Raw genomic sequence first — 71,457 nt, forward strand, 5'->3', positions numbered from 1 at the left:
ATCTCATATTTAGTGCCGGGGACCCCCATCTCATATTTTGTGCCGGGGACCCCATCTCATATTTTGTGCTGGGGACCCCCATCTCATATTTTGTGCCGGGGACCCCATCTCATATTTTGTGCCGGGGACCCCCATCACATATTTTGTGCCGGGGACCCCCATCTCATATTTTGTGCCGGGGACCCCCATCTCATATTTAGTGCCGGGGACCCCCATCTCATATTTAGTGCCGGGGACCCCCATCACATATTTTGTGCCGGGGACCCCCATCTCATATTTAGTGCCGGGGACCCCATCTCATATTTTGTGCCGGGGACCCCCATCTCATATTTTGTGCCGGGGACCCCCATCTCATATTTTGTGCCGGGGACCCCCATCTCATATTTTGTGCCGGGGACCCCCATCTCATATTTTGTGCCGGGGACCCCCATCTCATATTTAGTGCCGGGGACCCCATCTCATATTTTGTGCCGGGGACCCCATCTCATATTTTGTGCCGGGGACCCCCATCTCATATTTTGTGCCGGGGACCCCATCTCATATTTTGTGCCGGGGACCCCCATCTCATATTTTGTGCCGGGGACCCCCATCTCATATTTAGTGCCAGGGACCCCATCTCATATTTAGTGCCAGGGACCCCATCTCATATTTTGTGCCGGGGACCCCATCTCATATTTTGTGCCGGGGACCCGATCTCATATTTTGTGCCAGGGACCCCATCTCATATTTAGTGCCAGGGACCCCATCTCATATTTTGTGCCGGGGACCCCATCTCATATTTTGTGCCGGGGACCCCCATCTCATATTTTGTGCCGGGGACCCCCATCTCATATTTTGTGCCGGGGACCCCCATCTCATATTTTGTGCCGGGGACCCCCATCTCATATTTAGTGCCAGGGACCCCATCTCATATTTAGTGCCAGGGACCCCATCTCATATTTTGTGCCAGGGACCCCATCTCATATTTTGTGCCGGGGACCCGATCTCATATTTTGTGCCAGGGACCCGATCTCATATTTAGTGCCAGGGACCCCATCTCATATTTTGTGCCGGGGACCCGATCTCATATTTTGTGCCAGGGACCCCATCTCATATTTTGTGCCAGGGACCCCATCTCATATTTTGTGCCGGGGACCCCATCTCATATTTTGTGCCGGGGACCCCCATCTCATATTTAGTGCCGGGGACCCCATCTCATATTTTGTGCCGGGGACCCCATCTCATATTTTGTGCCGGGGACCCCATCTCATATTTTGTGCCGGGGACCCCCATCTCATATTTTGTGCCGGGGACCCCATCTCATATTTTGTGCCGGGGACCCCATCTCATATTTTGTGCCGGGGACCCCATCTCATATTTTGTGCCGGGGACCCCATCTCATATTTTGTGCCGGGGACCCCATCTCATATTTTGTGCCGGGGACCCCATCTCATATTTTGTGCCGGGGACCCCATCTCATATTTTGTGCCGGGGACCCCCATCTCATATTTTGTGCCGGGGACCCCATCTCATATTTTGTGCCGGGGACCTCCGGCACAAATATTTGAGTTAAACACGCTTTTTAAAAATATAAATATATTGCAGTTATAATGTATCTTGGGACCCCCCATGGTACCCCCTCCCCGGACCACACTTAAGAGAACCCACTGATCCAAAACACGCTCGTCACGTCCGGCCATCAACCTTGGCTCTGTGGCCGTGATGTTGTGTTTATCTGTGGTGATAATGACAGCCTGATAGATAGGACACCATGGCCTTGTGGACACGCAGCTCTTATATACGGAGCCCACTGACCACCGAGCACACACATACACACATACTGACCGCCTCTAAAAGGCTCCGCTCATCATCAGCTCGTCCTGCTTTCAACTAAGTTAGTTATATACATTTATTTCATCTTCTTCTGTTCTCTAAGTCTCATACCTCCACCGGCTTCAGATTTATAGTTTCTCCAGTTTCTTCCTGAAAGCCAGAAGGCTATATAGCTGCTGCTGAACCTCCAGAACCATGCTGCCTGCCACCTTCAAACTGTGTGCTGGGATCTCCTACAGGCACATGAGGAATATGACGGGTGAGTGGCCGTGCGGAGATAGAGCGAAAAAATAACCCCTCATATGTATCTCCAAAACTGTTGCTTTTTTCAGGATTCAAATTCAAAAGTAGCAAAAAATATCTGATCTAAAAGCTGAACATGTGTTGCATCACACTGCGTTTTCAGCTTGTAGATTGATCTTTTATTTTGCTATTTTGTTTCTCTTTGTGTGACACTGTCTGTAGTATGGACAAAGTAGGGCGTTGATTTAGGTAAAACACAAGCAAAAGCTGTGAACAGTTTTTACTTTTTTAGCTTTATCATTTTAAATAGTGTTTAATGTAATTTATGTTCCAATGCATCTTGTTGTGATGTTATGTTTGATGTTTCTTCATGCATGTGTTTTGTTCTTTTAGATAATATTAATGGCTAAAGTTAAGAGCTGACCAACGCCTTTGAGTTGCTCATTGCAGACATGCATTAAAACATGTACTATCTGTTCATACATAGGCTTTCTGTTCATTACATAATGGATTAAAACATGTACTATGTAGGATGTCTGTTCATTATACAGACACATTAAAACATGTACTGTATATACAGTAGGCATGTTTCTCTTCTCTGTTGGATTCTAATCTTCTGGGATGGAAATCTGTTTAAAGTCACCGCAGGGTGCTTGAACAATACAGCTTGTTGAATGTTGAGTTAGTTTCTCACTTGTTGAGTGTGTGTGTAGCTATATGGACATTGAATCGATGTGCTCTAACCCAGGCCAACATGTTGTTTTGCCTTGTGTTTACAACTATTATTGTAAACTATTATTTATTCCTCATATCCACATACTGTATATCCCCAGGTTTGTGTTGACATGGACTCTTGTTTTTCTTATATCCCCAGGTTTGTGTTGACGTGAACTATTCTTATATCCCCAGGTTTGTGTTAACATGAACTATTGTTTTTCATATATCCCCAGGTTTGTGTTAACATGAACTATTGTTTTTCATATATCCCCAGGTTTGCAGAAGACCGCCATGGTGGCCATCCACCATGAGCTCAACAAGATAGCAGGTCCAGGACCCAGTAACTGGATCAGACAAGTCCGAAGGAGCTCGCTTCTCAGTGAGTCTCAGACTGATAAATATCAGTGTCTGTACAACTACAACACTACAAATACTGCTACTGAACTTGGTAGTTGAAACCAAACCACTGTTGAGACTTAAAGAAATATGATGGGAAGATGGGAAGTAAATGGGAAGTACATTTCTGCCCCCTGGGATGATGTTTATCGGGAAGGGGGTAGCATAACAATCATTTTAACCACTTTATCCATTTATATGCTGGCTATTCAACAAATAGAAGATCTACAAGCTCACATCCCGTCACTTCGTGCTGCACTGCGAGCTTGTACATCCGCTGTTTTAAAAAATGTAAAGAAAAAAAAACGTTGAATCATTTCTCCCTGGCACAACACTTTTTCAGACAGGTTGTCCGTGGCCAAATACAGTAATTTGGGGGTCCTATATTCTTGACATGAAAAAGTTTCAGAACCACTGTAGTAATGTACAAACAGGACAGTCACGGACATAACATGTCAGTCTCTCATTTGTATTCCTTGTGGCGTCCGAAAGGCTCTCGCATCCCAGAGGAGGCGGAGCAGGGCTACAGCGAGGAGGAGATGTCCTACATGAAGCAGGGAGAGAACGCCCTGCAGAAGGCTGTCAGCATCCTCAGTCAGCAGGACGGCTGGACCACCGAGGTGGAGGCTGTGAGTAGAAATCAGTGTTATGAAGGAAACCTGGAGACTTGACATTCAGTAATTGGGACTTATGATCGTGTACGGACATATTGATGACCCCTGTTCCTCCATCCTCCTCCTCAGGCCAACGGGGATAAAGTACTGAGCAAGGTGTTGCCTGACGTGGGGAAGGTATTCAGGCTGGAGGTGGTGCTGGACCAACCTTCAGACCGGCTGTATGGAGAGCTGGTGGACAACATGGAGCAGATGGGAGACTGGAACCCAAGCGTCAAACAGGTCAAGGTGAGGAGCGGAGACGGCAACAGTCTGTCTGTCACACACCGGTATGCAAAGACTCATAGCTGTCACTGAACAAAATAAATATGTTCCAGGCATTTATTACTAATGCATGCACATGTCTGTCTGTCAGCTTATTTAGTCGACACCGGAAATGTATTTTGGCGGGGCTTGATGGCGCTGTAATGCTTTATTATGGGCCTATGGGTCTCATTGCTCGGCAAGGCGTACTTACTTATAGTTTTAGTCATCATAACTTTGTTTTTATTTAGTTTTCGTCAGTGAAAAAATGTTTTAGTCGGAATAATTAGCACTACTTGTCGCTCTATCTATCTGTGCGTGAGGTGTGCGAGTGTGTTTATCTTTCAACCCCACACAAAATACCAAGCATATACCATACTGTACACGTGTACAGTACAAGCTACAGAGATGACGTGCACGTTTCTCCTCTGGCGTGCACAGATCCTTCAGAAGATTGGTCGGGAGACCATGGTGACCCACGAAGTGTCGGCGGGGACCCCCGGCAACGTGGTGGGGCCGCGCGACTTTGTGAGCGTCCGCTGTGCCAAGCGGCGAGGGTCCACCTGCTTCCTGGCCGGCATGTCCACCCAGCACCCCGAGATGCCCCAGCAGAGGGGCGTGGTCAGGTATGTAGGCTTACACTACGACCACCGGAGTCCCTCAGGGTTCCGTACCGGTGTGTTTTTTGTTTCCCATCGCTGTGGGGACAGCTGTCGCCAGTGAAAATATAACCATGTGATGAGCTGTTGTCGATGTGCTGTCGATGTGCTGTTTTCTGTGACAGCTTTCCCCCACAAAATGCGCATGCTAGCTGGGGTTTTAGCCATGGGTCAGGTGTCTGACTGACTGATCAACCCTGTGTGTGTGTGTGTGGTGTGGTGTGTGGTGTGTGTGTGTGTGTGGGGGGCTGCGTGCATGTATGTTGCAGGGCAGAGAATGGGCCTACCTGTATAGTTCTGAAGCCCTCCGCTGAGGACCCCACCAAGACTCAGTTCACCTGGTTACTAAGCCTAGATCTAAAGGTATGTACTTAACATCTTTACTCTTGTCATGGGAAACTGAAATCTATGAGATATTTTCATTAATTTTAAATGATTTCAGTAAGAAAATTGAGTGTATTATATCTTCGTAAAAATCGATTATTTTATTTAGTTTTAATTAACAGTGTTAAACTTCTGAATTGATTAGGCGTGGCATTTGTGTTGTGTGTCTGTCCTCCAGTGCTGGATCCCCAAGGCCATCATAAACAAAGTGCTCTCCCAGACCCAGGTGGACTTTGCCAACCACCTCAGAAAGAGGATGCTGGACAGTCAACACTCTAGTCTGCACATGGCTCCGATAGCCTGCTGACACTGTACTACTGTGGTTCTCAAACCTTTCAGGCTGTGCCCCCCTAAAAGAATCCCGGTAATACTGGTAATCATATTTGAACTGCATCTGGACCCCGGACACCTGACAAGCACTTGGAATTATAAGAGCTGAGGCATTACTCTAGTTTAGTCTCTCCGCAGCTGAATCTGTCGTTCCAACGTGTATGAGTTTGTTGTTAGTCAATGGCCACGGGAAGATATTTACAGGACGTTCAGTAGGGGATGCGCACGCGCCGCAAAATGCGTGTGCACACACCTCTTGCACACGCATTTTCACACGTTAAAGTGGCTTTTACTTTCCCTCTCCACACGCATGAGCAAACTGACACAGGCAATTAACCAGGATAAGGCGCCGATACTGTGATACAGCATATTTATTAGGCCTGGTAACAGAAATCTGTTTTGATTTAAATTATTATTATTTTTCCCCTCCCCTCCTTCCCTACTTCCCTCAGCCATTATAGGAATGAAAACACAGACTCACCACCGGGACAGGAGGGCTATTAAAGGAGAATTATTTTATTTTTTTGTCGATGGGTTCCCAGATTGCATTTAGTTTGACTCGGTTCCACAGATAAATACTGCGAAAATAGTCAATCTACAAGCTCACAATACCTTTTGTTATTTTCTGTCGGCTATTTTGACAATTTGGCCAATGTTTGACCATTGGCCACTTTTGAGGCTGTAATGGTTTTTCAGAGGTATTAAAAAGTCATTAACTTGTCACTTTAGAAATGTGCAGATACCCTGTATATAAATATGTATACCATGTTGGTTTGTTTACCGTTGAGTGAGAAAACAATGTTGCACATAAGGTAATGATCTGCCCCCCCCCCCCCCCCCAAAAAAAAATTTGACCACAGGTTGAGAACCATGCACTGCCACTACAAAACTGCTGCCTCAATTACCCCCCATAACCAATCACAGTCAGTGAGGGGAGGAGTCATTGGCATAAAGGCCCAATCACACTCAGTGGTGTAAAGGAGGTCATTGACACAGCCTGGCACACTTGAACTTCCATGCGCGGCCAATTTCCGGGTTTTGGTGGATGGAAATGAAGCTCCACCCACGCGGCAGAATGCCACTGCCAGGCAAGCTTTTCCGGGAATCTGGCCGACACGGCAATCTGCCGCGTGGGTGGAGCTTCATTTCCATCCACCAGCTGTCTTAAAAACCCGGAAATGACGCAAAAGACAGCTTCTTCTGTCCGCGCATGGAATCTTAGGTGTGCCCAGACCCACATAATGGCTAAATTGAGGAGAAAAAGGGGTTTAAAGAGAAAAATAAACAACTGTTTCTCACACTCTGACTCTGTAGGCTATTTTATTTGAATGTATTTATTGTAAGATCATGACATTATTATTATTGTTATTATTATTATCACTATTATTATTATACTGCGCAAAGCCAAATGAATAAAAGATTGATTGACACGTCATCGACTTTATGGTGATTTGTGTTGCTCCCCCCACTGTTTGTTTGATTGATTGAAGAATTTATTAACAGTACAGTACAGTATTTCAAGCACAACTCAATACAAAACTGTTAACTGTGGATGACACCATAAAGCATTACACCTGTTTACAATAGGGTCCACCATGTTTGGCAGTGGTGGAAGAAGTAGTCTACTAATTTTTTCACTTAAGTAGAACATTTTAGTACTTTTCCCATTATTCTACGCCGGTATACAGTGTTGTTTTTGTCGACTAAAACTAAGACAAGTTTGTCACCTACCATTTTTCACTGACTAAAACTAAATGTATTGACAATTTCGTCAACGGATAAAAACTAGGAACTATGGACAATTTTACACTTGGTTGCATGCTGAAAATAGCTGAAAAGATTGGCTATTTTCAGCAAGTGTAAAATCAGTCATTACGACGGCATCAAGGACTGCCAAAATACATTTTAGTCGACTAAATCAACTGTAAATTATAGTCGACTAAAATCTTATGACATTTAGTCGACTAAAACTAGACTAACACTAAAACATTCCAGGTGACTAAAATATGACTGAAACTAAATGAAAACTACTGAAACTAAAATCAAAATTTGCTGCCAAAAACAACACTGATTCTACGGTATACAGTGTGCCGGTGCAGAGCAGGTGTTTGGCTGAGCCTGTTCAACATCCCCACGAGCCCAGCAGAGCAGCAGAGCTGTGAAACACATTCCACAGCTGTTGATTTTGACAGCAAACTTTGATGTTTTGGTCTTTTGAACTTTTGTTTTTGCTGTAGGACTAGTCATATTTCATCTAAAATGTTTTCATGTTTTAATTGGACTGGATCCATAATAGTATATAGATCTGCTATTTGCAAAGAAAATCTAGAAAAGCTTTGCCATATCTGGAAAATGTTAAAGGCACAAATCTTGTATGCCTGGCCTGGGAGACCCTGCCTGAACGGGGAGCTGACACCACCCGTGACCCGAGAGTCCGAGACCACCCACACTCAACCACAGAAAGTTTACATGTCCCCCATCTGGAGGGAAGACATTATGGCTGCTGTCCGGCAGAAACATCTTCTCTCCATGTGTTTTGTATGTACTACAGTGTCACACTCACACAAGCATCAGAAGTACCTAGCAGATCTACATTCTACAAGAAACATTTTGAGCATGCAGATCTGCTACTTTTGCTATTTAAAAAAATAATAATAATCCTGATGAAAAGTAACACTTTTGGCCTTTTCAGGTTTCAACTCGACAGTGGTGATAAGCAAGGTTCGTTCTCGGTGTGTGTGTGTGTGTGTGTGTGTGTGTGTGTGTGTGTGTGTGTGTGTCACAGTGTGTGCGCGCGCGCATGCATGACAAATTATCATCCCCATGGGGACCATGGGCTGGTCACATTATGCGTGTGTAAAATATGCTAATATTATGTAATATATTATGTATGTTTCAACTTTGAACTTTCAATGCATATCATGATCAGAGAGAGAGAGGGGGGGGGGGGGGGCAGGAAGAGAGGGATAGACGGAGGGATTTTTGTCCAGCGTCCACTTTAATCCACTGTAGCCTGGAAATGGGAAGTTTTTTAAAGTTTTTTTACATCTGACCTGGTGCCAATTTTTGTTTTACACCTCTGCTGCTTAGCGGACAGTGTGGTGTTGTAGAGGAGGTCTCCCCGGACGCGTGCGTATGTCACACTAGTCGAAACATAGCAGGGATTTTTGTCCAGCGTCCACTTTAGTCCACTGTAGTCTGGAAATGGGAAGTTTTTTTAAGTTTTTTTACATCTGACCTGGTGCCAATTTTTGTTTTACACCTCTGCTGCTTAGCGGACAGTGTGGTGTTGTAGAGGAGGTCTCCCCGGACGCGTGCGTATGTCACACTAGTCGAAACATAGCAGGGATTTTTGTCCAGCGTCCACTTTAGTCCACTGTAGTCTGGAAATGGGAAGTTTTTTTACGTTTTTTTACATCTGACCTGGTGCCAATTTTTGTTTTACACCTCTGCTGCTTAGCGGACAGTGTGGTGTTGTAGAGGAGGTCTCCCCGGACGCGTGCGTATGTCACACTAGTCGAAACATAGCAGGGATTTTTGTCCAGCGTCCACTTTAGTCCACTGTAGTCTGGAAATGGGAAGTTTTTTTAAGTTTTTTTACATCTGACCTGGTGCCAATTTTTGTTTTACACCTCTGCTGCTTAGCGGACAGTGTGGTGTTGTAGAGGAGGTCTCCCCGGACGCGTGCGTATGTCACACTAGTCGAAACATAGCAGGAATTTTTGTCCAGCGTCCACTTTATAAAGTCCATGCTCTCCAGTGAATAGCATTTATCCATTTAGATAACTTTTTAATTACTTATCTTTACACAGAAACATTACTTATTACTTATTTTTACACAGAAACATAATGTGTGTCCTATAGCATCGTTTAAATGCTTAATTTATAGTTTTAATGTGCAAATTAATCTTTTTTTCAATACTCTAGAGGGTACTCTTATTTTGAAGAGATCGTCCCCCGGAAGTCTTATATTTGCTCACTTAGATTTGCCAAAAGAACAGTGCTGGGAGAGGGGGCTCCGAAACCAGCGCTCCCCAAAACAACAGGTTTGGAGATCTGTTGGGAATTGATTACATGAAACAGTCACCCGTGCGCCCAGTCCCAATGTTTGTAAACAAATAATTGGTCTATTCTCTACACTCTCCATTCACCTCCATTCATGACCTTAGAGAAAACAAAAGGGAAACAATATAACACAGGCCACCAACATTTCCAACTCATCACAATTATCCCCAAATTAACTAAACACAAGAATAACAATATTAATCATAAGGACAGCGGTCCGTAACAGTGTTTATCTATAATGTGCTGTTTTCACTGTTGCTACACTTAAAATAACTTAGGCCGAGCAAAAATAAAGATTGGTCTCCGGTTTCCGACCCAAATTATTTTATTGGCATTTGGTGGAAAAAAAAAAAAGAAAAAAAAAGGAAAGTCAAATTCCGACCGAGTCAAACCAGATAGTCAGTAGCTCTCTGCTTCAAAACATTATCATGTTTCAGCTTTATTACTTTTTTTTTTTACATTTGTATAAGGCTGTCAAAGTTCCTTTTAACGGTGTCAATTTCATTGACGCGCGATTAACGCACCGCACGGTGAAGTTTGAAAGAGTGCATGCCTCCCTCCCTCTCTCCGCTCTGATCATTCAGCAGCAGTGCAGCTAGCCCCATATGTGCCCTCTCCGAGCGTAGGGAGAGGGCACATATGGGGCTACAGTGCAGCAAGCAGGCAGGGCTGTCTACTCATCGCGGAGCTAGTTGTCTTTTACCCAACACTGTCAGTAGCTCATTATTAATTAATTTGCTCCACGTGTAAGATCAGATGATCTTTGAAGTGGGCATTGGTCAAAAACAAAAGCTCCGACAGTTTTGTTTGACAAAGATAGCAGTTAGTTGTGAAAGCTGGAAGCTACACTCATGCTAATGTTGACTGCTAACGCTAACAACATACTGACGTGCGTGCGGGAGAGAGTGAGGGGGGGGTCTGAGAGTGTGTGTGTGTGTGTGTGCGCGTGCGCGCCTGTACGGTGTATTACAAACTTAAAAACGATCTGTTCAAGTCAGTGGTTCTGAACCAGTGACCCAGGTGGTCCTTGAGGGAGTTCTCTCACCCCCTCTGCTAATACCAGTCCACTGAGTCCAGACCATTGTTTTTCCTCTGTCAGCCCCAGCCTGTGCTCTACATACTGTCTATCATTCCTTTCATTCAGTGGTTCTCAACCAGTGGTCCGGGGACCACCAGTGGTCCTTGAGGGGGTTCCAGGTGGTCCCCAGCTAAATAATGGAGAGTTGGTAACCAAATGAACCCCTATACCAGTAGATCTTTAACTCTTTGAGTGTAAAATGAAACCAAGTGGACCCTTATGGGTCCATTTGGTTCCATTTTCCACTCTCAAGAGTTGATTTATTGTTAAACATCAGCATTACTTAGTATTACTAAGTATTCAACCAGTGTGTGGACATTCTATTCAAAGTTTTCAAATGCTGTAGGCATACAGTGTTATGTTTGTCTCCACCAGGCCGAAGGCATGGGGAGAGAGTATGTTTTGCACTCCGTCCGTGTGTGTGTGTGTGTGCGTGTCCTTCCGTCCGTCTGTTACCAGCTAATCTCCGGCACCGTTAATAACCCGGTCGATGCCAAACTTTGCACACACACTCCCTGGATGCCAACGATGAACCTCTGCCCCACATTTTCCAGAACGGCCTGTTATAGCGCCACCATGAGGCAGCTTTTCACATTTTTACCTAAAACTGCACCGATCTGCGTGAAACGTTGCATGCACACTCCCTAGAGGCCAAGGACAAACCTTTGACCTGCATTTTCCGCATCTGCCTTTTATAGCGCCACCAGGAGGCCGACTTTTGTAAAACACATTTTTTGATATTACTCCTCCAGATTCTGTCCAAAAATCTCACAAATCGTTACACAGTATCTCTATGGTCATGTGCGCAAGTCGTATCTGTCCGATATTTCATATTCCATCCTAATTAGCTATAATTGGCTTTCACAGTTTGCAAGATTGCCCCGTTTTGAATAAAAGCCTCAAATCATGAACGCAGCGTGCAATTTACGTGAAATCTTTCACACATTTTCTTACTAGGCTGAGGAATATATCCCACCCTTTTCACATTGGCCTGTTATAGCGCCACCAACAGGTTGATTTTTGCAAAACACATTTTTGGAACAAAATGCCTCAAATCATCCAATTGCCATCAAAGGCGTATGAAGAAATGGCACCCTTTTCACATTGGCCTATTATAGCGCCACCAGGAGGCCATAACCTGACCTGCCCTGGTGGAGACCTGTGCCCCGAGGGGCACTTTTTCTAGTTCTGACACTCCTTTGTAAGTAGCCTACAGTGTACTTTAGAATTAGAATTATTTAAAAGATGGTAACTCAGGCACATATTGAAGTTATTAAAAAAGAAGCCTATCCATCATTGCCGATGGGGGAAAAAAATAAATAAAAAAATTAAATAAAATAAAATAAATTCCTTGCTACCCATCCTTCCCACGAAAAATAAAATAAAAAAATAAAATAAAATAAATTCCCTACCTACTCAGCCCAAAAATGACAGCAAATCGGAGACCAATGTTTTTTTTTGCTTGGCCTTATGGGAACCCATAGTCATATTCATAGCTACGTAGGTATTCCACGTAAAAAAAAAAGTACTTATTCACTGTTACCGTAAGTAAAGCAATGTGTTAAATTGAATGTTAATTAAACATTTACCCATCATTTATAATGGACCATTTCCTTTTCGGGCAAGTGAGCAATACCTTTGGGCAAGTAAAACATCTCTGAACATCACTGAGACATTAGTGTCAGCCCTGTGGAAGTGAAGTGTGTTTGTGTGTCTGTAGAAGTTACATGTGTTTGTGTCTGTAGTACTGAAGTGTGTTTGTGTGTCTGTAGAAGTTACATGTGTTTGTGTCTGTAGTACTGAAGTGTGTTTGTGTTTGGGTCTCCAGCCACAGCAAAACTGGGAGGCATAATCTTCCATTCTTACCTCGCGCTGGTCACGCTAAACTTAAGTCTCTCTAGAAGCGTTGATATTCCAAACGAGAGGCATTGCTGAAGTCAGAAATGAAGACAGAACATTGCCCATCTGGTCAAAACAAAACCATGGAGAGTTCCCTAGGAGTGTTTTACAATTCTATCAGTCGAACAGCCGTGTTTTACAATTCTATCAATTAAGCGGCTGCAATTTATGTAATTCTATCAATTAAACAGCCACGTCTTACAATTCTATCAATTAAACGGCTGCGTTTTACAATTCTATCAATTAAACTGCTGCGTTTTACAATTCTATCAGTCAAACAGCCTAGTTTTACAATTCTATCAATCGAACGGCTGTGTTTTACAATTCTATCAGTCAAACGGCCTAGCTTTACAATTCTATCAATCGAACGGCTGCGTTTTACAATTCTATCAGTCGAACAGCCTAGTTTTACAATTCTATCAATTAAACGGCTGCGTTTTACAATTCCATCAATTAAACGGCTGCGTTTTACAATTCTATCAGTCGAACGGCCTAGTTTTACAATTCTATCAATCGAACGGCTGCGTTTTACAATTCTATCAGTCGAACGGCCTAGTTTTACAATTATATCAATCGAACGGCTGCGTTTTACAATTATATCAGTGGAACGCCGACGGGCGTCTAGTCTGCGGGAAAGCCAAGTGTATTACTTTTCAACACACACACACACACACACACACACACACACACACACACACACACACACACACACACACACACACACACACACACACACACACACACACACACACACACACAGCTCTCTCTCGTCCTAACACAGAATTACAGTACATTTCAAGCACAAACTCAATACAAAGGCTGTTAACTGTGAGTGGACGACCCAATTAAGCATTACACTTGTTTACAAGAGGGTCCACCATGTTCAATTCATCAAAACATTTAGAGACGTACAAATAGACACTTCTATATAGACAAAGAACAGAACAGGAATTCATCATAATGGAGGTAAAAAGGGAAAAGAAACATATACAGTGAGGGAAAAAGGGGGGGCGGTGGGGGGGCGGATTCAGATTTTACGGGGGCCAGTTACGAATTGCAGCCATCCGTAGGTGCCCTTTGAGAGCGGTTTTGAAGGAGTCAAGGGATTTGCATGTCTTAATGACTGTTGGTAAAGAGCCTGCAGTTTCTATTGGCTTGGATTCCCCACCGCGGATGTCACTGGTGGACGGTTTCCTGAACTGCCCACAGCCCTCCTATGAGAAACAGACTGAGTAGAATTGTTTTTGCTATTTTATCATGATCATTAGTAAGGACCAGTAATATGAGAGGTTGAAAAGTGGTGAAGTTGTCCTTAAAAAGCTGATAAGCTCTCAACAACATGTTGTGACCTTGTAGATCGGCTAAATATCGTTTGAGTGGTTTAACTGATTTAGATGCTATACTAACTTATTTTGCATGGGGACCCCCCTGGTGCCCACTCAAGGACCCCCTGGGGGTCCACGGACCGCACTTTGTGAACCACTGATCCACCCATTTACAAGAAATGGTCTGACTTCTTGTGAACAGCAGAGATGTCTCTCTGGCTCCACCTACTGAAGTTATTGCAGACTGTAAACTACTGTATAAAAGGACAAGCAGTGAGCTGCGGTCCTTATTGGTGATTAAACTTCATAGTCTGTCTTTAAACTTCCTCTGTCTCTCCAGACCTACATCAGGACTTCAACACTGCAGCAGGTAAGACACTGAGACCGTCAGCCCTGATGTTCTAGGTCGAAACATGTTCTCATCTCATGCCTTTTTCCTATAGACACTGAGACCACTTGTCTTTTAGTTACATGTAGGCCTTATATGGCAGAAAGTGTATTTAGCCCTACATTTGCACAGGACTAGTATTACCTTCATTCAGGGGTTTTCAACCATTTTCATTTCAAGGTCTATTATTTATTTGCCATTTGAGCCACGGACCACCATTTGATGACATTTAGCTTCTCAGACCAAAAACTAAATAATTTGCTGTCGTTGGATAATATTTTGCTTTTGGCAAATGTTGATCAAAATAACAATTCTTCTACATTCTCTAATTGTGTAGACTTCTTATAAATTAAGTAATGCAGTCTGTTTAACAATAATTTAACTCTTGGGAGCGTAAAATGAAACCATTTGGTTTCATTTTATGCTCTCAAGAGTTAAAGATCTATAAGGGTCCATTTGGTTACCAACTCTCCATCATTTGATTTTGCTAGGGACCACCTCCTGGAACCCCCCCTCAGGGACCACTGGTAACCACTGGAGGTGTGCCAGGTTAGGGTCCAAACTGTTAATTTGAGGGACAGAAGTATCTCTTGGGGGTGTTAGGAACTTAAACTTAAGTTGCTATTAAATTCAGTGATGTCATATTCGACCATATTGGCCTATAAATATTGCCTATAATTTGTTTTACGAAACCCCTCTGGCGTCTCAACATTGTTTTAAAATGGATGGCATGGTGCAGACTCCAGAGCCATCTATAATAGAAGAGTTGCGATATTGCGGGGGCAGAAAACAGCCCGGTCACAGGGTTCATGTACTCGTGCGAGCCCAAGACTGCAATGCATTCCGTAAACGTCCGGTTGTCCCTATAATTGAAGCCTTCAAATAGGGACAAACCAATAGAAGTCTATATAGAAGAGCCGCCATTGGACTGGCCCCATGAAGTGAACGGAGTTTGCGTAACTGTCTTACTCTATGATGGCTCTGTTATGGTGGTATGGCTGACTTTGTACTGCAGAGCATACTAAATATGGCAATTATTAACCACGCTGACTATAAACGAAAGTGAAAACTCCCCAGGCTGCGAGCATTATAGTAATGACCTGAGATATGATGTTCTATTTTGTCTGTTTACGCATTTCTATAACAACAGCGTGGGAGAGGGAGCAAGGCAGCGAGTGAGCGAGAGAGACGTCAGGGCGAGAGAGAGAGCAATATACTTACAATTTCGTCAACAAATAAAAACTAGACTAAAATGTTAGGAAGGGACTAGTGGACTAGAGATCCAGTATAAGTCATTTTACACTTGGTTGCATGCTGAAAGTAGCAGATCTACAAGCTTGCGAGTCGCAACGCGTCGCAGGAAGTGTCGTTTGGGACAGTCAGTCACATAGTCTGTTTCTAGAGAAAATGTAACTAATTCAGTAGCAGTAACAATAGCGTTTTCTCTCAGTCAGTTGATTCTTCATGAGTGAAGCAGCCGGGGTGACATGTTTATTGTTCAAACACAGTTCTTATATGAGGCGGTCTAAAATCCCCCTATATGGGGATTACAATGCAAAAAAAAAGTACATGAACCCGTGGATTTGCATTGCAAATACATTGCATGGATGCAACTGGGACGTATCCTCAGTGATGTATCCCAAGGTCATCGGGGTTTCGGGTCTCACAAACATCATACCCCTCACTCGGGTGACCCAGCCGGGGTGATCAAGTCCCGACTTATGTCCCAGTAGCTACCCTCGATCAGACACACTAGGGAAAGACCAGGGCCACACAATCCGTTGGAACCACTCCGGAACTACTATGACTGAGATGTACTATTCTGGCATGTGGAGGGACTAGGCTCTGTGGGTTGACTCCTGTCCGGGCCCCTCCTACGTCTCACCAGGTCCACTCCTGCCCTCACCAGGAGTAAAGCTAGGACCTGTGCGTTGCACCAGACTCCCAGCATGAGACACTTCATTCAGAGTAGTGGATTTTTGAGCCGCAATGGTTCTGCAGGCTCCACCGTATTGGGCAAATACCATAATAATTTAGGTAGCATTGTACATAATTTGTCCTCATGTCCCTTTGTGTTGTTTGTGTTTTCTCCACTGGCAGTGACCGCCATGGCAGCCCGCAGCATGAAGGAGCCAGTATGTCTGATAGAGAGTGACAGTAAAGGGAGACTCTGTATGGTTCCCAGTGCCCTGGATATTTTACTGCAGATCGAGCAGAAAGTGGTTGTGGTGTCAGTAGTGGGCATGTACCGAACCGGAAAGTCCTACCTCATGAACAAGCTGGCTGGGGCAAACAAAGGTGAGCATTTTCATTATAAGGTATACACACAACAAACTCACAGTACGTGTTCCAAAGTCCACAAAATAGAAAATCCTACTTGAGATCATTATCACTAGATACAATCTAGAATGACATCAATTTGGTATTTCCCTTTAAGACTCTGTATCAATAGAGCACCGAAGTCTAGCTGACGTCAATATCGGCAGAGGGCACTGTCCTCAGGGTTCGTGTACTTTTTTATTTGTATTTGATCGCCTCATATAAGAACTGCGTTTGAAAAATAAACAAATCATCCCGGCCGTTTCACTCATATGGATGTGAAGAATCAACTGACTGAGAGAAAACGCTAATGTCACTGTAAAGACAAACAATCTGTTATGGAAAAGAATTTGGAAGACATAGTAGTTGTTGACATCTTCAGTTTATTCAGTGACAGTCAGAAGCAGAGAACCAAACCCCAGAGTCCAGCTACCATCTCTCACACAGTTCTCGGTGTCATCCTTCTCTCTCTACTCCGCTCTCTCTCCCTCTCTCCTCCACTCTTTTTTTATAATGTCCGAGAGGGAGAGCTTTTCCAACCGATCGTGTGAGAAGCCCTTGTTTACAAGCGCAGTTTCCGGCCACTCCTGGAACCCTCATCCTTATCAGAGTCCATCCAGAGCACATCCTCTCCCGTCCCCAGTACAGGGAGAGGCGCCCAGTACATGAAGAATAGCACATAGCCTATTATTTCACAATAATATATGCTGGAACTCGATCATGCACTTCTGATACTAGGCCTGGTTACATTTACCAATACATGTCTTGAACACAAGGCTTGCACAATTATGTCTATATGATAAAAATCATAACAAATCTCACCAGTTTATAAGAATGTCTCTAGCCTCTTCAAATAGTGCCAAATAACGCTGAAACCAGTCTTACTCCAATTGGCCAAAGGGGGGCACGATTGCTGTAGTGCAATGAAACCTTTGAACAGGCATAACTTATGCTTCGTTTGGTCAAAAGCCATGGCAGTTGTTTACACACGTGCCTTAACTCATGGGGAACACATCTGTCACTTTGACCAGTAAGCTCCGCCCACAGATTTTCCGCCATGTTGAGCAGTCTAAAAAATGCTTAAACCTGATCTTTCTGCCTAGATTTTTGAGCAATTTGTGTGTTCTTCTACACACAACACACACATTATCTGAAATTCCAGTTAAAGAGAAGTGAAAAAAATTGTAAAATAAATATAGCTGCAAGCAGCGATAACAAGTACATTGAACAGGCATAACTCATGCCTCGTTTAGCCAAAAGCCATGGAACTTGTTTACACATGTGCCTTGACTCATGCGGAACACATCCGTGACTTTGTACGTGAATACATTTGTACAAAATTATATAGCTGCAAGCAGCGATAAGATGGGCCAAGGAATGCAGCAATGAGGAAAAGACTATATGCAATACGCATAATACGCAGGTCTGTTTGGGGTCTGTTTGGGGTACGAACAGCTGCAATACCGTAAGCTCGCGTCAGGTGGAAAGCCTGGTATGTGTTCCAAAATCGCTGTGTGTACCGGTCTGGAGCGGATGGTAATTTACGTCATGTTTGTAGTCACTGGTTTGTAGTCATCACAGGCAGGAAACCACAAGGCGGAATAAGAAGTACCTATTCGTAGTACTGATTCCGCCTTGTAGTTTCCTGCCAGATGACTACAAATCGGCCTGGGCCGTGGCTCAGCGGTCCAGGCACCGTGGCCGGTAATCCAGTCTGGCAGTGTGCCGCGACTACAAATCATTTACTACAACATGACGAAAGTTACCATACGCTCCTGAACGGATCATAAACCCGAAATGGAATTGCTCAGTTCACACAGGTGTGGTTTTTCTTATTGCTTGGCTCCGTCCTGGTTCGCTGCTTGCAGCTATAATTTGGTTTGTTATTTCATCGTCAAGGATTCCCTCTGGGATGCACCGTCCAATCCAAGACAAAGGGCATCTGGATGTGGTGTGTACCTCACCCCAGAAAGACTGACCACACTCTGGTGCTGCTGGACACGGAGGGACTGGGAGATGTTAAGAAGGTGAGACACCATTTTATTTCTTGTTCAAATCGCTTATTTTCCAATGCCGGAGCGGTTGCGCAAAGACCCGCCCGGCAGCACTGTTTAATGCACTACATGCATACATCTGTCGCGCAAATTATCAAAACATTAGAAAGTAGCCGGCACATCTGTATCAGATTGTGAAAATATAATAATAATAATAACAACAACAACAACAACAACAATAATGATAATAATTATCAAATGATTGAAAGACAGAACTAGTGTATTGTCTGCTAGCGTGCTGCTATACTGTTGACTTTTACAACTTTGTCATGAGTAATTCAACCAAAAAAACTTATAACAAACACAAATAAATTGCATTAAACAGTGCTGCCGGGATTTAGATATAAGCGTTCAAATCACTTTCGTTGCAATTTAAAGGACCACTTCACCACTTTTCAACCTATCTTCATATAGGTCCTCACTAATAATCATGATAAAAATGGCACAATTTTGGCAGTTCAGAAACCCGTCCACCAGTGACATCATCGTTAGGCAGATTTATTTTTTTAAACAATATTTTCTTACAAAAATGTTTAGATTTTTATTATCACGAGAATATGGCTTCCATTTTCGCATTGCAACTTTTCAGGACTAGAAAGTCTGCAGTTTCTATTAGCTTGGATTCCCCATTGATGATTGGTCACTGGTGAACGGGTTTCTGAACTGCCCACAGCCCTCCTATGAGACGCAGACAGAGTAGAAAAAAATTGTGCCATTTTATCATGATTATTAGTGAGGACCTATTATATGAAGATAGGTTGAAAAGTGGTGAAGTGGTCCTTTATTAATAATTTACGTAAGAACCTGGGGGTTAGTGAGGTTGGACATTCACCCCACCACACTTATTCTAATACTACATAAACAATGACGTCCAAACAATTTATTGTGGTTTCAGGGAGATACGAAGAATGACAACTGGATCTTTGCCATGGCAGTTCTGCTCAGCAGCACCCTGGTCTACAACAGCATGGGAACCATTGACAATAAATCCATGGAGAACCTTCAGTATCCTTCATAATCCTCATTATTCCCTCTTTTGCCAATATCTATGACTATTGTCCTATATTTTCACTTGTTCATTTGTTTACTTTATAGTATTTTCCAGTCCAATTATATTTGGACAAGCTCAAGTATATTGATTTGGGAAAGCCCTGGCAATGCTTAAACATTCTTTAATCTCCATTAAAAATGCAGATAAACCTTTTGAAACAAAATGAACCACCCTCATGGTTAGAGGTTGGTTGTTCCAACCTCCCGTTAGTCAGACCGATTACTAACACTATCCTAAACCCTAACCTCAGTCTTAACCAGCCACGTAGGGCCAGGCCCGGCGCCACGGGGTCAAAATGGGTCATTGACCCCTTAAACTGACCACCATGACCCCCTTGTCAAGATTGTTTTTCAAAGGGCGCATCTCACTTACAGTAGCACAGAACGCACCGCTGCGCACAGACAGTAGAGTTCTCATCTGGCCTGAAAATTAAGGCCCGGCACTACCCTACCCTAACTGGGTCGGCCCGAGGCCCGGGCCGTGGTTCAATTGTGTGTGAGAGAACTGACTAATAAATAATTTATGTAACTCACATTAATGTTCCATTTCCACCATTCCATATATTACTGTCGTAGCAAAAATAGCCGTTCTACAAGCTCAAAACGCGTCACAGAGCTTGTAGATCAGCTATTTTTGCTATTTTAATTGAAATCTTGAATTATTTTTTTGCTATTTTTGAATTGGAATTAACTTTAACATTTTTATGTCATTTCAAATGCCTTTAATTATACTTGTGTTGAGCAATGAGCTACTAATTTAGACTGAAGTAATTCAAGCGGGTCATGTTTTCATGTTGTGGAATTGTAACAGCTGAAACCAATATTATATCAGTATTCTGACATTAACCTGAGGGCCATGGTGGGGGCCACATGTGGCCCCCGGGCCGCCAGTTGCCCACCCCTGCATTACACAAACAGAATTGTTATTTTTATTATAATAAAATGAATAAAAAATCACGGAAAATCACAGAACCCGAGGCTCCGCCCGGCCCGACTAATTAGCGTGTATTTTGGGCCCTACCCTAACCGAAAACGTCGGGCCGGGCCAGGTTAGGGTGGGGTTCAGGCAGAGATTGAGAACTCTAACAGACAGACAGGCGCCGAGTGCCCATAGGTATGCAAATGTATGGTTGCCCCCTCTACTTGTACAAATGACCTCTACACCGTTCTCTCCTGCCACCGGGCCTGCGTAGGTCGCTAACCCTAACCTCAGTCTTAACCGGCCACGTAGGTCACTAACCCTAACCTCAGTCTTAACCGGCCATGTAGGTCACTAACCCTAACCTCAGTCTTAACCGGCCACATAGGTCGACTGGATCCGTTTCCCAAAAAGATGAACCCCGAAGGCAAATCGTGTTAATTTATTACATACATGTTTTCTAGGGGTATTAAGGTCTGCTGAATCCAAATCCAAATCCAAATCTGCTGTATGTATAACAAAAAAATGGACGCTAAACCCTCAAAATGGACCATTTAAAGATGGCGGCCACCACTGTGCTGAAACATATAAAACTATATATGTTTGACTAAATAAGGTAGAAAATAGACTGAAATGTCATTTATCTTTTCATATGGGGAATACATTGACATATTCATTTAAGATCAATTGTGAAGGAACCACTTTTATATCATTTATATTGTGGAAATTGGCCTCTTTAGGAATTCATGTTTTTTTATTATTTGTTATGATGAATAATTGCTTCAAGCCTTAATTTGTGTTTCTGACTTGTATTTGCATGCAGCAGACACATGGACTTAGTCCCAGTCATCCTCAGTGTTCTGGCAGGTGTTGCCAAGTTTCTTGCAACTGCACGCTTCAATGCACTCCATGTGTCCTTTCCTGCAGCCGCAGCGTTGACTGAGACACCCCTTTGTGCAACTGCATGACGTGATCTCCCTGCATGCTTTTGGCATTGGTGTCAGGGAAATCAGCCGTGGCACCAATTGACCATTCAGGACTCAGTTAAAGATCTATAAGGGTCCATTTGGTTACTCTATCATTTAGCTGGGGACCACCTGGAACCCCCTCAAGGACCACTGGTTGAAAACTATCGCTAAAGTGTATCCTGAAGTACTAGAATAGGCTGAGTGAGACCAAGTCTCACACAGGAAGAGGTTGAGTTAATTGTTTTTTAATGCAGCATCAAAAAATGTGTCTGACAGAGTGGTAACCAATTGTGTGTGTGTGTGTGTGTGTGTGTGTGTGTGTGGGGGGGGGGGGTTCTAAGGGGGGGGCAAGGGTGGGCATAGCCCACCCAAACGTGCGTCCTGCCCATCCAATCAAAGGTTATGGAGTGTGTGTGTGTGTGTGTGACGTGTGGCCGTTTAAGTCACAAGAACTTTATGAGAAACACAGTGTGTAGTTAAAGTGCACTAATTAAAGTGCGGGGTGCATTGTACTGTGAGACTCATTTAAAACCATCTGTAGCCGAACTACGCCACCCTTGGGTTAAAAGAGTCAAGGGAACTCTGACTCAACAATAAAAGGACACTCAGGTTCGATATTAAAACCAGTTTAAAAAGAGCAATAAATTAAGGAAAACCATAGAAAGACTGAAACAGGATTAAGGTGGGGGATTATAACAATAATTTTATTTGCCTTATACAGGGGCACGCTAAAATGGCCAATAGAAAATACAATGATTAAAAACACCCTAAGCCTAAAACCCTAACAAATCCTATATAACTAACTAACTAAAATCTTAACCAAAACAAACAATTAAAAGAACAATGTGCAAAAGAACAAAGCGCAATATAGCAAGGGAGGTTGTGCAGGCAGTCAGGGAAGGGGTACTCTTCTACGCCTCTTGTAGTCACCGAAACAGACAATAAAATAGACGCCAGTTCATCTGGTCCGGGGCACTCTACATTCACAGCTCAGCAGCAAGGTTCACGTGGGTAATACTGCGGTTGGGTACTTACAGGCGCCCCAGGCTTTCACCTGGGCCGATCTGTCTCTGGCTTGCAGTATTGTAACCTCTCCACTGCTTTCCGTGTCGTCTCGTCTCGTCTCGTCTCATCTCTGGGCAGCCCCCCCACGGCAAGGGCGCACACTCTGGGGGTCGTGGTCGTGGCACTTAAAGCATCGAGGACATGGCTACCACTGGCCCCCCATGGGGGTCGTGGTCGTGGTGCTTACAGCCCTTCTAGTGTCGACTACATGGCTACCACTGGCCCCCGGCTCCATCCTGGCCCCCAGCCGTGGTAGCTGCCCCTTGTTCTCCACAGAACCTTCTCCTTCCTTCTCCTCTTCTGAAAAACTCTGTCTCTGCTATATAGGGCTACTGATTGGTGGGCCACACCCAACCCAGGTGCAGGTCATTAGCTCAGTCTAGGTTGTGCCAGTCAGTGGAAAGAAATAAGGTTTACAAAATCATGCAACACTCAAACACAAATAAGCAAAACGATAAAGTAAAATCACTTGACAATAATCTCACTCTACAACATGCAAAATTATAAAACACAGCAAATCATGAAAATCACATAAACCAAAAAGCATCTAAATTTCCACCGGCTCACATGTGTATATATGTATATTTATATATGGCCAAACTACTGTAATGAAGTAATTGTTAATTTTACTAACTGTCCTACGTCAAACTGTGAGTATCAGTGCATGGTCAAAGGACGGCAGTGAAGCAAGACTTTTATTGCAGTGAATGGAATGAAGTTGGCACGGATGATCATCTTTTAGGTAACTATGTTGCAATACAAAACAATATAAAAGCATAATTGAGTACCACAGACGAAAAACAGTCTAAGTCCAAATTTCAGACTGACCCCTCCACGAAAAGGCCTCGTTGTCCTGAACCCTTATCTATCATTTATATATTATGGATCAATAGTGTGGACTTAGACTGTTATTCGTCTGTGGTACTCAATTATGAAATGGACACTTTAATCATCTGCAATAAAAGTCCTTTGACTGCTGATATTCACCGTTTGACGTAGACAGTCAATAAAAAAACCAATTCAACTTTATTAGCAGACTCAGGTCCATAGGGATACATACACGGGGTTAACATACAAGAGATACAACAGGATACAGGATACAACAGCAATAAAAATCATAAAAGAATGTAAAACAAATACATAACTTGCATAACTTAACCCACAGGCAGAACATACAGGCGTTTTAGGCAGTGTACCCTTAACCTTGATGTATAACGGGAACAGCTCACTGAGGGGCTTGAAAGCGCTACAATGATACTGTTTGTTGACACATCCAGCCTTTTCATAAACTTAAACATTGGATTTCTTAGAAGTGCTTTAAAAGTCCTCACTCCAGCAGTGATCTGGTACCACTGCCCCCTCTGGGTTGTTTAAGGAGTATTCTCATGGCATCATTATATGCAACTTGCAACCTGTGCATGCTAGACTTTTTATAACATGACCACAGGTGTGCAGTATAAAGCGGTGTGCAATATGCCTTGAACAGAACTTTCGGGCAATAGTGTTTGCTTGAGCATACAACTTCTGACATTGTCTGTATCATCATCATCAGTCATTTGATCCGAACAATTACTTGTTCCATAATACATTTGTTTTGGCCTCGCATTAACTTTATGCACCTCACTGAGGCGCTGGACAGACTCACAATTCAATTCATACACAGTATATTATTTCCTTTTTCTTCTTTTTTCTCCATTAATTTATGATTTCTTACTTTTAATCCATGCTAAATATCTCTGTATTTCAATATTCCGGTAATCATTGCCATAGTGTGTTTATTTCAGTAGCAGGGGGCCGGGGCCCCTCCCAGTCTCTCCACATACATACATCTAATGAAGTCTATGTACTTGATATGAGATACAACTTGTTGTTGTCCTAATTACAGCATGTTCATTATGGATATGAGATGCATCTGTTAGCCCAGGGGTTCTCAAACTGTGGGTCGCGACCCCTAGGGGGGGTCGCCAAATTATTTTGGGGGGTCCCCAAATTATATTAAAAGAAAAAAAAAGAAATTGCAAGTGAATGGCTGGAAAATAGAAATGAAGAGTTTACATAGTACACAGAGTACATGCATACACTTTCCTTAATGATTATATCTGGTTTCAGTATTTATTTATGATATATTTTCTCTATTATTAAGGTTGTTTTTGCAGTCAGTTTGGGTATTGGGGGTGGGGAGGGGGTCCCGAGACATGGCCAAAGCATTTCCGGGGGTCCTCAGCCAAAAACATTGAGAACCCCTGTGTTAGCCAGTAAGGTCGTCCTTATTCTTATCCTGTTTTATTTCTTCTTATCATATGTCCAACACTAGATGTATCCCCCCTCTATCTCAAAGTCAAAGTCAAAGTCGTACGATTTGTCACACACGTTACCGCAGTGAAATTTGTTCTCCGCATTTGACCCATCTCTTGGAGCGGTGAGCCGCAGACAAGGAGCGGTGAGCTGCAGCCGTGCCGCACTCGGGAATCATTTGATTAGTTGATTTGACCCCCCAATCCAACCCTTTGATGCTGAGTGCCAAGCAGGGAGGCATGGGATCGAACCCCGACCTCCCAGTTTCAGGGCAGACACTCTAACTAAGGCCACTTATATATAACGGAATGACTGTGTGTGTGTGTGTGTGTGTGTGTGTGTGTGTGTGTGTGTGTGTGTGTGTGTGTGTGTGTGTGTGTGTGTGTGTGTGTGTGTGTGTGTGTGTGTGTGTGTGTGTGTGTGTGTGTGTGTGTGTGTGTGTGTGTGTGTGTGTGTGTGTGTGTGTGTGTGGTCGTAGATTAAATAATCTTCCAAAGATGAAGGAATGACAAAGTTCTTCAGGGTGAAATATTGAGAATTTATTAAGAAGATTCAGCAGAGTATACAACATACAGAGAGTGAGGAACAGGCCTCCTTGCCTGTTCCAGCAGCCCCTCCGGGCGCAAGCCTCCCCAACCCCATTCTCAGACAGTCCTTATAGTCTTGCCTTAACAGAGATTCTATACTGAATGTCCATATAAGGATCTGCGCTAAACATAAGGGCGACACACAAATAAGTATACCTTTGCTGACAGCGTGGAGGAGTCAAGTCAGCTGTTAGATTGAGTTGAATTAGAGAGCACATTGGTGAGCAAAGATACTGAATGGAAGGCAGAGAAATACAGAATAATGCATATATTTGGCAATCTATTTGGCATTCTAGAATACCCATTAGTGTGTGTGTGTGTGTGTGTGTGTGTGTGTGTGTGTGTGTGTGTGTGTGTGTGTGTGTGTGTGTGTGTGTGTGTGTGTGTGTGTGTGTGTGTGTGTATTGTTTCTCTTCTCTGCAGCTGAGCAGCCTTTCTGTGAGGTTCAGCTCCTTCTGAGAGAAGCAGCAAGGTGTTAAGGTCTCCACACACCGGGCGCGAATTCTGATTTTTAAGCTGCGTTTCTCCATCGGTTTTCTGAAAAACGCGGCCGGTGTGCAAGTGCAACCACCTTTAGTGGCTGATATTTGAGTTAGGCCATCTGTTAAATACCACATGCTTGCTATATGCTTTTTGAGCAAGTATTATGGAGTTGGTTACCTTTATATAATGACACATTTATGTATACAATAATTGGGAACATATTATACATATTATCGGATAATGTTGAAAAATATTCACCAATAAATGACAATTTTAACAACATATATGAGTTTACGCAATTTACTCACCCTTTATTTGAAATCTGAATATTTAATTGGATTCCCCATATATGAAAAAAAATAAAAAATAAGTTTCTATACCTTTTTTGGTCAAAAAGATGCTATGTAATATATTTCAGCACAGTGGTGGCCGACTTCTGTAAATGGTCAATTTTGAGGGCTTAGCATCCATTTTTGAGTTATACATACAGCAGATTTGGATTCAGCAGCCCTTAATACCCCTAGAAAACATGTATGTAATAAATTAACACGATTTGCCTTCAGCACTTTAAATAAGCACATTTTCTGAAATCAAGCCTAGTCTATAACCCTAACCTCTTAACCGGCCATGTAGGTCGCTAACCCTAACCTCAGTCTTAACCGGCCATGTAGGTCACTAACCCTAACCTCAGTCTTAACCGGCAGGGCCGGTTCTAGGCATAAGCGGTATAAGCGGTCGCTTAGGGCCACAACCACTGAGGGGGCCACATCACAGGGAGAAGTTTTTTTTTCTCTTTTTAATGTATCCCCTATCCCATACATGGGCTACTGGCGGCCTGAGGGCCACATGTGGCCCCCACCTTCACTTAATGCAGCCCGCAGGTTAATATCAACTGGCGGCCTGGGGGCCACATGTGGCCCCCACCTTCACTTAATGCGGTCCGCAGGTTAATATCAACTGTAGGCTGGGGGCCACATGTGGCCCCCAGCCTACAGTTGAGGGATGTTTATACCATCCCTCTACACTGGGGGCGCTGTTTATACCATCCCTCTACACTGGGGGCGCTGTTTATAGCATCCCTCTACACTGGGGGTGCTGTTTATACCATCCCTCCCCACTGGGGACACTGTTTATACCAGTCTATCTGTCATACCATCCCTCCCCACTGGGGGGCACTGTTTATACCAGTCAGTCTGTCATACCATCCCTCCCCACTGGGGGACGCTGTTTATACCAGTCTCTCTGTCATACCATCACTCCCCACTGGGGGCGCTGTTTATACCAGTCAGTCTGTCATACCATCCCTCCCCACTGGGGGCGCTGTTTATACCATCCCTCTACACTGGGGGTGCTGTTTATACCATCCCTCCCCACTGGGGATGCTGTTTATACCAGTCTCTCTGTCATACCATCCCTCCCCACTGGGGGCACTGTTTATACCAGTCAGTCTGTCATACCATCCCTCCCCACTGGGGGCACTGTTTATACCAGTCTGTCATACCATCCCTCCCCACTGGGGGCGATGTTTATACCAGTCTGTCATACCATCCCTCTACACCGGGGGCGCTGTTTATACCAGTCAGTCTGTCATACCATCCCTCCCCACTGGGGGCGCTGTTTATACCAGTCTGTCATACCATCCCTCTACACCGGGGGCGCTGTTTATACCAGTCAGTCTGTCATACCCTCCCTCCCCACTGGGGGCGCTGTTTATACCAGTCAGTCTGTCATACCATCCCTCCCCACTGGGGGCACTGTTTATACCAGTCAGTCTGTCATACCATCCACACTGGGCCCCCACATGTGGCCCCCACCTTCACCTAATGCGGCCCGCAGGTTAATATCAACTGGCGGCCTGAGGGCCACATGTGGCCCCCACCTTCACCTAATGCGGCCCGCAGGTTAATATCAACTGGCGGCCTGAGGGTCACATGTGGCCCCCACCTTCACCTAATGCGGCCCGCAGGTTAATATCAACTGGCGGCCTGATCTAGCCTCTTAATTTTGATCTCAAAGTGCACCAGATTGAAGCATTTTCATGGCAAATTTACAGATTTTTCTGGACCCGGGGGGGCTAGCGCCCCACCTGACCACCCCCCCTGTCGGTGCAGTGCAGGGGGGGGGGGGGGGGGCACATAATATTATGTTGCTTAGGGCCACTAAACGCCTAGAACCGGCACTGTTAACCAGCCAGGTAGGTCACTAACCCTAACCTCAGTCTTAACCGGCCATGTAGGTCACTAACCCTAACCTCAGTCTTAACCGGCCATGTAGGTCGCTAACCCTAACCTCAGTCTTCACCGGCCACGTAGGTCACTAACCCTAACCTCAGTCTTAACCGGCCATGTAGGTCGCTAACCCTAACCTCAGTCTTAACCGGCCATGTAGGTCACTAACCCTAACCTCAGTCTTAACCGGCCATGTAGGTCGCTAACCCTAACCTCAGTCTTAACCGGCCATGTAGGTCATTAACCCTAACCTCAGTCTTAACCGGCCACGTAGGTCATTAACCCTAACCTCAGTCTTCACCGGCCATGTAGGTCATTAACCCTAACTTCAGTCTTAACCGGCCACGTAGGTCAGTAACCCTAACCTCAGTCATAACCGGCCACGTAGGTCGCTAACCCTAACCTCAGTCTTAACCGGCCACGTAGGTCACTAACCCTAACCTCAGTCTTAACCGGCCACGTAGGTCGCTAACCCTAACATCAGTCTTAACCGGCCACGTAGGTCACTAACCCTAACCTCAGTCTTAACCGGCCACGTAGGTCACTAACCCTAACCTCAGTCTTAACCGGCCATGTAGGTCGCTAACCCTAACCTCAGTCTTAACCGGCCATGTAGGTCACTAACCCTAACCTCAGTCTTAACGGGCCATGTAGGTCACTAACCCTAACCTCAGTCTTAACCGGCCACGTAGGTCACTAACCCTAACCTCAGTCTTAACCGGCCACGTAGGTCACTAACCCCAACCTCAGTCTTAACCGGCCACATATGTCAGACTAACGGGATGTCAGTCTTATGGGCATTCCCCGGAAGGGGCACAGCAATACGATTCTTTCTGGCTCCAAACAGTGTTTCAGGGACAGTTTTCCTCTTAACAAACATTTATTCAGTATTTGATACTAAATAAATGCATCTCATGTAGGCATTTCTGTCTTTCCCTGCTCAATCTACCCTTCTGCAAAAAGTTTTACAAACCCAGTGTTATTTTGTCATCCTTAACATCACCCCCTTACAGCTATGTGACAGAACTGACAAAGAATATCAAAATTAAGTCCAATGAGAAGGATGATGATCGTACGATTGTTCAGTACCTTCCCTCCTTTGTGTGGACTGTGCGAGATTTTTTTCTCCTTCTGGAGATTGATGGGAAACCCTGTACAGAAAACGAGTACCTGGAAGACGGCCTCAAGGAGATACAAGGTTTCATGATCTGCTGAAAATGATTTGAATATGATTGAGATTTCAATCATTTAAACTAGGCATCATCAGAAGGTTTTTACGGGGGCACGGTGGCACAGTTGGTAGTGCTGTCGCCTCACAGCTAGAAGGTCCTGGGTTAGATTCCCGCTCGGGACGCTGTGGGTGCTGGCGGCGTGTTTCCTCCTCTGCGTCATCAGTGCCCATACCCGAGGTGGGGTTGGCGAAATGGCCTTTCTGTGTGGAGTAAAAAGGTATTGTGTTCTGTGTGTGTTTCATTTTGTCAAAGGTGAAGGGAATCAGCACTACAACGAACCCCGTGCCTGCCTTCGTAAGTTCTTCTTGCCTCGCCATTGTTTTGTGTTTGAGAGGCCGGCCAAGGCTAAGATATTGCAACGAATGGAGGAAGCGACTGACGCCGACCTGGAGCCAGAGTTCGTTGAACAGACCAACAAGTTCACTGACCACATCTACACCAAGTCTGACACCAAGTATGTCGGGGATGGCATAAAGGTCACCGGCAAATGTAAGTGGGAACCCATTCTGGACGGGAACCCCTTTTGGTGTTTTAAGCATTATGTTAGCAGTTCTACAAGCAGATCTACAAGCTCATAGTGCAGCACTGAGTGCCACGCTACGAGCTTGTAGATCTGCTATTTTTGAAAAATCGTGAAAATATGGCGCAAACCTTTGAATACTGTATATATTATTTCAGAGCGAACATTTCTAACTCTGAATGCCCGGTATGGGGTATTTAGGACCATTAAATGAGAACGCCTGGGTATTTAGGACCATTAAATCAGACCACCCGGGGGTATTTAGGACCATTAAATTAGAGCCCCAGTGATTTGCAGCAACGGAGCGCATTTAGCGGTGCACCAGGCGCTATCCCGGATGTAGCTGAAGTAGCTTGATGTAGCCAAAACACCCCCGAGGCGATCGACAACAACGGGAGCTATGATTAATTATAATGCGACTACCAAAAGGACTGCGATGGCCCGTCTAAAACATAATCTTTGCTTAGAATTGGACGGATTGATTTAGATCAAGAGTTATTCACGTTTTAAGATTTTCAATCTGATCCGCTTTTTGCCGCTCAGGGTGTTGTACGTGCTCACTTTGCATTCTGACAAATGAAGTGTGATATCATCAAAATATTATTTAAATATTTCTGTTTTTCGTTATACCTGCCAGCCTCCCCTGTTCTGCTGTTGTAACAGCTGTTGTAGGTGATATTGGAATTAGCAACATCTGACTTTTGTCGGCTCCAGCATAAACATCAATCTCTGAACTATCATCATGACTATAGTTGTAACACACTTGCTGAATGGATCTACCTTCCACAGTGCTTGGTCAGCTGGCAGAGACATACGTGAAAGCCATCCGTAGTGGAGAGGTTCCCTGTCTTGAAAATGCTGTGGTGGCTCTGGCTGAGGTTGAGAATGCCAAAGCTGTTGAGCAGGCCCGGGTCCTCTATGTACAGAGGATGACGTCAGTACGCTTCCCCACCAACACCTTGGAGGAGCTGTCTGCTATCCATGCGTCCAGTGAGAAAGACGCCCTGGTACTCTTCATGAAACGTTCTTTCAGAGACGACAAGCAAGAATATATGAAGAAGCTTCTGGTATGTGTTGGGAATCATCATCCATTATTTTCATATTGTGTGTTTTGGTCACCTTATGCAACACTTTTTTTTTAAATCCTCTAAAACTTTGTCAAAATGATTGTGCTTTTAAGTCCCTTGTTTAATACAGTTGTTGTTTAACTCATTTCCCTTTTATCTGGTGGCTGTTGTTTTCCTACTCTACCAACAACTAATCTGCTGAGCCCGATCTCACCCAAACACGGTGTAATAGCGGATTGGCAATTCCATACATTCATGCCTAGAAAACCCCAAAATCCGTACATTATCCGTACACTATTACTGTTTTGACCGCGACAGAGGCATGACTTTCACTATAGTATGTACAGGCAACAAAGTCGTATGCACACCTATATGCTCTGAGACGGGTGCGTAGGCAGGGCTCAATGTACTCAGAAAAATGCGCACAAAGACGTGCACCTGCCTGAAGAAGGGGGGGGGGCAAAATCATTCAAGAAGGCAGCATTCTTGAAGACTCATACTGATGACTCAAGACTCATGTTGTATTGTTAACAGCAAAATCATTCAAGAAGGCAATAGGCAAATCTACTTTGAGTACCAACGCATAAGTACTCAAACAGATCTACATGTGTAATGCCCGGGTTTCAAACTCGGGCCTCCCGCGTGAAAGTCCAACATCTTAACCACTAGACCAAAGGGATATATCTCTGAACCAGGGGAGATATCAGACTGTTGAGGGCATCAGGCAGAGGCTCTGTGCCACTCTGCTACACTCACCTCACTTTTGACCTCCCACAGGGAAACCCGATCCGGGTCACGGCACCAATGTAACACCCAGGATTCGAACTTGGGCCTCCCGCATTAAAGTCCAACATCTTAACCACTAGACCATGTGGTTTACATGACATTGTTCTATTGTTAACAGCAGAATCATTCAGTGTTTGTGATGACAATGATGTGTGTCCTGGTCCATTATTCATTACTACATTGTGTTCGCTGTTCATGTTTTTTAAGGCTGGTTTCAGTGCTATTTGGCATGATCATACTGTAAAGTTGCAAAAGCATATGACGCTGCATGTATGTATTAGGGACAAAAGAAGAATTTTCACAAAACGGGAATTTTCATTGGCTCATAAAACCTTCATTCATGGCGGAAGAAGAAAAAAAACTACAAAAACAAAGGACCAAGTCCTTTCAGGACTGTTTGGTCCTTTAATTACTACCTTTAAACGGAAATGTGCTGTGTGATGACATGTAGCGGCTCACATGCATATTAATGAATCTTGATTTCATTCACTTGTATTATTACCATTTCTGCGCGTCCATCCAAACACAGCTGCTGATGATTACAGAACTACTCCGTTTTTTTAATCCCATTCAAGATGACATCCAGACAGTGTATTACTCGTTTTAAACTTCAGCAGCACGCTAAAATATGTATCTGAAAACATTATAGGGTAGAAATAAGCCTTGAGCGTTGCTGTCTGTCTCAGTCTGTGACATAGCAGAGCTACGTCCCATAGCCTGGAGGGATGCGACGTTCAAAAACAGACAGAGTGAAACGTCAAAATAAAAAGGCGAATGCCATATTTTTCATTATACCAGGCCTTTATTGCGCTTTCTCTGTCTCTTGTGGCTAAAGTTTGGTAGAGACGACGCCCCTCCAGTTCGGTAGAGACGGTGCCCCTCTGTCGTTGTCTATTGGGAGGATTTCAGTGAAGTAGGTACGGATTTGGGGGTTTTCCACTAGTGTATGTAGGCTACGGAATTGCCATGCCGTGTTATTTCACAGTGTTTTGGTGAGACCAAGCGTGCTACGCTACAACAGCAGTGTGTGATAGTATGGGAATGCATGGTTGCGGGCCAGGCACGTAAGTGCACGCCATGCGATTGTGTATGAGCGTGATCCTGCAAAAAGAAAAAGTGGAACGCTGCGTTGTCGCACCCCCGACCAGTGCACCCCATGACTAGTAAAACCATGTTCATTATTGTTACCACTGTGTTTTTAGATTGTACTAAAGGGGGCATACAATCAGATCTGTGAGAAGAACATCAACGAGTCCATGAAGGCATGTGAACAAATCATCAAAGGAGTCTTTGAGCCTCTGGAGAACAACCTGGGAGCTGGTCTCTACTCAGTTCTTGGAGGATACAAGATGTTCCGCCAGAACCGCGAGGAGATGACTGATACATACAGACGTGCAGAAGGCAAAGGAGTCAAGGTGAGTCTGATTCAGATTCCTGCCAACTTTTGATCCGAGTCAGAGAATGACCATATACTGATGAGGTGTGTGTGTGTGTGTGTGTGTGTGTGTGTGTGTGTGTGTGTGTGTGTGTGTGTGTGTGTGTGTGTGTGTGTGTGTGTGTGTGTGTGTGTGTGCGCGTGAGCAGGCTGAGGAGGTGCTGAAGATATACCTAGATAAGAAGGTGGTCGTCGGCAAGGCCATACTGGCAGCAGATAAAGGCCTCTCTGAGGCACAGCGGAGAGAAGAAGGTGTAGTAGAAAACATGACACACCTGGGTGTGATTTTTAAGAGTTAAAAATTCAATTAACACAATCATTCCCGAGATTCCTTCAAAATAGGAGCTCTGGGGTGCCGGAAAGAAATGGCCGCTTTTACTCTGAAACCCCTCCCCCCCACGCCCCGGAAACAATCCGGGAAAAAAACGGAGAAATATTTTGCTAGCTTACCTTGGTCTCGATTTTATTATATCGCTAGAAGCTCCAAAAAGCGTTCATATTTTGTGTGAGAGACGGATGAGGAGCAGAAATGAAGCGCTAGTATATGCATCAGATCAAAACCACGGAGAGCGGATTAGGAGAGACGAGGCATTCTTTCTGCCGCGCTAACAGCTAAGTCAACGGTAAGCTAATATGACTGCAGAGTGACGCGTACGGTGGCCAAGAGTCGGACTGAAAAATAAAAAAAGGAAAAATTTCAGAATATTCTTCTCTCGCCTGGTATCATTGAGGATGCGCTAGGACGTGTACACACGTCCAATGCATGCATCGGTTGGAATCCCTAGGACGTGTGGCCACGTCCTACGGACGGAATGTGTTAATCGTCCAGTTCTGGGGGTTACAGTTAGTTTTGTGGTTGGGTTTAGGAGTGTGGTTATGGTTATGGTTGAGGAAACACAGGGCTCATGGGACATACAATCCCGACTTTGTAGGATGGTGACTGTTTTTCTGTAGAATGGTTCTGTTTTATTGGTTTCCTACAGCGGAGAAAGTGAAATGGGAGAAGGCAGAGAGAGAGAGACAGGCCATGGAGCTGAAACAGAAGGCACTGGAGGTGGACATGGCTCAGCAGAAGAGAACCCAACAGGAGCATATCAAACAGCTCAATGCCAAGATGGCAATAGACAAGAAAGATGCCGACGACAGGCACAAGAAGATGATGGCTGTAAGTGATGATATTGGCCTGTCGTTCTTTTGGATTTTCTTCACGTTTCATTTCGTTTAGCTTTTTAAACCTGAAAACCTTTCTGTACAGAGCAATCGCATACAATCACATACATTTGACGTGTATATATTATAATTTTTACTTTTACTTTTTTATTTTTTTAGCATGCACCGATGTATAGGCCACATAATCGGTATCGGCCGATATTGCTGTTATCGGGTAATATCGGTATCTGCAAATAAAACTGACATTAATCGATGGCAGTAGCTCATGTTTATCTGTTGTTGACGGGTACATTTTGCATTGGCTATGTTGGTGTGTTGGTTATCTGCAATCTACCAAGCTGTAGGCCTAGATTCTGAACATTTATTTCTTGTATTGAAGATGTATTTGTATTGAAGATTTATTCACAAAAGGGGGAAATGAAAACAACAAACTAAATAAACATATATCAGTATTGGCTATCGGCTAAATTTTAAACATCGGTATCGGCCAATAATTTCCATATCGGTGCATCCCTAATCCCTATATATATATATATATATATATATATATATATATATATATATATATACCTGTATATTCTTCCTTTTTAAACTGAATTACTGTACTTTGCATGTCGTCTGGTCCGACACCAGAATTGATCAGAAATGAATATTGTGTGCAAAGTGTAGAAGGTGTTTTTATATCTTATGGTATCGTCTAATTTGTCTGTTTTATTTCAGGATTTCAAGGAACAAGCGGATAAAGCGGATAAAAGGGAGAAACTTCGTCTGGAAGAACAGAAGCAGGCTCTCGTGCTACAGAGACAATTGGATGAACAGAGGATTAAAGGGGAGTGGTGGGAATCTAAAAAATCTAAATCACGATCTTAAAAATTCAATTTATCGCCCAGCAGTGGAAGTTAGGGTGAGGAGTGTGGTTATCGTGATGGTTGAGGAAACGCAGGACTGATGGGACATAGAGGTACAATCCTGACTTTGTAGGATGCTGACAGTGTTTTTTTTTTTAATGGTTCTGTCTTATTGGTTTCCTACAGCGGAGAAAGTGAAATGGGAGAAGGCAGAGAGAGAGAGACAGGCCATGGAGCTGAAACAGAAGGCACTGGAGGTGGACATGGCTCAGCAGAAGAGAACCCAACAGGAGCATATCAAACAGCTCGATGCCAAGATGGCAAAAGACAAGAAAGATGCCGACGACAGGCACAAGACGATGATGGCTGTAAGTGATGATATTGGCCTGTCGTTCTTTTGGATTTTCTTCACGTTTCATTTCGTTTAGCTTTTTAAACCTGAAAACCTTTCTGTACAGAGCAATCACATACAATCACATACATTTGACGTGTATATATTATAATTTTTACTTTTACTTTTTAATTTTTTTAGCATGCACCGATGTATAGGCCACATAATCGGTATCGGCCGATATTGCTGTTATCGGGTAATATCGGTATCTGCAAATAAAACTGACATTAATCGATGGCAGTAGCTCATGTTTATCTGTTGTTGACGCGTACATTTTGCATTGGCTATGTTGGTGTGTTGGTTATCTGCAATCTACCAAGCTGTAGGCCTAGATTCTGAACATTTATTTCTTGTATTGAAGATGTATTTGTATTGAAGATTTATTCACAAAAGGGGGAAATGAAAACAACAAACTAAATAAACATATATCAGTATTGGCTATCGGCTAAATTTTAAACATCGGTATCGGCCAATAATTTCCATATCGGTGCATCCCTAATATATATATATATATATATATATATACCTGTATATTCTTCCTTTTTAAACTGAAATACTGTACTTTGCATGTCGTCTGGTCCGACACCAGAATTGATCAGAAATTAATATTGTGTGCAAAGTGTAGAAGGTGTTTTTATATCTTATGGTATCGTCTAATTTGTCTGTTTTATTTCAAGGAACAAGCGGATAAAGCGGATAAAAGGGAGAAACTTCTTTTGGAAGAACAGAAGCAGGCTCTCGTGCTACAGAGACAATTGGATGAACAGAGGATTAAAGGGGAGTGGTGGGAATCTAAAAAATCTAAATCACGATCTTAAAAATTCAATTTATCGCCCAGCAGTTGAAGTTAGGGTGAGGAGTGTGGTTATCGTGATGGTTGAGGAAACACAGGACTGATGGGACATAGAGGTACAATCCTGACTTTGTAGGATGCTGACAGTGTTTGTTTTTTTAATGGTTCTGTCTGGTTTCCTACAGCGGAGGAAGCGAAATATAACGAGGCAGTGAGACAGAGACAGGCCATGGAGGAGATACAGCGGGCCCATATCAACGAGCTCACTGAGCAGATGGCACAAGACCAACATGACGCCCAAGACAGGCATGATAGGCTGATGGCTGTAAGTGATGATATGAATGGTGTTAAAGGCCTGTTGTTCTTTTGGATCTGTTTCATTTTGTTTCTTTTTTAAACCTGAAGAAGATACATGGGATACAAGGATTGAAATCTCATTCAAAAACCTTTCTGTACAGAGCAATCACATACATTTGATGTATGGATACGTTGCTTATTATTATGTTGTGATGATAAGAGTGTCTGCTAAATACCAAAATGTATATTGTGTGTGTATGTATATATATATATATATATACTGTATATTCTTCTTTTTTAAACTGAAATACTGTGCTTTGCATGTCGTCTGGTCCGACACCAAGATATAGTTCACCAATAATTGATCAGAAATTTATATTGTGTGCCAAGTGTAGAAGCTGTTTTATGGTCTCATGGTGTAGTCTAATGTGTCTGTTTTATTTCAGAGTTTGCAGCAACAAGCGGACAAAGCGGAAGCGGATCGAGAGGAAAAAGATCAGCTGAAAGAACAGATGCAGAAACTGTTGGTGTGTTGGTTATCTGCAGCCTACCAAGCTGTATAATATATTCTATGTTGGTGTGTTGGTTATCTGCAGCCTACCAAGCTGTATAATAGATTCTATGTTGGTGTGTTGGTTATCTGCAGCCTACCAAGCTGTATAATAGATTCTATGTTGGTGTGTTGGTTATCTGCAGCCTACCAAGCTGTATAATAGATTCTATGTTGGTGTGTTGGTTATCTGCAGCCTACCAAGCTGTATAATAGATTCTATGTTGGTGTGTTGGTTATCTGCAGCTAACCAAGCTGTAGATTCTATGTTGGTTGGTTGGTTATCTGCAGCCTACCAAGCTGTAGATTCTATGTTGGTGTGTTGGTTATCTGTAGTCTACCAAGCTGTCGATTCTATGTTGGTGTGTTGGTTATCTGCAGCCTACCAAGCTGTAGTTTCTATGTTGGTTATCAAACGAAATAAACATTTATCAGTATCGGCTATTGGCTAAATTGTTATTTTAAACAAAGGTATATCGGCCAATAATTTTCATATCGGTGCATCCCTAATATACATATCTTATGGTGTCGTCTAATGTGTTTTATTTCAGGATTCCAAGAAAGAAGCGGATAAAGCGGAGAAAAAGGAGAAACGTCAGCTGGAAGCACAGATGAAGGTTCTCGAGGAACAGAGAAAATTGGATGAACAGAAGAAAGAAAGAAAGTGGTGGGAATGGGCCATTCTGCCAATCCCCGGGGTAGGGTTGTTAAATGAAATTCTTAGAGAAGCAGATAAATGAATACGAGAACAGTCTGAGTGCATATTATGCAACATTTGCAGAAGGGATCGACACTGGCTCTGATGAATTAAAAATGGAGGACCCTGATGTAAACAAGTCTACATAATTGTCTGTATTGACTTGTGCTTTCGTTTGAAATGTATACCGTACTCATTCTACATACTGTGAAATCAATCAATCAATCAATAAGAGCTCAATCAGTAGCAGCTCAATCAATCATCTGGGAGTACGTGGGAGTGATTTAAACTAAGTGTAATCGTTAAAAAATATATGGAAAGTATGGAAATGTACTCAGTATGTTATTGGTTGAGCCAGAGTTAACGTGCATTGAAATAATTGGGCCAGCCTAGAATTTTGGGACAGACAAACCCTGGCAAAGTAAGGGGATTCCTCAACATCGAAAATGCAAATGGGTCTCAACACTGCTATTGTAGCACGTCTACAGAGTCAATGGCAGCTGATGGAAGATTATAGTGCTGTAAATCTGCTCTGGTTCCCTCAAAGTGTTAGCCTGGCTAATAAGCCAGACTAATATCACACAACACTGTCGCGGTATATTAGTCTGGGCTGGCTCCACTTGGATTTCATTTCCCGGGGGGCGGGTTCAAACATTTTCTCTTTGACGCAATTGGTCAGAGCTACTGTCAGTCAAAGGTCTCAAGCATTGAACGTCACTGTACCAAAGCCCGCCCATATTGCATACCGTGTCCCGATTGGCCCGACCTGTTCTCGGTTGTAGGAAAGAGGCGTGCTACTGAGCCTCGCCAGACCCTAATCCGCTGGCAGGCAATTTTTTTTTTGCCAACGGCTGATTCGGTCTGGTTTATTAACCAGGCTATCAAAGTGTAGCAATATGTTTTTGTTTTATCTGATTGTTGTTCTTTCTTTCTTTCGTTTGTCGTTTAAAATCCCCGATGTGTGTCGTCTCGGAATTTCTTTCTTTTTTTTCTATTTTTTGTTTACCATACTGAAGATGGACATTTTTGTACCGTAAGCTAGGAACGTAACAGTGGAATATCTATATAGTGAAACTATACATATAAACTATACATATATACTATACTATGCTATACATATGTACTATGATGTGCTATGACTACATACAATGCAATTATAGTGCTGTCTACATAACATGCTATAAGTCTGTATCAAATGATTTCTAAGTCTACAGAAATGCTATGGGCCATGATGGAGTCTGAAAAGGTGGGTTTTCAGACTACGGCGGAAGATTGGGAGTGATGCTGCAGTTCTGACTGCAACGGGAAGTGCATTCCACAGTTTTGGAGCCAGAAGGGAGAAAAAGATTGTCTAAAAAGATTAGTGTTTTATTGTTGGTGAGAAGGCAGCTGAAAAGTGCAATTGTGTGTAAAGCAGCAACAATGCGCTAGATTGGCTGTTGTTCAAGGTGGGTGGGCCCACTGGGCTGTGTGAGGTCAGGTGGGGAGGTGACCGTGATTCTGGTGTAATAAAAGACGTACGTCCTCCATCCAGCATTGCTTTGTTTTCATTCTGCATGCATAGCGTGTCAGGTGGCTCGACAAAAAAAGGTAAAAACACTGAAATACACTGCGAATTCTCTTACCCATTTGCTTACTATGTGGGACAAATAAAAATAATGTGTTTGTTACTGCCTGGCTGTCACTCTGGGGCGGGGTAGGCGACCAGGAATAGGCCAATATAACGGCATAAAACCGCCCCAAAACGGCCCAAAACAGCCAAAAGATTTATGCATGCATGTGAAAGGGGGCCCTTCGAGGCTTCAGTGCCCAGGGGCCCTCAGAGGTGTTAATCCGGCCCTGCAGATGTAGATGACACCGTGAGAGTATGGGTGTGACTGTGAATGGATGCAGAATAGGTGTGGCCAGCCATCCATTGGAGGGGACACTTCCAGGCAGCCAGCGATTGGTGGGGAGCAGTCCTGTGTCCTACAGCCATTCAGAGTGGCTGATGATGTTGGCCATTCTCTATAGGCTATAAGAGAGGAGCAGAAGAGAGCACGGCGCAGACCTGTCCTCCTCAGCTCCCAACCAGCCACTGATTATTATAATTTTTTTAAATAATTTTTGTGGGTATACCTACCCTAGGGGACACGGGGAGAACATGCAAACACCACACAGAAAGGCCCTTTCGCCAACCCCACCTCGGGTATGGGCACTGATGACGCGGAGGAGGGAACGCGTCCCCAATGGAAATCGAATCCAGGACCTTCTAGCTGTGAGGCGACAGCACTACATTTTACAATTCTATCAGTGGAACGGCCGCGTTTTACAATTCTGTCAATTAAACGGCTGCGTTTTAAAATTCTATCAATTAAACAGCCACGTTTTACAATTCTATCAATTAAACGGCTGCATTTTACAATTCTTCAATTAAACGCCTGCATGCGTTTTACAATTCTATCAGTGGAACGGCCGCGTTTTATAATTCTATCAGTCGAACGGCCTAGTTTTACAATTCTATCAATTAAACGGCTGCGTTTTACAATTCTATCAATCGAACCTGCGTTTTACAATTCTATCAATTAAACGGCTGCGTTTTAAAATTCTATCAATTAAAAAGCCACGTTTTACAATTCTATCAATTGAACGGCCGCGTTTTACAATTCTATCAGTCGAACGGCCTATAGTTTTACAATTCTATCAGTGGAACGCCGACGGGCGTCTACTCTGTGGGAAAGCCAAGTGTATTACTTTTCAGCACGCACGCACGCACGTGCCGATTCGCGGCAGTCAGCTCATATGCTAAATACAAAAAACATCGCCAGCATCTTATATTGTTAAAGGGATAGTTCAGAATATTTTAACTTAAACTGTATGAATTACCAGCCATATAGAAAGCCTGCAGTTTCTATTGGCTTGGATTCCCCACCGCGGATGTCACTGGTGGACGGTTTCCTGAACTGCCCACAGCCCTCCTATGAGACACAGACTGAGTAGAATTGTTTTTGCTATTTTATCATGATCATTAGTAGCCTAAGGACCAGTAATATGAAGAGAGGTTGAAAAGTGGTGAAGTGGTCCTTAAAAAGCTGATAAGCTCTCAACAACATGTTGTGTAATGCGTTGTGATCTTGTAGATCGGCTAAATATCGTTGGAGTGGTTAAACTGATTTAGATGCTATATTAACTTATTTTGCATGGGGACCCCCTGGTGCCCACTCAAGGACCCCCTGGGGTCCATGGACCCCACTTTGTGAACCACTGATCCACCCACATAAGTATTTACAAGAAATGGTCTGACTTCTTGTGAACAGCAGAGATATGTCTCTCTGGCTCCACCTACTGAAGGCATTGCAGACTGTAAGCTACTGTATAAAAGGACAAGCAGTGAGCTGCGGTCCTTATTGGTGATTAAACTTCTTTAAACTTCCTCTGTCTCTCCAGACCTACATCAGGACTTCAACACTGCAGCAGGTAAGACACTGAGACCGTCAGCCCTGATGAAGACCGGTCTAGGTCGAAACATGTTGGTTTAATAAAGTTTTCCTCCTTTTTAACTATTTTGTGTGCCCGGATCTCATGCCTTTTTTCTATAGACACTGAGACCACTTGTCTTTTAGTTACATGTAGGCCTTATATGGCAGAAAGTGTATTTAGCCCTACATTTGCACAGGACTAGTATTACCTTAATTCAGGGGTTTTCAACCATTTTCATTTCAAGGTCTATTATTTATTTGCCATTTGAGCCACGGACCACCATTTGATGACATTTAGCTTCTCAGACCAAAAACTAATTTGCTGTCGTTGGATAATATTTTGTCTACAACTCCATGCTTTTGGCAAATGTTGATCAAAATAACAATTCTTCTACATTCTCTAATTGTGTAGACTTCTTATGAAGTAATGCAGTCTATGTTTAACAATAATTTACCTCCTGGGAGCGTAAAATAAAACCATTTGGTTTAATTTTATGCTCTCAAGAGTTAAAGATCTATAAGGGTCCATTTGGTTACCAACTCTCCATCATTTGATTTAGCTAGGGACCACCTCCTGGAACCCCCCCTCAAGGACCACTGGTAACCACTGGAGGCGTGCCAGGGTAGGGTCCAAACTGTTCATTTGAGGGACAAAAGTATCTCTTGTGTGGGACAAGTGTGTGTGTGTGTGTGTGGGGGGGGGGGGGGGGGGGGGGGGGGTGTTAGCAACTTATACTTAAGTTATTAGTTATATAGTTGTCATATTCGACCATATAGGCCTATAAATATTGCCTATAATGTTGTTATGAAACCCCTCTGGCGTCTCAACATTGTTTTAAAATGGATGGTATGGTGCAGACTCCAGAGCCATCTAATAGAAGAGTTGCGATATTGCGGGGGCAGAAAACAGCCCGGTCACTGGGTTCATGTACTCCGGTTGTCCCTATAATTGAAGCCTTCAAATGGGACAAACCAATAGAAGTCTATATAGAAGAGCCGCCATTGGACTGGCCCCATGAAGTGAACGGAGTTTGCGTAAAGTTCTGTCTTACTCTATGATGGCTCTGTTATGGTGGTATGGCTGACTTTGTACTGCAGAGCATACTAAATATGGCAATTATTAACCACGCTGACTATAAACGAAAGTGAAAACTCCCCAGGCTGCGAGCATTATAGTAATGTAGATATGATGTTCTATTTTGTCTGTTTACGCATTTCTATAACAACATCGTGGGAGAGGGAGCAAGGCAGCGAGTGAGCGAGAGAGACGTCAGGGCGAGAGAGAGAGCAATATACTTACAATTTCGTCAACAAATAAAAACTAGACTAAAATGTTAGGAAGGGACTAGTGGACAAGAGATCCAGTATAAGTCATTTTACACTTGGTTGCATGCTGAAAGTAGCAGATCTACAAGCTTGCGAGTCGCAACGCGTCGCAGGAAGTGTCGTTTGGGACAGTCAGTCACATAGTCTGTTTCTAGAGAAAATTTAACTAATTCAGTAGCAGTAACAATAGCGTTTTCTCTCAGTCAGTTGATTCTTCATGAGTGAAGCAGCCGGGGTGACATGTTTATTGTTCAAACACAGTTCTTATATGAGGCGGTCTAAAATCCCCCTATATGGGGATTACAATGCAAAAAAAAAGTACATGAACCCGTGGATTTGCATTGCAAATACATTGCATGGATGCAACTGGGACGTATCCTCAGTGATGTATCACAAGGTCCTCAGGGTTTCGGGCCTCGCAAAAACATCATACCCCTCACTCGGGTGACCCAGCCGGGGTGATCAAGTCCCGACTTACGTCCCAGTAGCTACCCTCGATCAGACCCATAGGGAAAGACCAGGGCCACACAATCCGTTGGAACCACTCCGGAACTACTATGCCGGGACTGAGAGGTACTATTCTGGCATGTGGAGGGACTAGGCTCTGTGGGTTGATTCCTGTCCGGGCCCCTCCTACGTCTCACCAGGTCCATTCCTGCACTCACCAGGAGTACAGCTAGGACCTGTGCGTTGCACCAGACTCCCAGCACCAGACACTTCATTTTGAGCCGCAATGGTTCTGCAGGCTCCACCGTATTGGGCAAATACCATAATAATTGATTTAGGTAGCATTGTACATATTGTCCTCATGTCCCTTTGTGTTGTTTGTGTTTTCTCCACTAGCAGTGACCGCCATGGCAGCCCACAGCATGAAGGAGCCAGTATGTCTGATAGAGAGTGACAGTAAAGGGAGACTCTGTATGGTTCCCAGTGCCCTGTATATTTTACAGCAGATCGAGCAGAAAGTGGTTGTGGTGTCAGTAGTGGGCATGTACCGAACCGGAAAGTCCTACCTCATGAACAAGCTGGCTGGGGCAAACAAAGGTGAGCATTTTCATTATAAGGTATACACTAATTTCATTATAAGGCATACACACAACAAACTCACAGTACGTGTTCCAAAGTCCACAAAATAGAAAATCCTACTTGAGATCATTATCACTAGATAAAAGCTAGAATTACATCAATTTGGTATTTCCCTTTAAGACTCGGTATCAATAGAGCACCGAAGTCTGACGTCAATATCGGCAGAGGGCACTGTCCTCAGGGTTTGTGTACTTTTTTCCCCATAGGGGGATCTTAGATCATCTCATATAAGAAGTGTATTTTATTTGTATTATAATCCCCATAGGGGGATCTTAGATCGCCTCATATAAGAACTGCGTTTGAAAAAGAAAAAAATCATCCCGGCCGTTTCACTCATATGGATGTGAAGAATCAACTGACTGAGAGAAAACGCTAATGTCACTGTAAAGACAAACAATCTCACCAGTTTAGAAGAATGTCTCTAGCCTCTTCAAATAGCGCCAAATAACCAGAAACCAGTCTTACTCCAATTGGCCAAAGGGGGGCACTACATGAAACCTTTGAACAGGCATAACTTATGCTTCGTTTGGTCAAAAGCCATGGCAGTTGTTTACACATGTGCCTTAACTCATGGGGAACATGGGGATCTGTCAGTTTGACCAGTAAGCTCCGCCCTCAGATTTTCCGCCATGTTGAGCAGTCTGAAAAATGCTGATCTTCTGCCTAGATTTTTGAGCAATTTGTGTTGTAGTGTGTAGTGTTGTTCTACACACAACACACACATTATCTGAAATTCCAGTTAAAGAGAAGTTTGTACGTGAAAAATTGTAAAATAAAAATAAGTACATTGAACAGGCATAACTCATGCCTCGTTTAGCCAAAAGCCATGGAACTTGTTTACACATGTGCCTTGACTCATGCGGAACACATCCGTGACTTTGTACGTGAAAACATTTGTACAAAATGATATAGCTGCAAGCAGCGATAAGATGGGCCAAGGAATGCAGCAATGAGGAAAAGACTATATGCAATACGCATAATACGCAGGTCTGTTTGGGGTCTGTTTGGGGTACGAACAGCTGCAATACCGTAAGCTCGCGTCAGGTGGAAAGCCTGGTATGTGTTCCAAAATCGCTGTGTGTACCGGTCTGGAGCGGGTGGTAATTTACGTCATGTTTGTAGTCACTGGTTTGTAGTCATCACAGGCAGGAAACCACAAGGCGGAATAAGAAGTACCTATTCGTAGTACTGATTCCGCCTTGTATTTTCCTGCCAGATGACTACAAATCGGCCTGGGCCGTGGCTCAGCGGTCCAGGCACCGTGGCCGGTAATCCAGTCTGGCAGTGTGCCGCGACTACAAATCATTTACTACAACATGACGAAAGTTACCATCCGCTCCTGAACGGATCATAAACCCGAAATGGAATTGCTCAGTTCACACAGGTGTGGTTTTTCTTATTGCTTGGCTCGGTCCTGGTTCGCTGCTTGCAGCTATAATTTGTTTGTTATTGTCCCATATTTCATCGTCAAGGATTCCCTCTGGGATCCACCATCCAATCCAAGACAAAGGGCATCTGGATGTGGTGTGTACCTCACCCCAGAAAGACTGACCACACTCTGGTGCTGCTGGACACGGAGGGACTGGGAGATGTTAAGAAGGTGAGACACCATTTTATTTCTTATTCAAATCGCTTATTTTCCAATGCCGGAGCGGTTGCGCAAAGACCCGCCCGGCAGCACTGTTTAATGCACTGCATGCATAGATCTGTCGTGCAAATTATCAAAACATTAGAAAGTAGCCGGCATATCTGTATCAGATTGTGAAAATATAATAATAATAATAATAATAACAACAACAACAAAACAACAACAACAACAACAACAACAATAATGATAACTAGAAAAGAATCGCTGCAAGCAGCGATAAGGCAGGACCAAGCAGGAAGGGAATAAGAATAATATGCACAATAAGAAATAGAAACATGGAAGACTGAACGTGTGAAAAAAAAGACCATGTAATTGTGACAGGGTCAGTTTTAATTGTGTGTGCCTGGTCAAAGTTTGCATTTTCAATATAGCGCCACCCTTTGGCCAATGGTTGTGGGCTTCGCATCCTCACCGTTTGGCATGGCCCTCTACCATATCTCCAAATTTCGCGAAAACCGACTGCACGGTTCAGCCAGAACTGCTATTTTTGGCTGAAGAAAAGAAATAGCAATTCCAAAAAAGGACCAAGTCCTTTCAGGACTGCTTGTTCCTTTAATAATTATCAAATGATTGAAAGACAGAACTAGTGTATTGTCTGCTAGCGTGCTGCTATACTGTTGACTTTTACAACTTTGTCATGAGTAATTCAACAAAAATAATGTATAACAAACACAAATAAATTGCATTAAACAGTGCTGCCGGGCGGGTCTTTGCACAACCGCTCCGGGATTTAGATATAGGCGTTCAAATCACTTTCGTTGCAATTTAAAGGACCACTTCACCACTTTTCAACCTATCTTCATATAGGTCCTCACTAATAATCATGATAAAAATGGCACAATTTTGGCAGTTCAGAAACCCGTCCACCAGTGACATCATCGTTAGGCAGATTTTTTTTTAAACAATATTTTCTTACAAAAATGTTTAGATTTTTATTATCACGATAATATGGCTGGTGAACGGGTTTCTGAACTGCCTACAGCCCTCCTATGAGACGCAGACAGAGTAGAATAAAATGGTGCCATTTTATCATGATTATTAGTGAGGACCTATTATATGAAGATAGGTTGAAAAGTGGTGAAGTGGTCCTTTAATCATTTACGTAAGAACCTGGGGGTTAGTGAGGTTGCATTCACCCCACCACACTTATTCTAATACTACATAAACAATGACGTCCAAACAATTTATTGTGGTTTCAGGGAGATACGAAGAATGACAACTGGATCTTTGCCATGGCAGTTCTGCTCAGCAGCACCCTGGTCTACAACAGCATGGGAACCATTGACAATAAATCCATGGAGAACCTTCAGTATCCTTCATAATCCTCATTATTCCCTCTTTTGCCAATATCTATGACTATTGTCCTATATTTTCACTTGTTCATTTGTTTACTTTATAGTATTTTCCAGTCCAATTATATTTGGACAAGCTCAAGTATATTGATTTGGGAAAGCACTGGCAATGCTTAAACATTCTTTAATCTCCATTAAAAATGCAGATAAACCTTTTGAAACAAAATGAACCACCCTCATGGTTAGAGGTTGGTTGTTCCAACCTCCCGTTAGTCCGACCGATTACTAACACTATCCTAAACCCTAACCTCAGTCTTAACCAGCCACGTAGGGCCAGGCCCAGCGCCACGGGGTCAAAATGGGTAATTGACCCCTTAAACTGACCACCATGACCCCCTTGTCAAGATTGTTTTTCAAAGGGCGCATGTCACTTACAGTAGCACAGAACGCACCGCTGCGCACAGACAGTAGAGTTCTCATCTGGCCTGAAAATGAAGGCCCGGCACTACCCTACCCTAACTGGGTCGGCCCGAGGCCCGGGCCGTGGTTCAATTGTGTGTGAGAGAACTGACTAATAAATAATTTATGTAACTCACATTAATGTTCCATTTCCACCATTCCATATATTACTGTCGTAGCAAAAATAGCCGTTCTACAAGCTCAAAATGCGTCGCAGAGCTTGTAGATCAGCTATTTTTGCTATTTTAATTGAAATCTTGAATTATTTTTTTGCTATTTTTGGAATTTGGAATTAACTTTAAAAAATTTATGTCATTTCAAATGCCTTTAATTATACTTGTGTTGAGCAATGAACTACTCATTTAGACTGAAGTAATTCAAGCGGGTCATGTTTTCATGTTGTGGAATTGTAACAGCTGAAACCAATATTATATCAGTATTCTGACATTAACCTGAGGGCCATGGTGGGGGCCACATGTGGCCCCCGGGCCGCCAGTTGCCCACCCCTGCATTACACAAACAACAGAATTGTTATTTTTATTATAATAAAATTAATATAAAATCACGGAAAATCACAGAACCCGAGGCTCCGCCGGGCCAGGTTAGGGTGGGGTTCAGGCAGAGATTGAGAACTCTAACAGACAGACAGGCGCCGAGTGCCCATAGGTATGCAAATGTATGGTTGCCCCCTCTACTTGTACAAATGACCTCTACACCGTTCTCTCCTGCCACCTGGCCTGCGTAGGTCGCTAACCCTAACCTCAGTCTTAACCGGCCACGTAGGTCACTAACCCTAACCTCAGTCTTAACCGGCCATGTAGGTCACTAACCCTAACCTCAGTCTTAACCGGCCATGTAGGTCGCTAACCCTAACATCAGTCTTAACCAGCCATGTAGGTCGCTAACCCTAACCTCAGTCTTCACCGGCCATGTAGGTCGCTAACCCTAACCTCAGTCTTAACCGGCCATGTAGGTCATTAACCCTAACTTCAGTCTTAACCGGCCACGTAGGTCACTAACCCTAACCTCAGTCTTAACCGGCCATGTAGGTCACTAACCCTAACCTCAGTCTTAACCGGCCATGTAGGTCGCTAACCCTAACCTCAGTCTTCACCGGCCATGTAGGTCACTAACCCTAACCTCAGTCTTAACCGTCCATGTAGGTCATTAACCCTAACTTCAGTCTTAACCGGCCACGTAGGTCACTAACCCTAACCTCAGTCTTCACCGGCCATGTAGGTCGCTAACCCTAACCTCAGTCTTCACCGGCCATGTAGGCCGCTAACCCTAACCTCAGTCTTAACCGGCCATGTAGGTCACTAACCCTAACCTCAGTCTTAACCGGCCATGTAGGTCGCTAACCCTAACCTCAGTCTTAACCGGCCATGTAGGTCGCTAACCCTAACCTCAGTCTTCACCGGCCATGTAGGTCGCTAACCCTAACCTCAGTCTTAACCGGCCACGTAGGTCGCTAACCCTAACCTCAGTCTTAACCGGCCACGTAGGTCACTAACCCTAACCTCAGTCTTAACCGGCCATGTAGGTCATCAACCCTAACTTCAGTCTTAACCGGCCACGTAGGTCACTAACCCTAACCTCAGTCCTAACCGGCCATGTAGGTCGCTAACCCTAACCTCAGTCTTAACCGGCCATGTAGGTCGCTAACCCTACCCTCAGTCTTAACCGGCCAGTGGCCACATATGTCAGGCTAACGGGATTTCGGTCTTATGGGCATTCCCCGGAAGGGGCACAGCAATACGATTATTTCTGGCTCCAAACAGTGTTTCAGGGACAGTTTTCCTCTTAACAAACATTTATTCAGTATTTGATACTAAATAAATGCATCTCATGTAGGCATTTCTGTCTTTCCCTGCTCAATCTACCCTTCTGCAAAAAGTTTTACAAACCCAGTGTTATTTTGTCATCCTTAACATCACCCCCTTACAGCTATGTGACAGAACTGACAAAGAATATCAAAATTAAGTCCAATGAGAAGGATGATGATCGTACGATTGTGCGTTACCTTCCCTCCTTTGTGTGGACTGTGCGAGATTTTTCACTCCTTCTGGAGATTGATGAGAAACCCTGTACAGAAGACGAGTACCTGGAAGACGGCCTCAAGGAGATACAAGGTTTCATGATCTGCTGAAAATGATTTGAATATGATTGAGATTTCAATCATTTAAACTAGGCATCATCATGGCGAAATGGCCTTTCTGTGTGGAGTTTGCATGTTCTCCCCGTGTCCCCGGGTAGGTACCCTCACAAAAAACATGCAGTAATCCTGGTCTCTAAACTGCCTCCCCCTGGCCAGCCGGGGCGCCTGATGGAGAAAGGAACTGGTTGGAATAACGTGTTCCTTCCACGCGCTACGTCCAACCAGGGAAACTCCCCCCTGTCAGGTGTAAAGGACCAACTCAGGCATGAAGGAAGCATGAGTTCAAGTCTGTTGCTCTCCCCATGTCCCCCATATATGGGGACTAGGTTGGTGGAGGGTGTGTATAGCCCAGGATCACATTAGATAATTGACACAGGGGTGAAAAATGGGTTACAAAATCGTGGGATAAAAATGATATAAAAAATAAGGTCTTTACACAAAAAGGTATTGTGTTCTGTGTGTGTTTCATTTTGTCAAAGGTGAAGGGAATCAGCACTACAACGAACCCCGTGCCTGCCTTCGTAAATTCTTCTTGTCTCGCCATTGTTTTGTGTTTGAGAGACCGGCCAAGGTTAAGATAATGCAACGAATGGAGGAAGCGACTGACGCTGACCTGGAGCCAGAGTTCGTTGAACAGACCAAAAAGTTCACTGACCACATCTACACCAAGTCTGACACCAAGTATGTCGGGGATGGCATAAAGGTCACCGGCAGATGTAAGTGGGAACCCTTTCTGGACGGGAACCCCTTTTGGTGTTTTAAGCATTATGTTATCAGTTCTATAAGCTCTACAAGCATATCTACAAGCTCATAGCGCAGCACTGAGTGCCACGCTACGAGCTTGTAGATCTGCTATTTTTTTTTAAATCGTTTTTTTTTGTAGTAGTAGTAGTAGTTGTAACACACTTGCTGAATGGATCTACCTTCCACAGTGCTTGGTCAGCTGGCAGAGACATACGTGAAAGCCATCCGTAGTGGAGAGGTTCCCTGTCTGGAAAATGCTGTGGTGGCTCTGGCTGAGGTTGAGAATGCCAAAGCTGTTGAGCAGGCCCGGGTCCTCTATGTACAGGGGATGGAGTCAGTACGCTTCCCCACCAACACATTGGAGGAGCTGTCTGCTATCCATGCATCCAGTGAGAAAGACGCCCTGGTACTCTTCATGAAACGTTCTTTCAGAGACGACAAGCAAGAATATCAGAAGAAGCTTCTGGTATGTGTTGGGAATCATCATCCATTATTTTCATATTGTGTGTTTTGGTCACCTTATGCAACACATAAATCCTCTAAAACTTTGTCAAAATGATTGTGCTTTTAAGTCCCTTGTTTAATACAGTTGTTGTTTAACTCATTTCCCTTTTATCTCGATATACATAGTTCCTGTCTCTTGTCTTTTCACTGTGGGATGTCCACTTGTATTCATGGATGTCCACTTGTATTTAATAATGGGCTGCACTGCAGTAAAGATAAAGGGCTATACTGTATATTGTATATTGCATCTGATGGGGTGTGAAGTGCCTACTGGTGGCGTGTGCATCTGATGGGGTGTGAAGTGTTGGCTTGTGCATCTGATGGGGTGTGGTGCCTACTGGTAGCGTGTGCATCTGATGGGGTGTGAAGTGTCTACTGTTGGCTTGTGCATCTGATGGGGTGTGAAGTGCCTACTGGTGGCGTGTGCATTTGATGGGGTGTGAAGTGTCTACTGTTGGCTTGTGCATCTGATGGGGTGTGAAGTGCCTACTGTTGGCTTGTGCTGTTGTGCATCTGATGGGGTGTGAATTAAGTGCCTACTGGTGGCTGTTGTTTTCCTACTCTACCAACAAATAATCTGCTGAGCCCGATCTCACCCAAACGCGGTGTAATAGCGGATTGGCAATTCCATACATTCATGCCTAGAAAACCCCCAAAAAAGAACGTACTATACTTTCCCATGTCAATTAATTTTTTGGCGGAAGAAGAAAAGAAACGACAAAAACAATAAAGGACCAAGTCCTTTCAGGACTGCTTGGTCCTTTAATTACTACCTTTAAACGGAAATGTGCTGTGTGATGACATGTAGCGGCTCACATGCATATTAATGAATCTTGATTTCATTCACTTGTATTATTACCATTTCTGCACGTCCATCCAAACACAGCTGCTGATGATTACAGAACTACTCTGTTTTTTTAATCCCATTCAAGATGACATCGGGACAGTGTATTACTCGTTTTAAACTTCAGCAGCACGCTAAAATATGTATCTGAAAAGTAAACATTAAAGGGTAGAAATAAGCCTTGAGCGTTGCTGCCTGTCTCAGTCTGTGACATTCTGCATGTGCGTGCACGCGCGCATGCATGTAGCAGAGCTACGTCCCATAGCCTGGAGGGATGCGACGTTCAAAAACAGACAGCTTTCTGTTTCAGAGTGAAACGTCAAAATAAAAAGGCAAATGTTTTCATTGTACCAGGCCTTTAATGCGCTTTCTCTGTCTCTTGTGGCTAAAGTTTGGTAGAGACGACGCCCCTCCAGTTCGGTAGAGACGGTGCCCCTCTGTCGTTGTCTATTGGGAGGATTTCAGTGAAGTAGGTACGGATTTGGGGGTTTTCTACTAGTGTATGTAGGCTATGGAATTGCCATGCCGTGTTATTTCACAGTGTTTTGGTGAGACCAAGCGTGCTACGCTACAACAGCAGTGTGTGATAGTATGGGAATGCGTGGTTGCGGGCCGGGCACGTAAGTGCACGCCATGCGATTGTGTATGAGCGTGATCCTGCAAAAAGAAAAAGTGGAACGCTGCGTTGTCGCACCCCCGACCAGTGCACCCCATGACTAGTAAAACCATGTTCATTATTGTTACCACTGTGTTTTTAGATTGTACTAAAGGGGGCATACAATCAGATCTGTGAGAAGAACATCAACGAGTCCATGAAGGCATGTGAACAAATCATCAAAGGAGTCTTTGATCCTCTGGAGTTCAACCTGGGAGCTGGTCTCTACTCAGTTCTTGGAGGATACAAGAGGTTCTGCCAGGACCTCAAGGAGATGACTGATACATACAGACGTGCAGAAGGCAAAGGAGTCAAGGTGAGTCTGATTCAGATTCCTGCCAACTTCTGATCCGAGTCAGAGAATGACCATATACTGATGAGGTGTGTGTGTGTGTGTGTGTGTGTGTGTGTGTGTGTGTGTGTGTGTGTGTGTGTGTGTGTGTGTGTGTGTGTGTGTGTGTGTGTGTGTGCGTGCACGCGCGACCAGGCTGTGGAGGTGCTGAAGACATACCTAGATAAGAAGGCAGTCGTCGGCAAGGCCATACTGGCAGCAGATAAAGGCCTCTCTGAGGCACAGCGGAGAGAAGAAGGTATAGTAGAAAACGTGACACACATGGGTGTGATTTTTAAGAGTTAAAAATGCAATTAATCGTCCAGTTCTGGGGGTTACAGTTAGTTTTGTGGTTGGGTTTAGGAGTGTGGTTATGGTTATGGTTGAGGAAACACTGGGCTCATGGGACATACAATCCCGACTTTGTAGGATGGTGACTGTTTTTCTGTAGAATGGTTCTGTTTTATTGGTTTCCTACAGCGGAGAAAGTGAAATGGGAGAAGGCAGAGAGAGAGAGACAGGCCATGGAGCTGAATCAGAACGCACTGGAGGTGGAGATGGCTCAGCAGAAGAGAACCCAAGAGGAGCATATCAAACAGCTCAATGCCAAGATGGCAAAAGACAAGAAAGATGCCGACGACAGGCACAATAAGATGATGGCTGTAAGTGATGATATTGGCCTGTCGTTTTTAAACCTGAAAACCTTTCTGTACAGAGCAATCACATACAATCACATACATTTGACGTGTATATATTATAATTTTTACTTTTACTTTTTTTTAGCATGCACCGATGTATAGGCCACATAATCGGTATCGGCCGATATTGCTGTTATCGGGTAATATCGGTATCTGCAAATAAAACTGACATTAATCGATGGCAGTAGCTCATGTTTATCTGTTGTTGACACGTACATTTTGCATTGGCTATGTTGGTGTGTTGGTTATCTGCAATCTACCAAGCTGTAGGCCTAGATTCTGAACATTTCTTTCTTGTATTGAAGATGTATTTGTATTGAAGATTTATTCACAAAAGGGGGAAATGAAAACAACAAACTAAATAAACATATATCAGTATTGGCTATCGGCTAAATTTTAAACATCGGTATCGGCCAATAATTTCCATATCGGTGCATCCCTAATCCCTATATATATATATATATATATATATATATATACCTGTATATTCTTCCTTTTTAAACTGAAATACTGTACTTTGCATGTCGTCTGGTCCGACACCAGAATTGATCAGAAATGAATATTGTGTGCAAAGTGTAGAAGGTGTTTTTATATCTTATGGTATCGTCTAATTTGTCTGTTTTATTTCAGGATTTCAAGGAACAAGCGGATAAAGCGGATAAAAGGGAGAAACTTCGTCTGGAAGAACAGAAGCAGGCTCTCGTGCTACAGAGACAATTGGATGAACAGAGGATTAAAGGGGAGTGGTGGGAATCTAAAAAATCTAAATCATGATCTTAAAAATTCAATTTATCGCCCAGCAGTGGAAGTTAGGGTGAGGAGTGTGGTTATCGTGATGGTTGAGGAAACGCAGGACTGATGGGACATAGAGGTACAATCCTGACTTTGTAGGATGCTGACAGTGTTTTTTTTTTAATGGTTCTGTCTTATTGGTTTCCTACAGCGGAGGAAGCGAAATGGAACGAGGCAGTGAGAGAGAGAGCCACACAAGAGGCACATATCAACAGGCTCACTGAGCAGATGGCACAAGACCACCATGACGCCCAAGACAGGCATGATAGGCTGATGGCTGTAAGTGATGATATGAATGGCGTTAAAGGCCTGTTGTTCTTTTGGATCTGTTTCATTTTGTTTCTTTTTTAAACCTGAAGAAGATACATAAGGATTGAAATCTCATTCAAAAACCTTTCTGTACAGAGCAATCACATACATATGATGTATGGATACGCTGCTTATTATTATGTTGTGTTGATAAGAGTGTCTGCTAAATACCAAAATGTATACTGTGTGTGTGTATATATATATATATATATACTGTATTTTCTTCTTTTTTAAACTGAAATACTGTGCTTTGCATGTCGTCTGGCCCGACACCAAGATATAGTTCACCAATAATTGATCAGAAATTAATATTGTGTGCCAAGTGTAGAAGCTGTTTTATGGTCTCATGGTGTTGTCTAATGTGTCTGAGTTTGCAGCAACAAGCGGACAAAGCGGAAGCGGATCAAGATCGGCTGAAGGAACAGATGCAGAAACTGTTGGTGTGTTGGTTATCTGCAGCCTACCAAGCTGTATAATAGATTATATGTTGGTGTGTTGGTTATCTGCAGCCTACCAAGCTGTATAATAGATTCTATGTTGGTGTGTTGGTTATCTGCAGCCTACCAAGCTGTATAATAGATTCTATGTTGGTGTGTTGGTTATCTGCAGCCTACCAAGCTGTATAATAGATTCTATGTTGGTGTGTTGGTTATCTGCAGCCTACCAAGCTGTATAATAGATTCTATGTTGGTGTGTTGGTTATCTGCAGCTAACCAAGCTTTAGATTCTATGTTGGTGGGTTGGTTATCTGCAGCCTACCAAGCTATAGATTCTATGTTGGTGTGTTGGTTATCTGTAGTCTACCAAGCTGTCGATTCTATGTTGGTGTTTTGGTTATCTGCAGCCTACCAAGCTGTAGATTCTATGTTGGTGTGTTGGTTATCAAACGAAATAAACATTTATCAGTATCGGCTATTGGCTAAATTGTTATTTTAAACAAAGGTATATCGGCCAATAATTTCCATATTGGTGCATCCCTAATATACATATCTTATGGTGTCGTCTAATGTGTTTTATTTCAGGATTCCAAGAAAGAAGAGGATAAAGCGGAGAAAAAGGAGAAACGTCGGCTGGAAGCAGAGATGAAGGTTCTCACTGAGCAGAGGGCAAAAGACCACCATGACGCCCAAGACAGGCATGATAGGCTGCAGGCTGTAAGTGATGATATGAATGGCGTTAAAGGCCTGTTGTTCTTTTGGATCTGTTTCATTTTGTTTCTTTTTTAAACCTGAAGAAGATACATAAGGATTGAAATCTCATTCAAAAACCTTTCTGTACAGAGCAATCACATACATTTGATGTATGGATACGTTGCTTATTATTTTAGTTGTGATGATAAGAGTGTCTGCTAAATACCAAAATGTATACTGTGTGTATATATATATATATATATATATATATATATATATATATATATATATACTGTATTTTCTTCTTTTTTAAACTGAAATACTGTGCTTTGCATGTCGTCTGGTCCAACACCAAGATATAGTTCACCAATAATTGATCAGAAATTAATATTGTGTGCCAAGTGTAGAAGCTGTTTTATGGTCTCATGGTGTTGTCTAATGTGTCTGTTTTATTTCAGAGTTTTCAGGAAGCGGAAGCGGATCGAAAAGCGGAGAAACGTCGGATGGAAGCAGAGATGAAGGTTCTCAGGGAAAAGAACGACTGCAGAATTGGATAAACAGAAGAAAGAAAGAAAGTGGTGGGAATGGGCCATTCTGCCAATCCCCGGGGTAGGGTTGCTTAATGAAATTCTTAGAGAAGCAGATAAATGAATACGAGAACAGTCTGAGTGCATATTATGCAACATTTGCAGAAGGGATCGACACTGGCTCTGATGAATTAAAAATGGAGGACCCTGATGTAAACAAGTCTACATAATTGTCTGTATTGACTTGTGCTTTCGTTTGAAATGTATACCGTACTCATTCTACATACTGTGAAATCAATCAATCAATCAATAAGAGCTCAATCAGTAGCAGCTCAATCAATCATCTGGGAGTACGTGGGAGTGATTTAAACTAAGTGTAATCGTTAAAAAATATATGGAAAGTATGGAAATGTACTCAGTATGTTATTGGTTGAGCCAGAGTTAACGTGCATTGAAATAATTGGGCCAGCCTAGAATTTTGGGACAGACAAACCCTGGCAAAGTAAGGGGATTCCTCAACAGGATGCAACAACATCCATCGAAAATGCAAATGTCTCAACACTGCTATTGTAGCACGTATACAGAGTCAATGGCAGCTGATGGAAGATTGTAGTGCTGTAAATCTGCTCTGGTTCCCTCAAAGTGTATAGCAATATGTTTTTGTTTTATCTGATTGTTGTTCTTTCTTTCTTTCTTTTGTCGTTTAAAATCCCCGATGTGTGTCGTCTCGGAATTTCTTTCTTTTTTTTACCATACTGAAGATGGACATTTTTGTTTTAAATTCCTTAATTATTTTATTAATTTGGGTTGTGTTATGAGTCGTATTATAGGTTATGATTTTGGACCCGGAATGAAGTGGTGTGCCAGATGTACAGGGCACCAGGGGCCCCTCAAAAAAAATAAAAATAATAATGTTTAGCTCCACCGAAAGTTTCCCTGCTAATCCGAATGAAATAAATGGTGTCAATTTAACAATTTAACAATTTAGGCATTTAGCAGACGCTCTTAATCCAGAGCGATTTACATTAAGCAAGAACAAAAAAGCATGGGAATACATCACATAAAAAAGCATTTATCATGAAACATGAGACAAGCTAGGAACATAACAGTGGAATATCTATATAGTGAAACTATACATATAAACTATACATATATACTATACTATGCTATATGTCAAGGTCTGTCTCTCCACAGACCGTGTCTTCATGCTGGCCACTCCCACATTCTATTCCACCACACTGAAGACACATACACCTGTCTCCCACTGCCTCATCAGCCCAACAGTTCCCTTCTCATTACACACCTGTGCCTACTTCCGCAATCAAGCCACCACCTACAAAACTGGACTCATTCTGCCTCATTCCTTGCTAGAAGATAACCATTGTTACATGTGTGTATTCCTGTTCTAAGTATTTTCCTAGTGTTTTCCTAGTGTTCCTAGATTATTTCCTAGTTTGGATATTGACCTCCTGCCTGTTTTTGGACTCTGATATTCTGCCTGCCCCCTTGGATTTGTTTACCTGTGTGGTGTATTATGAATCATAACATATGCATAACGACATGGTTAGTCACAATTGTACATATAACTTTAACTTCTGCAAGTCTGATCTCACTCCAGTGTCTCACCAAAGTGACCCACTAGAACTAAAGGCTATCTGTAGGTAGGGTCTGTGACCACAGGTCGTGGTTTACGGCAGCTGTAAACATACCTAGGCTATCTTTGGGGTCTGTTTCAACATCTTTTATTACTCAGGATGCTTTACAGGAGGTTAACAGTTTGACTCTATGCATTTTATTATAGTGCCTGTCACAGGTGGGGGTCCTTTGACTTCCTTACACACACACACACACACACACACACACACACACACACACACACACACACACACACACAGGGACAAAGGTGACACCCACATATTTGTATAAAGAGATGGGACACAGAAGAGTTGAGAGGTTGGTTGGTTGGAGTGGGAGAACGGAGAGGACAGGCTTGGCCTGAATGCTGTATGGAATTGATGCTTGATGACTTGATGCGTGTAACTTGATGTAACTATGGGATATGCCTTGATTGAATAAAAGAAGGACTTTGCCTGGATATCGCGACTCACTTCATGCTATAGGAAAATAAGGTTATAATCCACGGACCCCTGGAAGGAAAAATACTTCATAGATGGTGCCGAAACCCGGTGTCTTTGGTGCATTCCAGCGCCAGGCAAAAAAGAACCAGCGGGGCTTTTGGACGATTCAGTCTGATTTTGGCGGTTGGAGGTTAGTCTGATTTCGGCAACCGGCGGGTTAGTTTGATTTTTCGGCGAGACGGCGTTCATCTACAGCGGGAAGAAGTGGTCTTCTCTTCGGCGAGGATGGAGGACAACGGCGCAAACAGTGCGCTCTGATGAACAGCGGCCTGGACACGGCGACGGACAGGAGGGAGAGGCCCTCTACAGCGCGTCGACGGGGACCGTGCTTCTCTTCACGTCTAGGCGGGGAGCAGCGAGTCTCCAGCCCGGGGAGGCGATCAATCTACACGGCCTTCACCAGGCAGCGGACCGTGAGAGTTCATCACGGCGTGCACCGGGAGAAGAGAGCGCAGCTCAATTCATCGGCGGCGAGTTGGTCACGAACGGCGACCACGTTCATTCATTTTTCAAATACAGCGGATCTGCAAGCTCGTTTTGCGTCACGTATCTGTGTTTCGACTGGGCCTGTAGCTACACGAGCGTTCATATTTTTCTTTCCAGTCATTTATGTAATATTTCATATTCATATAATGTCTGGAAGGGGGGAGAATGGGGCTGTGTTGGATGGGCAAGGAAGGACAATGGACGGAGCAGCGGTGCGCGGGAACGTTGCAACTTTCATGCAGCTTGTTTGACAAAGCATGGCTGAAAACGGACATGAGGTGAGAACAATGAAAAGTGCGACATTATAATGTAGTTTTATTAATAACGGATGGAGAGCAATAGTCTGTATTCAAAAAGTGTGTCTAAATGTAAGTCTATTCAGCGTATATGTAGGCATATGTTGATGTTTGTGTTTTGTCGAATTTAAATTAGTTAAGAAGTTGATTCAAGAAATAGAGCCTAGGGGTAATTTGGAGAATGTTTAAATAATTTTAGCTTTATTGAAATTAATTGATGCCCTGTGTCAGACGAACGAGATCCCGGTGCCCCTCTCATACGCTTCAGTATAAAATCGTCTTGATGTTAATGAAGCTGATTCTTCTTTTCTCGTGTGAAATTTAGTTTGCAATATGTCAACTAAAGGCAGTTAGTTGCCACGACGTGCAAGATTCTTTTGTTATTATTGAGAAAACTTTTGCCTTTAAACGTGAGGGAGTAACCCGGTAGCGTTCATCAGTTAGGGTCAGGATAAGTCAGGGACTTATTTTGCCCCACTCCCTTCCCCGCATCGTACTGGCGCTTTACCGAGCCTTTGAAGGAGAGTAGTTTCAAAATATAAACGGAATTATCAAACTTGTCCGAAAAACTTATTTGATAATGAATGTTATGGCTATGTTTTACTCTTAATATCATATTCAACTGGGTGTTTAATTATTAAGATTGAAGGTCAATAATTATTCCAAACAAAAGTGGGTGTTCCAAAGTGAAACAAAGGGGTTAAGATGAAATTGTGTTGTGATTTTAATGTCAGTATGTTTAAAGTTTCAGTTCTATCATTGATCATGTGGTTATGTGAAATTCGTTTAAAAAGTGATTTGAAGTTACAGACAGCGGAATTGTGAGCGTCTTAATGTGTTAAAAAGTGATGCTAGGTGTACATTGATGAAATTGTAAGGATGTAGAAGAAGAATCATTTAGAAGAACGTAAACATGTAATTTGAACCAGTTGTAATCATTTTGGGAACTCTTTGTAATGTGTCATTTTTTGTTGTTTTTCCTGATGTGTGTTATAGGCCATGTGGAGTCAAAGGGGGGTGTAACAGTTGAATATGGACTATATATATTCTTTGTATGCCAATCTTGGGATTGTCATAAAGGGGGATTGTGGTATCGTAAAATGTAGTCCATGGCCAATATAGGCCATAATGCTATATTTGCAATAATTAGACTAGATACATTTGGTCACTGTGCTAGTGTGATGGTTAGTGGGCTAGGAGACGGTCGGTCTAGACTCAGAGCAATCACTCAGCCTGAGTACCTTGCTTTGTTCTATAGTGTTTGAAGCCGTCTGAGGTGTTAGAGACAACATTTAGCATTCCTTTGTCTCAAGAAACCTTTTGTGAGACAACTTGTTTACCATGTGTTTTTCAATCTCTGTGAAGTTTCAGACTCCACCTCCGAATTCAATGTGAAGGTATATCATGTCAATTGTCAATGTAAAAGTTATCTAGTCTTGGCTGGCCGCGTCAGCGGTCAGGCAGTCCGTGTGCTCCCGTGGGCCGGCTATGGCCATGGGGAAGCTCTGTTCTCTCTGTATTTGTACTTCTGAATAAATACTACTCTGGGATCTCAGTTCACCTCTCTGCCTGCGTTTCTCCGATTCGATCTGATGCTTTTGACGAGGTTTTTCACTACTCTACAAGTTTGCTTTAGTGTAGAGAGTTCATTTATCTCTAGTTTAGTGAGTTTTACTGGGTCAGTTGTGTGTGAAAATACACCACACCTGTTTGGACTGCTTTCTTGGTTTTGACCTCTGCCTGCTGTACTTCGATGTAAGCCTTTTCCCTTGGTTTTGATCGCTATTAAACTTATTGAACTTACTCTGCCTGTGTTGCCTGCATTTGGGTTCCATTTTGATACACATCGTGACACTATACATATGTACTATGATGTGCTATGACTACATACAATGCAATTATAGTGCTGTCTACATAACATGCTATAAGTCTGTATCAAATGATATCTAAGTCTACAGAAATGCTTTGGGCCATGATGGAGTCTGAAAAGGTGGGTTTTCAGACTACGGCGGAAGATTGGGAGTGATGCTGCAGTTCTGACTGCAAGTGCATTCCACAGTTTTGGAGCCAGAAGGGAGAAAAAGATTGTCTAAAAAGATTAGTGTTTTATTGTTGGTGAGAAGGCAGCTGAAAAGTGCAATTGTGTGTAAAGCAGCAACAATGCGCTAGATTGGCTGTTGTTCAAGGTGGGTGGGACAACTGGGCTGTGTGAGGTCAGGTGGGGAGGTGACCGTGATTCTGTTGTAATAAAAGACGTACGTCCTCCATCCAGCATTGCTTTGTTTTCATTCTGCATGCATAGCGCGTCAGGTGGCTCGACAAAAAAAGGTAAAAACACTGAAATACACTGCGAATTCTCTTACCCATTTGCTTACTATGTGGGACAAATAAAAATAATGTGTTTGTTACTGCCTGGCTGTCACTCTGGGGCGGGGTAGGCGACCGCGGGAATAGGCCAATATAACGGCATAAAACCGCCCCAAAACGGCCCAAAACAGCCAAAAGATTTATGCATGCATGTGAAAGGGGGCCCTAAGAGGCTTCAGTGCCCAGGGGCCCTCAGAGGTGTTAATCCGGCCCTGCAGATGTAGATGACACCGTGAGAGTATGGGTGTGACTGTGAATGGATGCAGAATAGGTGTGGCCAGCCATCCATTGGAGGGGACACTTCCAGGCAGCCAGTGATTGGTGGGGAGCAGTCCTGAGTCCTACAGCCATTCAGAGTGGCTGATGATGTTGGCCATTCTCTATATAAGAGAGGAGCAGAAGAGAGCACGGCGCAGACCTGTCCTCCTCAGCTCCCAACCAGCCACTGATTATTATAATTTTTTAAAATAATTTTTGTGGGGGTACCTACCCTAGGGGACACGGGGAGAACATGCAAACACCACACAGAAAGGCCCTTTCGCCAACCCCACCTTGGGTATGGGCACTGATGACGCGGAGGAGGGAACGCGTCCCCAGCGGAAATCGAATCCAGGACCTTCTAGCTGTGAGGCGACAGCACTACATTTTACAATTATATCAGTGGAACGGCCGCGTTTTACAATTATATCAATTAAACGGCCGCGTTTTACAATTATATCAGTCGAACGGCCGCGTTTTACAATTATATCAGTCGAACGGCCTAGTTTTACAATTCTGTCAATTAAACGCCTGCGTTTTACAATTCTATCAATCGAACGGCTGTGTTTTACAATTCTATCAATTAAACGGCTGCGTTTTACCATTCTATCAAATAAACGGCTGCGTTTTCAAATTCTATCAATTAAACAGCCACGTTTTACAATTCTATCAATTAAACGGCTGCGTTTTACAATTCTTCAATTAAACACCTGCATGCGTTTTACAATTCTATCAGTGGAACGGCCTAGTTTTACAATTCTATCAATCGAATGGCTGCGTTTTACAATTCTATCAATTAAACGGCTGCGTTTTACAATTCTATCAGTCGAACGGCCGTGTTTTACAATTCTAAGCGGCTGCGTTTTACAATTATATCAATGGAACGGCCGCATTTTACAATTCTGTCAATTAAACGGCTGCGTTTTACAATTCTTCAATTAAACGCCTGCGTTTTACAATTATTTCTTTTTAATAATCTTTTTATTCAGAGTGCCATACAGTCATGAACAAAAAAAATGCTTTACCTTTCAGTTTACAATATGCCCTTTTTTTCCTTTTTTTTTCCTAACTTGAAAGAAACAAAATAAATGAGTAGAAGGGATAGAGTACAGATCTTGTATTTCTCTAAAAGAGAGGAAAATGCCATTTTTAAACAGGTGATTTATTTCTTTAATGCCTGCGTCATGCCAGGGTTTGAAGGTATTGTCATTAAAGGTTGTTGAGAGGGAAGGATTGTTCCATATTGGATGGGGATAGTGACTCCTTATATTTCACAAATTTGTTTATATCTTTGCAGATTTTCCAGCTATTTAATATGATAGGATTACCAGTAATGCGTTTGACTGCTACCGACTCGAAATAAGGAATGTATTTAATTTCATAAGGTGATACGTCATAAGATTCAATCCTTGTCCATGCACTTGAAGTATTTGAAAACCATTGTTTAATTTGATTTAATTGACATGCCCAGTAATACAGTTTAGGATTGGGTAGATTTAGACCTCCAGCACAGTGTGGTAAGTAAAGAACCTGTATCCCGATTCTTGGTGACTTGTTATTCCAGATAAATGAGGTGAAGATACTTTGCATTTTATTAAAACATGGGGTTGAAATAGGTATTGGGAGGTTTTAACAGTTTTAATAGAATTGGGATTGACTGTAGAGGGTTGTTTAAATGATATGGTTTTCTTCTCCAATCTGAATTCCTTTAATAAGGGAATGTGACCTGATCTTAGCAGCAAGAAATTCAATGCGTTTTACAATTCTATCAGTGGAACGGCCGCGTTTTACAATTCTATCAGTCGAACGGCCTAGTTTTACAATTCTATCAATCGAACAGCTGCGTTTTACAATTCTGTCAATTAAACGGCTGCGTTTTACAATTCTATCAATTAAACGGCCACGTTTTACAATTCTATCAGTCGAACGGCCTAGTTTTACAATTCTATCAGTGGAACGGCAGCGTTTTACAATTCTGTCAATTAAACGGCCACGTTTTACAATTCTATCAATTAAACGGCCACGTTTTACAATTCTATCAATCGAACGGCTGCGTTTTACAATTCTATCAGTGGAACGCCGACGGGCGTCTAGTCTGCGGGAAAGCCAAGTGTATTACTTTTCAACACACACACACACACACACACACACACACACACACACACACACACACACACACACACACACACACACACACAGCTCTCTCTCTCGTCCTGACACAGAATTACAGTACATTTCAAGCACAAACTCAATACAAAGGCTGTTAACTGTGAGTGGACAACCCAATTAAGCATTACACTTGTTTACAAGAGGGTCCACACCATGTTCAATTAATCAAAACATTTAGAGACGTACTTCTATATAGACAAAGAACAGAACAGGAATTCATCATAATGGAGGTAAAAAGGGAAAAGAAACATATACAGTGAGGGAAAAAGGGGGGGCGGTGGGGGGGGGCGGATTCAGATTTTCCGGGGGCCAGTTACGAATTGCAGCCATCCGTAGGTGCCCTTTGAGAGCGGTTTTGAAGGAGTCAAGGGATTTGCATGTCTTAATGACTGTTGGTAAAGAGCCTGCAGTTTCTATTGGCTTGGATTCCCCATCGCGGATGTCACTGGTGGACGGTTTCCTGAACTGCCCACAGCCCTCCTATGAGACACAGACTGAGTAGAATTGTGTTTGCTATTTTATCATGATCATTAGTAAGGACCAGTAATATGAGAGGTTGAAAAGTGGTGAAGTGGTCCTTAAAAAGCTGATAAGCTCTCAACAACATGTTGTGACCTTGTAGATCGGCTAAATATCGTTGGAGTGGTTTAACTGATTTAGATGCTATACTAACTTATTTTGCATGGGGACCCCCCTGGTGCCCACTCAAGGACCCCCTGGGGGTCCACGGACCGCACTTTGTGAACCACTGATCCACCCATTTACAAGAAATGGTCTGACTTCTTGTGAACAGCAGAGATGTCTCTCTGGCTCCACCTACTGAAGGCATTGCAGACTGTAAACTACTGTATAAAACGACAAGCAGTGAGCTGCGGTCCTTATTGGTGATTAAACTTCATAGTCTGTCTTTAAACTTCCTCTGTCTCTCCAGACCTACATCAGGACTTCAACACTGCAGCAGGTAAGACACTGAGACCGTCAGCCCTGATGAAGACCGGTCTAGGTCGAAACATGTTGGTTTAATAAAGTTTTCCTCCTTTTTAACTATTTTGTGTGCCCGGATCTCATGCCTTTTTTCTATAGACACTGAGACCACTTGTCTTTTAGTTACATGTAGGCCTTATATGGCAGAAAGTGTATTTAGCCCTACATTTGCACAGGACTAGTATTACCTTAATTCAGGGGTTTTCAACCATTTTCATTTCAAGGTCTATTATTTATTTGCCATTTGAGCCACGGACCACCATTTGATGACATTTAGCTTCTCAGACCAAAAACTAATTTGCTGTCGTTGGATAATATTTTGTCTACTACTCCATGCTTTTGGCAAATGTTGATCAAAATAACAATTCGTCTACATTCTCTAATTGTGTAGACTTCTTGTAAATTAAGTAATGCAGTCTGTTTAACAATAATTTAACGCTTGGGAGCGTAAAATGAAACCATTTGGTTTCATTTTATGCTCTCAAGAGTTAAAGATCTATAAGGGTGCATTTGGTTACCAACTCTCCATCATTTGATTTTGCTAGGGACCACCTCCTGCCGGAACCCCCCCTCAGGGACCACTGGTAACCACTGGAGGCGTGCCAGGGTAGGGTCCAAACTGTTCATTTGAGGGACAAAAGTATCTCTTGTGTGAGATACTGTGTGTGTGTGGGGTGGGGGGGGGGGGTGTTAGCAACTTATACTTAAGTTATTAGTTATATAGTTGTCATATTCGACCATATATACCTATAAATATTGCCTATAATGTTGTTATGAAACCCCTCTGGCGTCTCAACATCGTTTTAAAATGGATGGCATGGTGCAGACTCCAGAGCCATCTAATAGAAGAGTTGCGATATTGCGGGGGCAGAAAACAGCCCGGTCACTGGGTTCATGTACTCCGGTTGTCCCTATAATTGAAGCCTTCAAATAGGGACAAACCAATAGAAGTCTATATAGAAGAGCCGCCATTGGACTGGCCCCATGAAGTGAACGGAGTTTGCGTAAAGTTCTGTCTTACTCTATGATGGCTCTGTTATGGTGGTATGGCTGACTTTGTACTGCAGAGCATACTAAATATGGCAATTATTAACCACGCTGACTATAAACGAAAGTGAAAACTCCCCAGGCTGCGAGCATTATAGTAATTACCTGAGATATGATGTTCTATTTACGCATTTCTATAACAACAGCGTGGGAGAGGGAGCAAGGCAGCGAGTAAGCGAGAGAGACGTCAGGGCGAGAGAGAGAGCAATATACTTACAATTTCGTCAACAAATAAAAACTAGACTAAAATGTTAGGAAGGGACTAGTGGACAAGAGATCCAGTATAAGTCATTTTACACTTGGTTGCATGCTGAAAGTAGTAGATCTACAAGCTTGCGAGTCGCAACGCGTCGCAGGAAGTGTCGTTTGGGACAGTCAGTCACATAGTCTGTTTCTAGAAAAAAATTAACTAATTCAGTAGCAGTAACAATAGCGTTTTCTCTCAGTCAGTTGATTCTTCATGAGTGAAGCAGCCGGGGTGACATGTTTATTGTTCAAACACAGTTCTTATATGAGGCGGTCTAAAATCCCCCTATATGGGGATTACAATGCAAAAAAAAAGTACATGAACCCGTGGATTTGCATTGCAAATACATTGCATGGATGCAACTGGGACGTATCCTCAGTGATGTATCCCAAGGTCATCGGGGTTTCGGGCCTCGCAAAAACATCATACCCCTCACTCGGGTGACCCAGCCGGGGTGATCAAGTCCCGACTTACGTCCCAGTAGCTACCCTCGATCAGACCCACTATGGAAAGACCAGGGCCACACAATCCGTTGGAACCACTCCGGAACTACTATGCCGGGACTGAGAGGTACTATTCTGGCATGTGGAGGGACTAGGCTCTGTGGGTTGACTCCTGTCCGGGCCCCTCCTACGTCTCACCAGGTCCACTCCTGCTCTCACCAGGAGTACAGCTAGGACCTGTGCGTTGCACCAGACTCCCAGCACCAGACACTTCATTCAGGAGTAGTGGATTTTTGAGCCGCAATGGTTCTGCAGGCTCCACCGTATTGGGCAAATACCATAATAATTAATTTAGGTAGCATTGTACATATTGTCCTCATGTCCCTTTGTGTTGTTTGTGTTTTCTCCACTAGCAGTGACCGCCATGGCAGCCCGCAGCATGAAGGAGCCAGTATGTCTGATAGAGAGTGACAGTAAAGGGAGACTCCGTATGGTTCCCAGTGCACTGGATATTTTACAGCAGATCGAGCAGAAAGTGGTTGTTGTGTCAGTAGTGGGCATGTACCGAACCGGAAAGTCCTACCTCATGAACAAGCTGGCTGGGGCAAACAAAGGTGAGCATTTTCATTATAAGGTATACACACAACAAACTCACAGTACGTGTTCCAAAGTCCACAAAATAGAAAATCCTACTTGAGATCATTATCACTAGATAAAAGCTAGAATGACATCAATTTGGTATTTCCCTTTAAGACTCGGTATCAATAGAGCACCGAAGTCTGACGTCAATATCGGCAGAGGGCACTGTCCTCAGGTTTTGTGTACTTTTTTATTTGTATTATAATCCCCAGATAGGGGGATCTTAGATTGCCTCATATAAGAACTGCGTTTGAAAAATAAACCAATCATCCCGGCCGTTTCACTCATATGGATGTGAAGAATCAACTGACTGAGAGAAAACGCTAATGTCACTGTAAAGACAAACAATCTCACCAGTTTAGAAGAATGTCTCTAGCCTCTTCAAATAGCGCCAAATAACGCTGAAACCAGTCTTACTCCAATTGGCCAAAGGGGGGCACTACATGAAACCTTTGAACAGGCATAACTTATGCTTCGTTTGGTCAAAAGCCATGGCAGTTGTTTACACATGTGCCTTAACTCATGGGGAACATGGGGATCTGTCACTTTGACCAGTAAGCTATCTTCATATAGCAATATATGCAATACGCATAATACGCGGGTCTGTTTGGGGTCTGTTTGGGGTACGAACAGCTGCAATACCGTAAGCTCGCGTCAGGTGGAAAGCCAGGTCTGTGTTCCAAAATCGTTGTGTGTACCGGTCTGGAGCGGATGGTAATTTACGTCATGTTTGTAGTCACTGGTTTGTAGTCATCACAGGCAGGAAACCACAAGGCGGAATAAGAAGTACCTATTCGTAGTACTGATTCCGCCTTGTAGTTTCCTGCCAGATGACTACAAATCGGCCTGGGCCGTGGCTCAGCGGTCCAGGCACCGTGGCCGGTAATCCAGTCTGGCAGTGTGCCGCGACTACAAATCATTTACTACAACATGACGAAAGTTACCATCCGCTCCTGAACGGATTATAAACCCGAAATGGAATTGCTCAGTTCACACAGGTGTGATTTTTCTAATTGCTTGGCTCCGTCCTGGTTCGCTGCTTGCAGCTATAATTTTGTTTGTTATTGTCCCATATTTCATCGTCAAGGATTCCCTCTGGGATCCACCATCCAATCCAAGACAAAGGGCATCTGGATGTGGTGTGTACCTCACCCCAGAAAGACTGACCACACTCTGGTGCTGCTGGACACGGAGGGACTGGGAGATGTTAAGAAGGTGAGACACCATTTTATTTCTTGTTCAAATCGCTTATTTTCCAATGCCGGAGCGGTTGCGCAAAGACCCGCCCGGCAGCACTGTTTAATGCACTGCATGCATAGATCTGTCGCACAAATTATCAAAACATTAGAAAGTAGCCGGCGTATCTGTATCAGATTGTGAAAATATAATAATAATAACAACAACAACAATAATGATAATAATTATCAAATGATTGAAAGACAGAACTAGTGTATTGTCTGCTAGCGTGCTGCTATACTGTTGACTTTTACAACTTTGTCATGAGTAATTCAACCAAAAAAACGTATAACAAACACAAATAAATTGCATTAAACAGTGCTGCCGGGCGGGTCTTTGCGCAACCGCTCCGGGGATTTAGATATAGGCGTTCAAATCACGTTGGTTGCAATTTAAAGGACCACTTCACCACTTTTCAACCTATCTTCATATTATAGGTCCTCACTTATAATCATGATAAAAATGGCACAATTTTGGCAGTTCAGAATCCTGTCCACCACATCATCGTTAGGCAGATTCTTTTTTTAAACAATATTTTTTTATCGCGAGAAGATGGCTTCCATTTTCGCATTGCAACTTTTCAGGACTAGAAAGCCTGCAGTTTCTATTAGCTTGGATTCCCCATTGATGATGTCACTGGTGGACGGGTTTCTGAACTGCCCACAGCCCTCCTATGAGACGCAGACAGAGTAGAAAAAAATGGTGCCATTTTATCATGATTATTAGTGAGGACCTATTATATGAAGATAGGTTGAAAAGTGGTGAAGTGGTCCTTTAATAATTTACGTAAGAACCTTGGGGGTTAGTGGAGTTGGACATTCACCCCACCACATAATACTACATAAACAATGACGTCCAAACAATTTATTGTGGTTTCAGGGAGATACGAAGAATGACAACTGGATCTTTGCCATGGCAGTTCTGCTCAGCAGCACCCTGGTCTACAACAGCATGGGAACCATTGACAATAAATCCATGGAGAACCTTCAGTATCCTTCATAATCCTCATTATTCCCTCTTTTGCCAATATCTATGACTATTGTCATATATTTTCACTTGTTCACATTTGTTTACTTTATAGTATTTTCCAGTCCAATTATATTTGGACAAGCTCAAGTATATTGATTTGGGAAAGCACTGGCAATGCTTAAACATTCTTTAATCTCCATTAAAAATGCAGATAAACCTTTTGAAACAAAATGAACCACCCTCATGGTTAGAGGTTGGTTGTTCCAACCTCCCGTTAGTCAGACCGATTACTAACACTATCCTAAACCCTAACCTCAGTCTTAACCAGCCACGTAGGGCCAGGCCCGGCGCCACGGGGTCAAAATGGGTCATTGACCCCTTAAACTGACCACCATGACCCCCTTGTCAAGATTGTTTTTCAAAGGGTGCGCTGCGCACAGACAGTAGAGTTCTCATCTGGCCTGAAAATTAAGGCCCGGCACTACCCTACCCTAACTGGGTCGGCCCGAGGCGTGGCCCGACCCTAACAATTACCATAATGTTAGGCCCGAAAACCCTACCAAAATAAAATAAAAAAGCCACTAGATGGGCACCGTGGTTCAATTGTTATATACCGAGTGAGTGTGTGAGAGAACGGACTAATACAAAATGTATGTAATTCACATTAATGTTCCATTTCCACCATTCTAATGCATTCCAGGGGTGAGTAGGCAGCGGCTAAACATCTCTGAAGAATTAGCAGCTCCCTTTAGGCCTGGGCTACGCATATATGGATCTTTTTCAAAACGCACATCAAAAATGCACACAACCAGATAATTTGTATTGGTGTGTAGAGTGTCGCAGTCCCGCCTCCTTTCATGACGACGAGAGACCCGGAAAAGAATTCCCCGTTCATTTTCCTCATATACTTTTCAAAAAGTATTTATTTAAAGACGTTTACGCCGCGGACAAAGCCAACTGGAGTTGTGACAAATCATGTTCAATAAACACAATGTTTCGGGGCACGGCACGGTGACACAGTTGGTAGTGCTGTCGCCTCACAGCTAGAAGGTCCTGGGTTCGATTCCCGCTCGGGACGCTGTGGGTGCTGGCGTCGTGTTTCCTCCTCCCTGTCATCAGTGCCCAACTGCCCATACCCGAGGTGGGGTTGGCGAAAGGGCCCTTCTGTGTGGAGTTTGCATGTTCTCCCCGTGTCCCCTAGGGTAGGTACCCTCACAAAAATCACACCCGTGTGAAGTAAGTGGTGCAACTCCGTGGGGGGGGGAGTTCCAGACCCACAGGAACGCACCCAGGGTGCCGGGCGAGCCGACTCGCGTCCAAAACAGTTGAGAAATGACAGAGTTACCGTGTGGGGGTCCCTCTACTGTACCCTCTACTGTACTTTACTGTACTGTCACTACTGTACTGGCACACCCAAAATCACCATATATACAGTTAATATGTGTGTGTTTGTGTGTGTGTTAGGTTGCGCACAGGTGGTGAAAAACAACCATGCTGTTTTCGTGCTCAGACGCACCCACCCAGCCAGACACATAGTCACTTAAGGAAGTGGTTGCACCACTTAAAAAACATGCAGTAATCCTGGTCTCTAAACTGCCTCCCCCTGGCCAGCCTGATGGAGGGGAAAGGAACTGGTTGGAATAACATGTTCCTTCCACACGCTACGTCCAACCAGGGAAACTCCCCCCTGTCAGGTGTAAAGGAGAAACTTGGACACTCAGCCATGAAGGAAGCATGAGTTCAAGTCCGTTGCTCTCCCCATGTCCCCCCTTATATGGGGACTAGGTTGGTGGAGGGTGTGTAGAGCCCAGGGATCACATTAGATAATTGACACAGGGGTGAAAAATGGGTCACAAAATCATGGGATAAAATAAAAATAAACACAATGTTTTGAGCCGAGCAAATAATTTGTTAGAAGAAAAACAAAACAAAAAGTGTTGTAACCTGCCTTTTTTCATGATTTGTCACAACTCGAGTTTGATTTGATTTATTTGATATATTCAAGATACAGTTCAAAAAGAGCAGTACAGAATTGTCAGGATTGCACAAAAAGTCAAAGACTTAATTCCATTGTGGTCCAAATAAATAAATACAGCATATGGTATAGGAAGAACATGCATTGACTAAAATCACAATAATGACATTACAACGACATCATCATAGATCAATAAACAAAGCAATAAATACATAATACATAGATAAATACAGCACTATTCTAGCTTGCCCATCAGCCAGTTTTTCAACATATTG

At 43.3% G+C, this 71,457-nt stretch overlaps 6 protein-coding genes across 6 annotated transcripts in view; all 6 read left to right on the top strand.

Moving 5' to 3' along the window:
- The first annotated feature begins 1,825 nt into the window (after positions 1 to 1,825).
- star (steroidogenic acute regulatory protein) lies at positions 1,826 to 6,477 on the top strand. Its single transcript, XM_079517258.1, has 7 exons — positions 1,826 to 2,071; positions 3,047 to 3,151; positions 3,661 to 3,797; positions 3,912 to 4,070; positions 4,527 to 4,711; positions 5,014 to 5,107; positions 5,307 to 6,477. The coding sequence occupies exons 1-7, from the start codon at positions 2,008 to 2,010 to the stop codon at positions 5,433 to 5,435; spliced, it is 873 nt and encodes a 290-aa protein (XP_079373384.1). The 5' UTR covers positions 1,826 to 2,007; the 3' UTR covers positions 5,436 to 6,477.
- A 9,844-nt stretch (positions 6,478 to 16,321) lies between these two features.
- Positions 16,322 to 35,261, top strand: LOC306934272 (guanylate-binding protein 6-like; the record flags this gene model as incomplete). The annotated part of the gene is made up of 10 exons (XM_079516843.1): positions 16,322 to 16,511; positions 18,432 to 18,559; positions 19,482 to 19,591; positions 29,195 to 29,379; positions 29,666 to 29,902; positions 30,723 to 31,000; positions 32,989 to 33,201; positions 33,371 to 33,473; positions 34,205 to 34,386; positions 35,112 to 35,261. 10 exons carry the CDS (start codon positions 16,322 to 16,324, stop codon positions 35,259 to 35,261), a joined length of 1,776 nt encoding a protein of 591 aa, XP_079372969.1.
- Positions 35,262 to 36,619: 1,358 nt separating this feature from the next.
- LOC306933526 (uncharacterized protein) lies at positions 36,620 to 38,717 on the top strand. The gene is made up of 3 exons (XM_079515777.1): positions 36,620 to 36,748; positions 37,167 to 37,247; positions 37,822 to 38,717. Exons 1-3 carry the CDS (start codon positions 36,653 to 36,655, stop codon positions 38,008 to 38,010), a joined length of 366 nt encoding a protein of 121 aa, XP_079371903.1. The 5' UTR covers positions 36,620 to 36,652; the 3' UTR covers positions 38,011 to 38,717.
- A 2,657-nt stretch (positions 38,718 to 41,374) lies between these two features.
- On the top strand, positions 41,375 to 53,944 carry LOC306934273 (guanylate-binding protein 1-like; the record flags this gene model as incomplete). The annotated part of the gene is made up of 11 exons (XM_079516844.1): positions 41,375 to 41,423; positions 43,595 to 43,795; positions 45,310 to 45,437; positions 46,685 to 46,794; positions 49,184 to 49,368; positions 49,874 to 50,110; positions 50,327 to 50,604; positions 52,245 to 52,457; positions 52,629 to 52,731; positions 52,953 to 53,134; positions 53,801 to 53,944. The coding sequence occupies exons 2-11, from the start codon at positions 43,606 to 43,608 to the stop codon at positions 53,942 to 53,944; spliced, it is 1,770 nt and encodes a 589-aa protein (XP_079372970.1). The 5' UTR covers positions 41,375 to 41,423; positions 43,595 to 43,605.
- Positions 53,945 to 54,114: 170 nt separating this feature from the next.
- On the top strand, positions 54,115 to 57,802 carry LOC306933976 (uncharacterized protein). Its single transcript, XM_079516365.1, has 4 exons — positions 54,115 to 54,241; positions 54,649 to 54,711; positions 55,294 to 55,425; positions 55,860 to 57,802. Exons 1-4 carry the CDS (start codon positions 54,191 to 54,193, stop codon positions 55,956 to 55,958), a joined length of 345 nt encoding a protein of 114 aa, XP_079372491.1. The 5' UTR covers positions 54,115 to 54,190; the 3' UTR covers positions 55,959 to 57,802.
- Positions 57,803 to 64,493: 6,691 nt separating this feature from the next.
- LOC306934275 (guanylate-binding protein 1-like) overlaps positions 64,494 to 71,457 on the top strand; it is a gene marked incomplete at its 3' end in the record, with an annotated part of 16,142 nt that continues 9,178 nt past the window's right edge. The window contains exons 1-4 of the mRNA XM_079516846.1: positions 64,494 to 64,603; positions 66,777 to 66,977; positions 68,090 to 68,217; positions 69,118 to 69,227. Of these exons, the coding sequence (XP_079372972.1) occupies positions 66,788 to 66,977; positions 68,090 to 68,217; positions 69,118 to 69,227 (428 nt within the window). The 5' untranslated portion in view covers positions 64,494 to 64,603; positions 66,777 to 66,787. The remainder of the gene's footprint in view (positions 64,604 to 66,776; positions 66,978 to 68,089; positions 68,218 to 69,117; positions 69,228 to 71,457) is intronic.

Source organism: Electrona antarctica (assembly GCF_951216825.1).
Source record: "Electrona antarctica genome assembly, chromosome: 12".
Taxonomy (NCBI): Eukaryota; Metazoa; Chordata; class Actinopteri; order Myctophiformes; family Myctophidae; genus Electrona; species Electrona antarctica.

What these genes read in the sequence shown, in the direction of transcription:
- LOC306933976 (XM_079516365.1), top strand. Translation starts at nt 54,191, where the DNA reads ATGGCACAAGACCACCATGACGCCCAAGACAGGCATGATAGGCTGATG. An exon ending in GGCATGATAGGCTGATGGCT is followed by an intron (nt 54,242 to 54,648) that starts GTAAGTGATGAT and finishes CTGAGTTTGCAG; the next exon opens with CAACAAGCGGACAAAGCGGA. An exon ending in GGCATGATAGGCTGCAGGCT is followed by an intron (nt 55,426 to 55,859) that starts GTAAGTGATGAT and finishes GTTTTATTTCAG; the next exon opens with AGTTTTCAGGAAGCGGAAGC.
- LOC306933526 (XM_079515777.1), top strand. Translation starts at nt 36,653, where the DNA reads ATGGAGGAGATACAGCGGGCCCATATCAACGAGCTCACTGAGCAGATG. An exon ending in GGCATGATAGGCTGATGGCT is followed by an intron (nt 36,749 to 37,166) that starts GTAAGTGATGAT and finishes GTTTTATTTCAG; the next exon opens with AGTTTGCAGCAACAAGCGGA. An exon ending in AACAGATGCAGAAACTGTTG is followed by an intron (nt 37,248 to 37,821) that starts GTGTGTTGGTTA and finishes GTTTTATTTCAG; the next exon opens with GATTCCAAGAAAGAAGCGGA.
- star (XM_079517258.1), top strand. Translation starts at nt 2,008, where the DNA reads ATGCTGCCTGCCACCTTCAAACTGTGTGCTGGGATCTCCTACAGGCAC. An exon ending in CCGAAGGAGCTCGCTTCTCA is followed by an intron (nt 3,152 to 3,660) that starts GTGAGTCTCAGA and finishes GGCGTCCGAAAG; the next exon opens with GCTCTCGCATCCCAGAGGAG. An exon ending in GGACCACCGAGGTGGAGGCT is followed by an intron (nt 3,798 to 3,911) that starts GTGAGTAGAAAT and finishes CCTCCTCCTCAG; the next exon opens with GCCAACGGGGATAAAGTACT.